Source organism: Anomalospiza imberbis, chromosome 6 (assembly GCF_031753505.1).
Source record: "Anomalospiza imberbis isolate Cuckoo-Finch-1a 21T00152 chromosome 6, ASM3175350v1, whole genome shotgun sequence".
Taxonomy (NCBI): Eukaryota; Metazoa; Chordata; class Aves; order Passeriformes; family Viduidae; genus Anomalospiza; species Anomalospiza imberbis.
Genome location: NC_089686.1, coordinates 40,626,993 through 40,698,020, shown reverse-complemented (window position 1 = coordinate 40,698,020; position 71,028 = coordinate 40,626,993). Strand labels below are relative to the sequence as shown.

Genomic DNA, 71,028 nt, shown 5'->3' with positions numbered 1-71,028 from the left:
TTTTTTTTGTTGTTTTTGTTTTTTTGGGGTTTTTTGTTCAGTGGTTTGTGTTTGTGTTTTGGTGGGTTTTTGGGGATTTTTTTTTTTTATTTGGTTGGGCTTTTTTTGAGGCTGGTGACAAGATCTGTTTAGCAAAAAGGACTGCAACTGCAAGTAATGGCACTTCTCCCTACAAGATGAACTGGTTTTAAGACTGTGGTCAAAGCTTGGCTTTCACCAGACTAGCCATCAGGGAATACACAACAGGCAGAAGGAAATAATCATGTAGTCCCAAAGGGTTTCTTAACACATGGAGGTTCAGACAAGGAGATCAGGTTTTGGGAATAATGACTGGGAGAATGCTGGCAGGGAAGGAGATGCCGACATCTGCACCATGTGGCTGACAGACCAGAGACAATTCAGGTCCAGCAAAGAGCAAAAGGCTTCCTATAAACATAAAATAAAATCTGTGAAAGCAAGGAAAGGATTCCACTCTCAGGCTCTCCGGGGATTTTTTCAAGAGAGCACTCAAGACCTTTCCAGATTTTGAGCTGTTCTTTGATATTTGACATAAAACTAAAGGCACCCAACTCTTTCAGAAAGCATTAGGAGAAGCAAAGACCTGACATCTATTGCCTGAATGCATCAGGACAGTGTTAACTGGGAAGTAACCTTGCACCTTCTAAGAGGGGGAAACCTTCCCTTAGAAGGTTCTTGTGACACTCTTGCGCTGTTGGACTTGACCTCATGAGAATATGTATGAGCAGCCTGCAGCTATTGAGGGGCCTTGGGCTGTCAGCAAGACTTGGAGAAAAAGGTTAGCTTGCTGAAGACTTAATTCTTCCTTTCTTCTTCAGGGAGAAGAAATCACCAAAGACAAAATGGATTCAAGACAGACAGGGGAGGCCTGCAGATTAGCAGCATCCCAGCAAACTGCTGAAGGGTTCTTGTTTCCGAATTCAGCCAGGAAAGTGGAGATTTTTTGTCACTTTAAAATGCCTCCTTTTCTGTGGGCTTCAGAAACGCTGGTCTATGAAGGGTGACGGATGGGTATCATATAGGACAAGAGGCTCAGCAGTAAAGGGGAATCCCAGAAGAACCTTGTGGCTTCAGTCACAATTTCCTCTTACACAGTTTGGCTCAATGCAAAGTCACAATCAGATAAAGGAGATGAGCAAGAGACAACAAATGAACAAGGTTTCCGGATAACAATTTACCCACCCTTAGGGACAGCTGTTAGTTAACACTAATTATAACCCCAGTGTTGCAATAAATACTGCAGCAGCTTTTTGCAGGAGGAACAGACTGCCTGCAGTAACTACAGGAGCCTTAACAGTGTCATCACAGAGCTGCAGTTACAGCTGAGCTGAAAGCTTGGGGCGTTTCTAACATTAAAAATGTAAAATTTTAATCTGAATTGTTGTTAGAATTGAAAATATTTATCTTTTTCTGGCTTATGTATATGTCATTGCCTTTCCTAATGGGAGCTGCAGTGAGAGTTCTCCATGTCCACACTCAGCTCTGCAGATGGGATAGCCCTCTACTCTGGGACAAGACTACAGATTCCATGATGCCCTTACAGCAAGCTTTGATGATGAGTAACGGAAAGCAATGACTCTAAAATGTGAAGAGTGACTTTTGATAGCTTACTAAAGTTCCTATTGCATTTTTTCTTTAGGAAAAATGCCTTATTTTTGGCTGAAACCACCAAACTTCATTTCTTCAGACATTTTACTTTCTAAAGAAAATTTGAAATTGTCCAGAAATTCACAGACAAGAATTTTAGAGAGAGCTAATATTTGTTAGAAAATAAATTAATATAAGGAAGAAAAAAATACAAACACAGAAGACTTTCTATCGGCGAGCAGAGATTTTCTGCACACACATACAAAAAAAACCCCTTTATAAAATATTTCCCAATTTGAGCAATGTTATATTTTGACAGTTATAATTATAATGGCCTGCAGCCTTTGACTTTTCCTTCATGGAGCCTTTGCTGCTAATGCAGAACTGATTTAGAGTCTGGGGTCCCTTACAGCAGCTGACTCTTATTAGATCTTGTTTCCGGCTATAGAGTGAGTCGTAAATGACCAGGTAGCCCAAGACAGGCAGGAGGAAGCCTCTCAGTGCACGACTAGAGCACGGGGAGGAATGGTAACTTGGGTCAGCTCAAAGGGGAACACGAACACAGGTACTGTCTTGGTTTTCCAAAGTCCATTGGATGCAGACGACTTGAGCTTTATAAGGCAGGTTTGATGGAAGTGGCTGGTATCCTGCCAACTTGAAGCCTTCTGAGATCAATTTGCTTCTTGATGCTGGATAAGGTCCCAGTTACAAGTCCTGCCTTGTGCCCTGTGTTGCTGGTGTAGGAACACGTGACAGTCACACCACACCTCCTGCAGTATTTGGTTTATCCATCCCTCCTCTGCTTTTGCTTTGGCAGCACCCTGCACCCCAACACACACGCACACTGTGAGCCCTCTTTGGGTAGCGTGGGAGCTCCTGTGCTGTTGCCATGCATCAGGCACAGGAAGAAAGATGAACTGAGCATGCATCGTAGGTTCCTGCCCTCTTTGCAAATGGTGTTTGACCTCAGCCTTTTGTGCTCAGGTCAAACACCTTTGTCCCTGACTGATGCTGGGAGCCTGGGAGCACTCTGGCCTCAGGGCCTCTCATGCCCATCCCTCTCAGAGAATCTGGCTGCTGACATTTCCTCACTGTGGCTCTGGAAAAGGAGGTTTCCATACCCTTTTGGGCTGAAGCATTTCAGACTTTAATGACTCAAGTCTGTGGAACAGAAGCAATAAAGATGTGGGAGAGAAGGAGGGGAAGCAAACTCTCTCTCAAAGGTACCAAAGTGTGTAACACCTCGTAAAGCAGTGGGAACTGGAGCTCAGAAAGTTATTGGAATCAAGACTTTCATCTCCTGTCAATAAAGCGTTATCAGCACCGAGCCCAATTTTCAGCTCTTAATTCCAGATGTGCACATTGGAACTTCATGCCTCTTCTCATGCTGAAACCTGCAGTTAAGTTCAGGCCTCAGGGCAGATGGAAGGTAAACTAGAAAACAGAAGAGCTCTTTCCACTTGTGTCCACATTCAGGAGTGTTAGGGTATGCCCAAGATTTCATCCCTACTTTTCTGGGTTCCAGTCAGGACAAAAGGCTGTGACCTTGTGATGTTCCCTTGATGAGAGAGAACTACATGGCTGAATTAATAGGAAAGGCCATGAGCTATAGCTTCTTTCAGGTCTAGAAAGAGAGAAGCCATCCAATTTCCTGGACAATCTGAAGCCTTTCACATGGAAAAATTATTTGAACAAAGGCACCTGGCTACGTCTTCTCTCCAGAGGGATCATAGTATGGACAGAATTGAAACCATACATTTATATAATATTTTGGTATAGTCCAGAAGAGGTGGAGACAACACCTCAAGTCTTTAGTGCCTTTTATTCATGCTTCCATTGCCTGCTGGTGGAAACACAGCCATGCCAGCTAGAAGCCTGTCCTGCTCTTCCCTTCCAAACTCATCCTGCAACTCAGTCCTGAGAAGTCAGATGTCACAAACCATAATGAGTGAGCTGGAAGTTTTATGCCAGAAGGCGGCAAATATTGTCACCATTGGACTACAGGTGAGGACCATGAGGAGGGGAGTAATCTGGTACTGTTCAACCGGGCTACAGGAGGTTATATCTAATCCCCACTGCCTCTGAGAGTAGAAATTTACTGACTATTTTTATTCACCAGTAGTTGACTATGTTGCTCCATGAGGGTTAGCTGAGATATGCTCCCACAGCAGCAAGAAGGACACCCCACCTGCTCATGCCCTTCCTTCCTTCAGAGAGAGGGTTTGAGAGATGTGCAACTCAGGTGGGAATCACACAATGGTTGAGTTCATTGACAATAACAAGAATATACCACCTGGATGTCTTCACTGTGCAAAACATGCCCATCATCTCTGCCTCAGGAGACCTCAGGGCTCATTTTGGCTATCTACTGATTGTGCTTTGAGATCTGTGTTTGAAGTCACAACAAAAGCAGACAAAATCTCAGTGGGTCAAGGATAAGAGTTGCACAAGGCACATTTGGTAGACACTTTACCTGGTAAGATAATTAAGTGTAGTGGCTTTTGGGGTAAATGAAAGAGTAGTGCTTTTTTTATTTTAGTCTCAATTATATATTTGCCAAGGAACCATCAGAGAACAGGCAGCTCCCTTCAGTGGCAGACAGCCACGTTTTTGGAATCAAGCATGCAGGGCGTTCAAGATATTCCTGAACAAAATCTATGGTAAATTCTCAGGGAATAGGGAATCCAGAAGAAAAAAAGGCAAAGGGAGAAAGGATAGAAAATGACAGAGAAATCCCCCTTGTGATTTTCAGTAAGTCTTCATGTTCAAAGTGAAAGCGATAGAAACACTAAACATTTTATAGTTCAGCTTCATTTGTTTAGGCTTCCCTACTGAGCATTAAATTTTATGGTACTTTAAAGAGTGCTTGATAGTTTTGTAAAGCCCTGCATTAAACACACACATACACACACATGTGCATGAGCACATGCAGCTTTAACAACCTCAGCATCCTGTAGTGGCCCAGTACATTCTAATTTTACACTGTGAACTTAATGCAAGGCATCAGAGAACACCTTGCTAGGAGAGAAGTGTTTGATGTTGGAAAGGAGAGAGGAGCAGAAGGAGAGAGCTTGGAAGGAGGCAAACAAGGGCCAATGGAGCCTGCTCCAGCCCTGCTCCCAGCAGTCTCATGAGAGCCTGTTCTGATCAGTGAAGTAGCCAGCCTTGTGTGTGTTATCCACAGGAGATTTGCCTTTCCCTGGGTTGTGATCACATGGATGTGCCTTGCAGCCAGTCCTCCCCATGCAAACTGATGTTTGTGTTAGCTTGCAGTGAGCAGAGTGGAAGCTGCAGTTGTGCAGCAAAGCATGAGGCACACAGGGAGCACCAGGTGGGGAGCATGCTCTGTTGACAGACTATCAGATGGATGAACATATTATCTGGACACCAGGGAGACTCCCAGGAGTTGGCCTAGCTTTCCCTGCACCCAGATGTATTTGGATTTATTGGAAGGAACTAGCACCCTTCAAAGGATTTCCTTTCATGTGCCTCACACCACACACCCTCCATACCTTCTGCCAAAGCTGTGATGGACTTCTCTTGTGATGAGACAGAGTAATGAGGGAGGTCTTAAGCAGGTCTGAGGCTCCGAAAACTTCAAGGATATGCTGAAGGCACTGAAGAACTGTGCTTCCTTGGAAATACCTAATCCCCCTCAGACGAGAAGCTCCAACCTGTGTGACCCCAGAGCCATGAATCACCCACGAAAAGCTCGACTCTCAGCATGCTTGATTGTCAGCTTAGCAGTGGAAAAAGGGATTTCTTTATGGTTTTCACTCAGGAACACTCTGTCTGCTTAGGACTTCAGAGGAAGACCATATATCAACAAATTTTTCTATCCTGACTTCTCTCCATGATACTCTGAGCTTCTGAGTGTGACAAGAAGGTAAATGTCAAGCTGTGGGTACAGATAATGCCATGTTGTCAATCATGGGGTGTTTCTTGAACTCCTCTAGTTCTCCCATCAACCTCTGACATATGGGAAGCTGTTGGTCCAAGAAAGCAGAGTTGTTTTTTTCACACTGTATCTACTGTTGTACATATTTCTAAGAAGAAAGAGAGCATGGAAATGTCTGCTGTGAGAACCAAATGTTTTTTCTGGCTCTAGTGGAAGGCTACAGCTTCCTTTGAGTTGCAGCTTAAGAAGTGGCACTTCACAAGATGTCATTCTGTGCCCCATGGTGGCTACACAGCAATTAATGAATTTGTGTAACATTGTATGTATATACAGCTGTGGTCTTCTGCCATGCTCAGCAACAGAGAAGAGCTGACAGCAGAGCCTTATGCACCTGCTGTACAAGACCATGGAGGGCTCTGGTCACCCAACTGGCCAGGTGCTGGCCTACCCTGAAGCCTGATACCTGGGAAGGAAGCATAGGTGTGGACAGCTGTAGCGGATATGCTGCAAACAGCAGTCCATGCGCTGCAATATGGACATCTTATGATGTAGCAAGAGGTGGGACAGGGGAGAACAGCACAGAAGTAAACTGGGAGCATGTTTTTCTTTCTTGTTTTACTTCCCAAATGATATAACCACTTCACTGAGGTCACAGGCTGCAGATCAATGCTCAGCTGCATTATTGCTTTTTGCTACTCCATTGCTACTCCATTCCTCAATGCCAAAATCTACCAACTAGCCTGGCCAAGCCAACCCAGGAGTCCAGGCTCTTTATCCCTCCTGTGTTTGACTCCTCCAAAGGGCAACCAGAGCATTTTAGTGCATTGTGCCCAGCCAAGACACCAGCTACTCTTCAAATCTGCCACCAGAAATTACTTGGATTTTTAACAAAACGGCCAACAGGACAGTGAATTCACAGAGGGTTTTCTTTCTCAAACACATCCTAAGGAGAAGAACCCAAACAGTCTGTGAAGGTCAGGTTCCCTGAAGGCTATGTGCTTTAAGCAAGGACAGTCAAGGGATTTGCAAGTAAATTTCCTTGGTTGTCCCGGCAACTTGGAAGCTAAAGCTGAAATTTAAATAGGAGAGAAGATGAGTTATATAGATTTAGAACATGCATGTTCTGTATTTTGTAAGCATTTGCTATATTTAGGGGAGATTTCCAATAGCCTAGTAAAAGTGCTTAATACCTAATTTCTAGTGACTCAATTATCTTTGATTTTAATTGTGTAGGTTAATCAACAACATGCCTGAATTGTCCATTAAAAGTTGTATTTTGAGCACCAAGAGAGAGAGATCTCATGCAGAGGGAGTCATGCTGTGGTGACCCAGTGTGGGAATGTGTCTTATCACTCTTTTCTCACGCAGTATGAGTTGGTCTGAATTGGCACTGGTGTGCTGGCTGGCTCCTAACTCTAAGGCAAAGCAGATTTTGAAACCAGGACCAAGTAAACTAAGATCAGGACCTGGGTTATGAGCAAGGAGAAATTAAGTCAGGCTAATTAGCCCTGGGATCTACCTCCAGTGTAAAACTGTCCCTACACACACAAAACAATTCAGCCTCACCAAGCAAGCAGCCTGAGCCCCATGTCCATGCCACAGCATGGGAAAGCACATATCCTGGCTCAGTCCTGGCTACCACAGCAAGCCTACAGCAAAAAGCATGGCTTTCAAGAATCCCATTTGGCTTCTCCCCTCCTGGACTTTATTGTCTTTGGGAACCCACCACAGGCCAGTACAAATTATGCAGATAAGGAAGCTTTTAAAAACATACTTCTAATTATTCAGGTGCCTAGTCAAGAGCCTCATACTTTTACTTGTGGTACAAATGACTTGTGTTTTTCTTGGGGCCCTCTCCTTTTCTTCTTCCTCTATTTTTATTTTTTAGTCTTTCTGTCTTTCCTGTGAAAGAGAACTGGGGGGGGCTGTTTAAGCATCATTAAAGCCAACTACTTCTCACAAAATATATGCTTGCAGAAATAACCCCATTGCACAGGGGACAAATAGATCCTGGTCTCAGAGCTGTCATCACAACCATATGCTTTGTACTGTGTCTCTGAATGGATTCGTCCCAAGGTGAATACGGTAATGCTTGAAAGTATTGCATTTGTTAAGCATTCTGTCAGGAGTGTAAATCAGAACAGGACAGCATCGTCTCTGCTGGACAGGCAGGATCCTAGCCGGCTCCTAGAGCCTCACGAATGGCAGTCGTGGGGACTGAACATCACACCACATCCCCTCCTTGCTGGTGAGGAGGAGCTCAGGCCCAGCTCATGGGAAGATGTTCCCAAACTAGTACTCACGAGCCCTGCCAGGGTCCTGAATCCAGACATACAAACAAAGATAAGGGCTGCCATCCTACTAGTGAGGACAGAAACAAAGCAAAACAAAGCAAAACAAAACAAAGGCCGTGGGATCACTAGCATAATGTGTTTTCTAGATAGGTTCCTCAAGGTCGGCTTGCATAAATTTAGTCATCCCTTGAAGGGCAGTATCTACTTCTTGTGAGCTTGTGCTTCTTTTGGGAACCATAGCAGCATGGGCACTCAAGTATTTCAAGTCTGGCAAAGCCAATCTGTGCCTAAACTTCACCACATCATTTCCAGCTCAGGATGTAGCTGCTGGGCATTACCAGAAAGAAGTAGCCACCAAATCTAGACTCTCCCCAAGTTTGGGAGTACTCAGATCCCTGCATTCACTTCAGTTTCCTCTCTGGCTTTGTCTGGGAATGTTTGTGCCAGCAACCTACAGAAGAAAATGAAGTCCATTGCACACAGATGCTTGGCCAGCTCTCAGTAATGAAACACGTCTTTATCGTCCACAATTTTTGATTTAAGAAAGGGGCAAAACTGCCCACAGTTTGCAGAGAAAATAAAATATATAAAAAAAGAAGCAAGCCTCAGTGCTTAGGTTGTGAAATGCAGCTTCCTCGGGACAATAAAGACGTGTTTCATTATGGAAAGTGGCCGACCATCTGTGTGTTTTTGCCTCGTATCCCTCAGATCTGGGAAGTAACAAGGGCAGTTTTGCACTCACTTCACTGACTGTAACTGTGCTGACGTGTCTGACTTTGCAAACATTGCCAGCATTTTCGGAGTGAAGACCACATGGCTCCTGCTCCTCTGGGCACGCTACTCCCGAGGGGCGCGGGGAGCCCTGCCGCTTCCCCTTCTGCAGGCAGAGACATTTGGCGTGTCATCTGTGTGCTATGAGTTGCCCTGAAGGACTCTTCCCTGTGTGACTGGCAGCCTCTGGCCTGGCTGAAATCATCTCAGAGAAGTAACACTCATTCAGTTTGCAGGGCAAGGCGTGACACCCTACCTTGGGACAAAGTGATGCTAGACAGACAGTGCTTTGCTGCTGAAATCCTGCTCTGCCTCAACGCATGCTGCTCCACTGTTTGCTCTGCTCAGACTGGTCTCAAGCAAGGGCTTGTTGGACAGATGCATGTGGAGCTGGATGCTTCCTGTCTGTACACAGTGTATGGCAATGGCAGTAAAGGTGCCTCTGTTGCCTCTCATCCCCTAGCACTGGCCAAAGCTGCCCAGTCATTGCCTGGCCCTTGCCTCACTTGCTGACACTTCCCCGCAAGGCTTCTGCTTGAAGTGAGACTTTCTAGGCTGTGGATGCTTCTGCCTGCTCCCCTGTGCTTGGCTGCTTTTGCTGTGGAATAGAGCAAAAGGCCTCCGACAAGGGAAAATATGCTACTGCCCTCTCAGAGGCTGCTTTTTCATATCAGCCACTGCACCTGACCTGTGGGGACTTGCTGGAAAAGAATCAGTGCCCTTACCATGATCTCCAGCCAGAGCCATGACTTTTTAGCCAGACAGAACTTGTGTGGTTGCAGCAATGGGCAGGGTGGTGATAAGAGGAGGCTGCTGTGGGAAGGCGTGGGAAGGCTGTTTCTTGTGTGAAGAGTGGGATGGAATGGAGGGTGAGATGTCCCAGGGCTGGCTCCATTTTGGGATCAGGTTATTCTTGACAGGTAAGGTTCCACCACTCATATCTCACCTGTTGAATGCCAAACCATCAGGCAGATCATTGGGTTTTACATTTTTAAACATATTATTTTATGTTTCTGGTTCACTGTGCAGTCTGTATGTCCATCTATCTCTGATGTTTCCTACATCTATCCAAGTGCCAAGGCTGCCACTTGTTAGGAAAAAACAGCTCCAGTTTCAGAAGAGACAGAACTCTGGGAAGAGTAACAATTTATACCTACCCAATATGATTGAAGATGTACCAAAATGTACTCATGCTGCTCCAAAAGCCATCAAAGACAGCATAATGACTCCAGCTGTGACCACCAGCCTTCAGATCAGGTCCTAAATGAAGCCATGTGAACCATATGTGGTCAGAAGAAACAGAGCTCTAAGTGCATAATGCAGCAAAGATATGACATTTTCCAAACAGCGGGAGAAGAGAAGAGAAGAGAAGAGAAGAGAAGAGAAGAGAAGAGAAGAGAAGAGAAGAGAAGAGAAGAGAAGAGAAGAGAAGAGAAGAGAAGAGAAGAGAAGAGAAGAGAAGAGAAGAGAAGAGAAGAGAAGAGAAGAGAAGAGAAGAGAAGAGAAGAGAAGAGAAGAGAAGAGAAGAGATGTTTCCTCTATGTCTGTTCTGAATGGCTCAAAAAGGGTCATACAGCACCAGGAGCCCTCATTTCTAACCATGATACAAGGAGCTGATATTGGTGTTTACATAGTCATTTTAGGGAAGAAAGAGAGTTTAATTTCAACAGCGCCTCACCTACAAGTATGCCTGGATATCATTATTAGCAGGTGCATGTAATCATAAAAACACCAATCAAATAATAGAAACATTAAGTTTCAGCTCAAGATCAAAAGATAGAACCAAAACTTCTACCTTGGCTCAGCCTGATGCATCAGCCACATGCCTCAATACCTATAGCTTCAAAATCACTTATTCCTCCAAGGCACATGTGTTCAGCTCTCTAGGAAAGCTAAGGAACTTCTTGTCCTGGCCCCCCACCTGCAAAATCAGTCAGCAGCAGCGTTCCTGAGAGCAATGCAATGAAACCAAGCTTAGGGAAATTTCTGGATGGTGAGGTCTTGTAAAGCAAGCCTTATACAAAACCCCAGGAGCAGCACAGCTCAGGTAACCAATACTGGTGAGCAGATGTCCAGCCGAGCCTGCAGAGTGCTTGTAATCCCCCTTTGGGGTTGGAGAGGTTGAGCAGGAGAGTCAGGGACAGACAGGTGACAAGGCAGCATTATTAAAAGTGGGAGAGATGATAGCATGACTGATAAAAAAATAAATGTCTTTCCAAGGCTGGGGTCACCTGCCCATCATTTAGATAATTCTAAAACTAGATTATATAAGGAGTTGAAGAAGACATGGCCTGGATCACTTCTTCATTGGGTTCCCAGAGGAAAGCTTGAGACAGGATTTAATAGCTTTTTTCCTCCAGTTCTAATTTCCATTAAGTGGAAGCCTTTTTTTTCTGCCAAAACCAGAACATAAGGTTTCTTTGAAATTCTTGGCTAAATGTTCCTCTCTTTGCACCAGGAGAAATACGGATTTAATTCCACAGCAATCACTGGATCACACCCAGGGCCTCGTGTTCAGGTCTGTCTCATGTCCCCGCCCTGTCCCCTGTTCCAGCCTTCACACAGACACTGCTCATGTCTGTCCAACGCACTGAGCAGCTGCCCTGTCACCTGGCAAAAGTTGGTCCCTGTCTCAATCAGGCTACAGTGTAATGCTTTATTCCTTCTAAACCAACTAGTTGCTGGACCACTAAAACTGGCATTTTAGAGTCACTAAATTGCAGCTGCTTGGCATAGTGCACCCAGACAAGCAAGAAAAAAAGCAAAGAGAGCAAGGGATTTGTGCACACAGTGTCCAGGTCAACAGTGGTTTATTAGGTCCCATTAACCATATGGTCACGATTATAATAAAAGGCTGAGTTATGGCCAGTGACATGTGCAAACCACTCCCCCCTCCTCAAAAGCCAATATATATATATGATGGGTGTAGATTCAATGTGAACACAGACCTATATCACAGGAGTTTTTTAACCCTTTCTGGTCCCTAGGGGAAAGGAAGAAAGACATGAACACAGCCAGGCTATATCTGATAACTCCAGGTCAGCAAAGCCTCTCAAAAATAGAAGCTTTCCAGTTACTGCTCTCCTTTCCTTCAAGGGTTTGCTGTAGCTTCTTGGGCTGGAAGGCCATTCTTATACAATCAGGCCCCAGAAATTAGGATACTCTTCCTTTTTGAGAGGGCCCAGCTCCTGCTCCGTCTCCATCTGCCTTGTGAAGAACCTGAGTGGTTCTTCTGATCTGTGTAACACTGAGCAGAATTTGCCCCTGCATATTCCTGAGCAGTTTTGTAATGGCATAGCTCTGGACTGAAACACCTGCAAGCTGGCCCTTGAAAGTGAGAAAATATTCTTGGTGCTGTGAAGACATGCCAGTTCTTTAGTACCACTCATGTAGAGTGCTCACAGTACTCCGCTGGCATTGGCACTCCACAATGATTGGACATGTGAGATGCAAAGGGTCTTCAACTCTTTCATGGGCCAAAGAGCCAAGGTAAAACCAGGCACTGGCTAACATAACTGATAACACTGGTGACAAGAGAAAGAAAATTCAGAGATCATGAGTTGGAAGAAGTAGGAAAAATTCAGAGTTAGTTTCCTGGCCAGGCCAGAGAAAGCAACAATGAAAAAGAATGTGTAATTTTAAAAATTACTTCCATTTTAATCATTACAGAAGTAATTAATCCCTGGAATGAAATTTAAATGTGTGACTTCTTGCTTAGGTGATGTGCCTTTGAAACAGAAAGACTGAACTGGATGCAAAGGGCAGTGGCTCCTCCTGGGCTGCCTCCTCCACTGCGCTACGTGGCAGCCAGCAGCAGGTCTGCGGCTCCATCTCCTGCAGCTGTGGGAGGCTGGGACAAGGCCCATTTGCCCTCAGCCTCCCACAGCTACAAGACAAGGGATACAGAGGCTTGGAGGCCCACACAGAGCCCATGGGCATCCCTCCAGCCACTGCTGCTTCCAAGCCCTCTGGAGAGGTGATGGTACCGGCAGCTCTGCCATGTTGAGTCTGACTCTTTGCCTCAAGGTCTCAGAGTCTGTGACATAGCTCCAATGAAATCCTCACTTTGTCCTGTGTTTCCAAGTGATTAATTTGCTGAAGGAGTTATCTTGTCTCAGTGCTCCCTCCTTAGCCTGCGTGTTAGCATCTTGTCCTCCTGTGTGAACACACAGCAGGTAGATCTCCAGCCCTTGTAAACAGGGACATGCCTGGTGACACTCCATCCTAGTTATGTCTTTTGACCATAAACAATGATATTATAAAAGATATTTCCATTACCTGGCTTTGGGGAGAATCCAAATCTAGCTCTTTACAGTTTGGATACATCATCACTAAGGCATGGAAGAACTCCTCTGCCTCTATGTCACTGTTACAGGGCTCATCTGAAAAGCAACAGAGTTTGTGCCCTGATCACAGCTTGAAGTGAGGCTGGGGGCAGAGAGCAGGCAGCAAGGCACAGAAGGTCATTGCAGGCATAGGAGCAGTGGCTGTGGTGACTGTTAAGGAGGACCTGGAATTTGGGAAATATTATAACTACATGCAGCAGTGGTCAACATGTGAAGCCCACTGGGGACAGGTCTGTTCTCTCCTCAAGCATCTAAGCAGTCTGCAAAGCAAACACTACAGCCAAACAATTCCCAAAGTGCCTCCATCATGCCTAAACCATGTACTTATCCATCCTCTCTCCCAACATGGCTGCATGTTCGGCCTCAGCCCAAAGTCACGCAAAACTCAGCTGTTAGCACTTATCTGAGCACCCCCTCCTGACACACAACCCACCCATCCCCTCCCTTCAGCAGCTTCCTAAATCTCTGTCCCGAGGAGTGATTTCCCTCAGGGACTTCAGTTCTTTTGGAGAAAAAGCCCCGGTCAGGAGCTCAGCTCACCTTTCCATCACTGGGAGCTGGAGAGTTTCAGATAGCAAATCCTAGGACATAAATAATAGTTTGGTTGAAACTTGGAAAGTGCCAGACGTGCAAAGAAATGACCTAAAAGGTAAAAGTCAAAGATAAATAAGAACAGTTCATGTAAACTGTGTGCTCATCTTAACAATAAACAGAGAGGCTGCTGCAGAGAAACTTGAAAGCACTCCACTCTGCAAAGATGAATGGTTTGCTGAGCCTGCTCTGGGTTCTGTTTGAGGGGCTTCAGCATGAATAATTGGGTGTGAGAAGCACTGGCTCACCAGGGCCGGAGCAGGCGAGCGCCAAGGAGGGGAGTGTAATGATCACTGGGGTTATTTATTGTTTCGTTTGCTCATTAGCTTGGCATCACCTAAAGTCTCCAGCCGCAGCACGTGACAGCTTTGAACTGGCGCCCCGGGTGTCGCGGACGCTGTGACATGCGGTTTGATGTGTGCCCCGCAGCTCCCGTAGGATTTCCGCTCTCCACTCTGCTCAGCCCAGCCATCCAGCTGGGGATAAATCACCCTTCCCTCCCCAGAACAGCTCAGGGCTTTATTGGTATTATCTATCATTGTATAGTCCTCCTCTGGACGTGTGCAACTTACTGTCTCTCAACAGTGAGGGCAGGATTTCAGAGCGCTGGGAGAGTTAAAACATGGGGAGCTAAAGCCTTGTGGGTTTCCCTAGGCTCACTATTCATCACAGGCAGCGTGTGGTACTGGAGACAGGCCTGGGATGTAGCACGGTTGGTTCTGGCTGAAGGCTCTTGCCTGCAGAGGGGCAAGCTCTGCAGAAAGCCCACTGACTCTGCACGGCTCCCCAGGAGCACGGCAGAGTCAGTTCTGCTCTCTGTGGCTCTTGGCTGGAGGCTGGCTGAACTTACACTCCCCTTGCCTCCTTGGCAAGGGCAAATCTTCCTTGCTGGCATTTAGCAGTGTTGGAGAAGATGCAACATTAAAAGACAAGCCCAAGGAGAAAAGAGGAACTTACAGAGAAACTGTCAGTCCAATACAGCTGCAGAAACACCAGCTGACTGCTTTTAAATATAACATATAACTGAGGCTTTGGTCCAACACGTTATGGACTTCAGCAGGCCATCTGCACAAATGGAGACTGCCAGTATCAACACCTTGTGCCATTAGCCACCTTCATGCCTTTTATTTGGCACCAATTTTTCCCTAACCTAAAGAAAACCTGTGTTATAAACAACAGACAGAGACCACAGGCTTCCTTAAGCCACCCTGATGTGACTTGTGATCATGACAAGGTGTCATGTGACTACCATGATAAAGTACAAGTTCAGTCAAACTACAATGGCAGGAGAATGCCAAGAAAACACCTCTGTGCCTTGAGCAAGGTGAATAAGACACCAAACTGCCAAATTGCAGTAGCATTTACACTGTCCTTGTTCCCTAGCAGATCTGAGATCCGGTCCACTTGGCTTTCCATCACTTTTTATTAAGAGGGTTTGACCATGTTCTGTTAGTGGCTTGCTAGACCCAATTGCTTAGGGTGAGCATTAGGAAAGTACTTATGATCAGAAATTGGCAAATCATCAAATGTGGGTAGGCAGATCCATTGCCCAACCTCATATAGCCTAGTGATGAATATCAATTAAGAAACTGAGAACTCAGTGGTAAAGGAAACATGGGAACTCCTCTCTTCCTCCTTTCAGAAAAGGCATCTAGTTAGCAAAAACTGATCTAAACAGCTAAATGCTTCAAGATGTAGCAAAAGTCATCAGGCTTTCAGTTCTGTGGGAAAACTCAGAAGTCCTCTGTCGAGAAATTTTTGTACTCAAACAAGGAAAACTGGAGACTACAGGCAAGAGCCTTTTAGAAGCTCCTAGTTGCTGGTAAAGAACTCAAGAGATCTAACTCAGAAAAACGGCAATAAGCACATGGCTTGGCCATAGGGGCAAACTCAAAGTCAGTAATATGTCCAGGGGGATGGATGTGAGAGGCATTAGAAGGCAAAAAAGGTGTTTTTGATGCTGTGGAGCCACTCACAAACAAAAAGTGGTTTTTCTGTGAGTTCCTACCCAGGAGACATCCCCCTAACTTCTCTGGAGACAGAACTACAATGCTCCCATGTGTTGTTCTGAGCATCCATCTTGGCACAACCATCCTGCAAATATCTCTATAGACTCACCAACAGTTTTCAGGCTTTAGATAATGCTGACAGCTCTTACCCTGATTTCTCCCTAACCCCCTTCCCACCTTCCCATTCCAGCTTGATGCAAGGCAAGCAGCAGATCTCCCTTTTCAGGGCTGTTTTCCCATTTTTTCCTGTGATGCTCTGTTCTGACATGTGCCCCACATATGGGCCAGTGTTTGGCCCCCTGGGGCTGCAGGCAGGAGGGCAGATGCATGGCATGGATGATACCCTTATTAACACACTTCCTCTCCACATTCTTGAACTGGATGTCTCTAAAATGCTTTGGATGACAGTCCCAGTTCTCTGCCACCCATCCTGCAACGGCCCAGAGGATTGCTAGGAAGGGCAAAGACAACAGGTTTTGCAACAGAGGCTCCATTCCCTCCTTTTCAGCTGTGAATGCACAGTGGCTCTGTCTGGCTTCTTCCACTGTCCTACCTGGAGCCATCCAGGTGAGTGTGGATGCAGTACCCAGGTAAGTGGACCCCAAAGAGGCCCTGGAAGGCTGCAGCAAAAGAGTGCTCCAGCTGAAAAGCCCAAGTGCACCTCTGTGTTGCTGGCTGACAGACATATTAAAGGCATCTATTTCAGCTCCTTGGAGCCAGATGCCTCCTCCTTCCTCTGCTGGGCAGAGAGCCGGCTCAGCATGGAGTTTTCTCTCCCATTTCCTAGGGATGTCAGTCAAAACCAGGCTCTTGGAAGTTCAAGCGTGGCCAAAAGGAAGCAGATTTCAAAACACCCCTCCCTCCATTCCCCCTTCCTAGGCCTTTTGTTTCCAGTTCCCCCTCCTCCCATCAAAGAAAGAAACAAGAAAAGATTCTGGAGTCACCAAGCCATGATCTATCATTCTTTCAGGGGAGTTTCTTCTAATATTAATCAACACAAGACTCTCTCCCCGCCTCCCCTGCCTCAAGGGAACAGTGGGCTTGGAAAGCTCAAGCGGGTTTCGAATGGATCTTGCGGCAAAATGCCTTAGTTCTCAGTTGGAGCGAGATGATGTCGGTGCAGTTGCCAGGCTTTCTGAAAGTCTTGGAAGATAAATGAGATTCACTGCCTATTGCCTAGTGCCATAAAGGAACAGGACACCCAGAAAGTCCTCTGGTTTTGGCAAATTAGGGCCAGAGTCCCTGCTTTGCTGTAATTGTCCCCAGCAAAGAAGGTAAGGCTCCAGCTGGGAGCTGATGACACCTTCTATATTTTGCTTTTCAACCCTAAACTGGATTGCAGATGCATAAAGATTATCCTACATATGTCAGCTGCTGACAGACCTCCAGGGGTGGCTTCAAAGTGACACAGAGTGAAAGTAAAATTTCTCAGGCCACTTTTTCCCCTTCAGGTCCATCCCCTTGGGTTCTCAGGGGGTTCCAGCAGATCAGCACAGGAGCAAGCTGTTTTCCTCCCTGTGCCCCGTGGTGACAGGTTTGCACTAGGACATGAGGCAAGTTTGGGCTGTTTGGAGGATGCAAAGGGACTGAAGAGATGCAGAGAAGTTGCCTTGTCTTGCAGTCTCTGGCCCAAGTACAGCACGAATGCCTCTGGTGTTAAGCTCTGCAGATGAGCCAAGGAATGTCCTCGGTGGCTGCCAAATGGGACACTCCTGTTTGTGCAGTTCAGGATGCTGGCTGACCTCCCCTCAGGCCAGGGCTTGGGCTAATAGATGGTAGGAGGCACACAAAGACCTTCCAGCTCATCCTTTCCTGGAGGTAAAGCAGGTGTCCAGTCAGTGTAAATTAAAACTATGACTCTGTCACTGCTGATCTGGCTGTTTTGCAGAACATCATTTGCAAAACTTTGCACCCAGGCTGTTGAAATAATATTGTCACTAGATTTACTCCAGTTCATTAAAACCACAGTGGTGGTTCTCTAATCTTTCATGAACCCTTGCCAGTTCTGCTGACTTAATGGATTTTGGCACAATCTCTGCCCTCACATCCCTTTGACTTTTTCTTTCTTTTGTTGTTTATTTAGTTTAAGCATTAAGGACCACTAAGCAACTGTGTTACTAGTCCTCCCGATCTCTAAAAACACAATAGGTGAGGATGAGGGAGACCAAAGGGAAATCTTCCAAAATCCTGCATGAGAACCTGGGTGTTGAAGCATAAGTGGACTGCACAACCCATGAAACATCTCCTGAGAGAGTCAAACCAAGTCATAGCAGAAGAATTTTCTGATGAAATAGTGTGACCTCCTGAATACATTGTTTAAGACAGCTAATTAATCTGACATACAAAGATGGTAACATGAACCTCCTCCACTACCAAAAGTAGGGACTGAGTCTAAACTTACAGAAATCTGATGACAGATAATCTGGTAACAATCCCTTCAGTATATGCTACCAGCAACAAAGGTGTCCTCTTTAGATCATGATCTCCAAAACACTCTAGCCACATTTTATTCACTTTTTATCTCAGTCTAAAGGGAGATGATTTCATACTCCCTGATTTCTGACTTTCATTTCCATAAAAAATACTTCATATTAGATTTTTTTCTAGCTATAATAATAATTGTACTGGAGTTTCAGAAATACTCTTTGATTTTATTTGTTTTATCATTTAATTTATTTGTATGTTCTTCTTGCTTCCACTATTTCATTGCACTTCACCATAAACACATGCTGGACACACACTTGGAAGTAGTGTAAAAAGGATAGCAAATATAATGTAGAAATGAAGGAAGACAAAATGGTATTTGGAAATTTGACTCATTTCCAAAACCAGAAGCAGTATTTTTCTGAAATAAAAACTTTTATAAACGTCTGAAATTGTCTTAAAATTCTGCTTCACTGAAAATTGTAAACATATTAGTTTTCATTTTTAGTTTAGACAGAAAGGAAACTCATCGGTGACGACATCTCCTGTACAAGCAGCATTTGGAGGCTGAAGCAGCCCTCAGTCTGTGTCTTTAAGAAGGAGGGATGACAAGGGGCTGGCGTGCAGTGGCTGTTAGCATTTCCAAGATGCTTTGTATTATGGCAGGGCTGAAGAGTTGACAGTCTCTTCTCAGTTCTGTGGTTAGCTGGCTACAGGCATAAAGTCATTACTTTATATTAATGTGAGATGTGAACATTGTTTTGCTGGTTGTAATTATTCTCCAAGTGGTACAACCTTAAAAATTACAGCTTTGGAGGATCTCCTCCTCTGTAGTTCTTCCTGGGAGTCGCTGCCTGGGTCGGTTCCCAATAATGAGATTTTCTAAGGAGGCTGGGAATGTATTGATTGATTTATTTGCTTTTGGATGCTAATTAACTTTGATGTTCGGCAGCCACACTCCTGGCTGCCATACTGTGTGGAGGGGAACAGCAGAGCTGGGCGTCTGTTTAGGAACAGGACCACTGTGGGTGTCAGATGGGAATAAGTGTCACTGGTTCGTGAAGCATTTACTTCCTGAGCCAGAAGCAGAAACTCTTTTGAAGGGCCTTTCTTTTCACAGGACTTGCAAAACAACAGGAGCAGGGGAGTCCCTGCACACCAGGCTTTTCTAGAATGGGCAAGACAGATGGAGATGCCCCAGTGTGAGACTGCCTTCCAGGGAACTGGGAGTGAGAACTGTCCACCCCCATCCAGGGAGCTATACCTTCTGGCAAAGGTTGTCCTGCAGCCACTAGAGCCTCTAACTTCCATCCTGACCAGAAGAAAAGCAAGGCAAAGACATCGGAAACAATTGCTTAAGCAGTGATGAAAGGGACCAGCCTCCCTTTATCTCCACAAAAGACACTGTGTCATCAGTCCTTGCACCATATTTCAGCACTATTCTCTCCACCGAGCCTGCCAGTGAGAGGCTGTGCAGCTGTTCAAGCAGATGTGGTGATGGGTTCAATGTTGTTGAGTCTAAGGTTTGGATGAAACCCAAGTGGCTTCTGCCGCACAGGCAAGAGGCATCAGCAGTGATGACCTCTGGTAACACTCTGCTCTCAACGGGGTCATAACCAGAGCCTTTCCCTCCATCATCATAGCCACTCAGTATGCATTGAAATGAGGTGCTGGAAAGCCAAGAAGCACATATGAGCCCTGCTAGGCTTTGGGATCATGTTGCTGTGGCACACTAATCCTCAGGCCAGCAGAGGGAATTTAGAAAGGAATATAGTTGGCTAATGCCACACACTGATGCTTCCTCCTCAGCCCAACACTGACAAACACACCAAAGGTGTCTGGCCTTCACCTGGAGTGCACAGTGTGCTTTGAAGTCTAAGCGAAACTGCAGTGTTCAAACTCTTTGCATGCTGGAAGTGCGAACACGTTTTTCCTCTTTACTGCTTCCCTCTACACTCTCTTCTAGTTTTGTCTTAGTGTGCATCAGGGCAAAGTGAAATGGGAGTGGAGATGCACTTATTTCTTCTGGTACTGCAAAAAGAGATGGCCTCTTTTACAGGGGAAACAACCCTGTGCTTACAGAATACCATTTTAAGAGCTGTAACTCTTAAATGTTTACATGATGCTGCATCTAATACAGCAACACATGTGATACCCACATTTTTGGTAGCAGCCTCCTCAGCTGTCATTTTGCCACACACATAAGTCAGCGAGACCTCCTGCATGTTGCTTTTGGAGCTCTGTCTTTGTGCCTCTCCTCTAACCAATTTATACCACACTCATAGTATTTAGCAGCTTGCCACCATGCCAGAGCCAAGCCATAAATCCCTTATGGGGAGTTGTGCTATAAATGTCCACTTGGACCTCTGCACTGCCAGGATGAATCAGGCTATCCCCTGGGGCCAGCAGGAAGTGTCCCCTTCCCTTCTCCTAGTCACACAGTCACCCTTAGGGTGGAAAGGGCCAGGTACCTACTGCTGCTGCTTAGGAAGGACCCAACCTGTCTGGAGCATGGTGCTGTTGTTCAACCACAGGATACTCCACGCTGCCCGTCCTTCCAGTTGTGTACAACTCTGGGCAGTGGCCCCAGTTACCAATAGTTGACATAAGGGTTTGAGATCTGGACACAGCTTGGTAGCTGCCTTTTTATATCATATTTTAAAAGCCAGCGTACAAATAATGCTACAGAAAAGGTGAGTGAGGAGAGCCCCGGTTAAACTGGACAATTCACTCTTGAGCAGGATGCAGAGAGCCTCACTGAACTTAGAGTGAGACAACTGAAACTCTGCTCTCTGGGGAGGGATCTAGCACAGATAGATGGCCCAACAGAGCAAAGTCAGTTTTCACATTGCAGCAAGAGGTGGCAAGATGAGAACAGGCAAGAAAAGCTGTGGCCACAACTGTTCTTGCTCATGACATGGAAGCAGCAGAGAACTGGTGCTGCTCATCAGCAGGGTGGGTGCAATTATCCCTCTAGAGAGCAGGCAAATAGTAAGGTGTAATCATTAGTTCACAGTAAACTGATCTCTGGTCTCCTGCTTCCTCTCTCTAATCCTGCCCTGATCCCTCATGATATTTCAGGTATCAAACTCCTGTGTAGCTGACATGATGTACACCAGAAATCCAGCCATGGGCCAACAGTCTGAGCTTAGGAACAGATCAGTGGGTGCTATGGGATCATTTGTTGAGCTCTCAGACAATGGAAGGACAGTTTTTTTCCCCCAAACCTTCTTACTGACTGCCAAATTTAATGAAGATACATATTGGAACAGTCAGCACTTTAGGTGGTGAGACCATCAGTTGTCTTCTGCAATGAAAAGGGCATTTTTTTCACCCCTCTAGTTACTGAAGCTTATTGAGGGAGACTGCAAGAGATTGATTACCCCAGCTGAAAACTCCGGGCCTGCTAAATCTTGTAGGGTGGCTAGCTGGGCAGCACTATTGCAACACGAAGATGACTCAGCCACATAGCATCTTTGTTGGCATCCCATTAACTGCTGTGGAGATGATTATTTCTTTATTGCTAAACCAAGTCTGTCAGTGGCTTGGGGCATTTCTATGAAAAATGTAACAGAAGAATAATAATTCAAAACATGTCGGACCAGAAAGCCATTGGTCATCATATCAGACTCCTTTTGCCTGAAAATCAACCAGTTCAGATGGTTCAGAGTGGGTGAACCAATGCCACAGATGCTCATGACTTCACCAAAGGCAGTGCACCCTTCCAGGAAAGCAGGATCCTCTTCTCACACAAGCTCCCTTACAAGTATAGAAACAGAGAAGAGCAGAGTAATTCAGAGTAGAAGCTACATCAGCAGAACTGACTCAGAAGCGAAATTTGCTTTTCAAAGTTTTCCAAAAGGCGTCAGCTGCTCCTGAGTGAAGTGATGCTAGCAGGCAGTGTCCAAGTTACTTTCCCACTGTGGGAACCAAACCCTTTTAAAACTGTTTTGACTGTAACCAAGGAATTAGAGAGATGGATGAAGCCAGCCGAAAGTGTGACAATCTCCTAAAGGCACACAGATGGTGAGCAGACACTGCAAACTGATTCACTTTGAACAATCACTTTCCTGAAGCACATTTTGGACAGTTTTCAACCTCTCTGAGGACCTGAGGAAACCCGTAATTTCTCCAAGGCAAAATGAGAGGCGGGAAGGGAGAAGGAAAAAAAGCACGTTTTTTCCTTGAAACTCACATTCACACATAGTTAGTTATTTATTTGCCCTTTGACATTGAGAGAAGCTCATCTCCAAGAATGATCACCCATGGCTTAGCCCAGATGGAGGTGGGCTACAAATTTCATTGTTAGTGCTAACCATGAAAAGATTTTCCCGTTTTACTAGAAACCACAATCTCCCAGTGTTCCCATACTGTTCAAATGATGTATAGCTTGGTAATTGTCCTGAAAGATAAGGGAAAGCCTCCTCTGTGGTTGCATTTGATATTGGCCTGATGTATGGGATTGCTCAGTGGAGGGTGTCTAGAGAGAGTGTGGAATATGCTTCTCTGCCTCTTCTTGCTGGGGAAACTCTGCTGGTGGCAAGCAGGATCCTGAGGGCTGAAAATTGCTTTCCCACATCTAACACCCCTTTCATAGCAGCCTTAGTCAGTTTTTGGCATGAAGACTAGAATTAAAGAGTTGTTTATAGCTGCTCCAGAGACTCCTCTGCAGTGCTACCACCCCTGTGGCACCCCTGCACCAGGGATTAAGTGGAGCTGCTGAGACAGCTCAAAAGTGTAGGAGTGAAACGGGGCATGGCAGGCAAAGTCCTGTAACTGGAAGAGGGCAAAATCTTCTGGAGAGGGAAACCTCGACCCACAGCAAGTGACAGAAGCCCCTTTTCTTGTGTCAGAAGAAGGGACAATGGACAAACCCCTGACTGACTATTAGAAACACTGGTTGCTGAAAATCCAGCTAACCAGATGAAACTTGATAAAGAAATCTTCCAGCTTGGTGCCATAGGGAAGGGATGGACCAGTCAAGATTTTCAGATAAAACTCTGTGAAGTCTATTTTTTCACTTTCCAGAGACAAACGGGGGATCCTGTTAATAGTTTGTGATAAGATTGTCCAAGCAGTCGGGACAAGCAGCCGCTAGATGGCATGTGCATGTCCATCCTCATCCAAACTCGGTATCTCACAGCTGTGAAAGTCCAGGATATCCTGCTCATCCCACACAAGCACAGCAAAAGGATGATATATTATCTCAGATCTGCTCTAAGAAAATACTGGCACAATTTGCAGTTACTTTGCATTGGGGATCTGCAATCTGATGAACATTCCTCTGTGATTTTAAAAGGATTTAAAAATAAGCTGCACACAGATTTTGCCAACTTGCTCTCACTGGTTTCAGTGAAGATGTACTAGGCCTGCAAAGAGCATTTATGTGCAAAACAGCTCATAAAAAGAAATATACAGTGCTTTGTTCTCCCACAGGAGGGCTAGTGAATTATTTGGATAGAACCCACATGAAGTAAGACATTATTGGTAGATACTATTTTCCAGATCCTCAGCTGCTGTTATGTGGTATACTTCCCTCATTTATACTAGCTGAGAGTCTAGTCTCTAGGTCTCCAGATCAGAATTAAGCAAGACACCAAGCAGTCTTCGGAGAAAGGAGCTTTTATTTGAGGGGACTGCCAAATACTTTAGATTTGGACAACTTTCTCTCAGAGATTTAATCTCAGAGGAACTGGCAGAACAGAAAAGGCCCAGAAACAGGAGTGAATCAAGCACATTAGCACATATATGCCATGAGCCACAGTGTTTTCCATGTAGCTGCAAATATCTGAAATCTTTAAAGCAGAAACTTCCAGTGTAGCTTTAGTCACTAAAAAACTGGCTTGCACTATATGTAAATTGAAAAGGAATCCAAACTTACAGGTTTCCCTTCTACGTAATTCTTATATACCATTAAAAAAAATTGGGTTCCAGTGCAGAAAGGCTTAAATCACCTCCCCTATCCCTGATTTTTTTCCACTACCATATGAAAAAAGTTTAGAAGCCTTGCCTTTTCTGTTTCTGCACAAGGGCAAAGAGTGTGCTCTTATTCAGTGTTATTTTGAAACCATCCCATTAAAAAATACTGTATGATTAATTCAGTGAAGTAACACTTTACATTTCTCTTGCATGCCTGTGAACTTCTCTAGCATTTATAAAAGGGTGAGTTAAACCAGCCCTAGCTCTCTGTAACAAAAAATTAGACCAAATTAAACAATGAATATATTTCTTTCTCAAAGACAAACAGTAACCAAAAATAAATATTTGAATTTCCTAAACACTTTTAAAACTGATGGGAAGCATGTAGCAAAGCTATACAGCTGGGAGGGGAGTCTCACATTTTGTGAGTTCTCTGTGTTGCTAATCACGGGGGAGTCGTGGTGCACCACTGAAACTCTGGGGTGCTTTATATGGTGCAAATAACAAATATTCGTCCCCAGGAGAGCACTACTGGAGATCCAGCCCCAGATTTGAGACTAAAGGGAGACACCAAGTGGAAGAAAAACTCATGACTAATTGCAAGATGCCAGCAGCCCTCAAGGATTTAATTCCTCTGTGTGGTTTGCTGCAGCTTTATGTGTCTAGGTAAGTGATGTAGGGATGCATTTGGGCACTTCACTGGCCATGTGGACATTGAAACATGCATCTGTGTGAGAAAAGAGACAGAGACAAAGGCTGAAAAGAGTCTTTCCAATGCATGATTTGAAATGGCTTAACATAGCAAGAAGGAACTTGGATGCCTTAATAAATGAAATTAAATGGAATTAAGTCTCTAAATACTTTTGTGGATCTGAGCTTATGTAAGGGGTATTAGTGTCATAGGATTGTTTGTTCCACTTGCCTTGCTCCTTCAGGTAAATTGTGCCAGTGCTGCACACAATTCCCTGGGAAAATACCCAGCCTGCCAGTACCAGCTCCCAAATGCTCTCATTTACTTCGGCAGACCTTGAACTGGGTTCTCCTTCCTCGGGTTTTCTGAGGTGCTTACATTAATTGGACTCAAAAGGATGCCTTTTCACCAGTCTCTGGAGTTGTGGGGTGTGGAAATAATACTGCCTAGGCAAGAGCATCATCTCTCCTGGCATACACCCCTCTCAGATCAATGGGGATCAGCAATGCTCATTCCTCTCAATCCAATGTAAAAGAAAGTTAAAAGAAATTTAAATATATGGATGAATTTTAAAAACATTTATTCAGTCTTCTATCAGATGAAGCTAGTCCAGGTCAACATGGGTGCCAGAAATGAATCATGTATGAGATCTGCCCAGACGTTCCCATGTTTTTCTAGAGCCAATTCTTTTCTTCATATTTTGAAAGACAAGGGCAGATTCATTCAACTCTGCATTCATGCTATGAACTTAGGAGGAAAGCAATCTTATCAGTACTCTGGCTCCTTCTTCCTACCATGCAGAAAAATGCATATACTTAGCCAGGCAGCCCAGCCTCACAAATACTGTTATGGAAAGATATTAAGCAAAACAGCTCAAATCTTGTGGGAGGGTACTAATCTCATAGTGCTTTGGCATTTTGTAACCTCACAGTGCAAACCTGCACATAAAATCCAGAATATCACTTCAGTCTGTAAATATTAGATGAAAAGAAGTTTATAGGTGAAACTTATTATGCTCCAGCAATCTGCTTTTAGAAACAAGATTGTACTTGGTTCCTGGAAGAGCAGTGGACATTCTTGTTGCTCTCTGAACAGGAGGTTGATATTCAAAATAACCCCAACAAGCAATGAAGCCCTGCACAGCTGCTTGCTCACTCCCCACCAACAGGATCGGGAGGACAACTGGAAAGGTAAAAGCTGGAAAACTCAGGGATTTAGATAAAGACAGTTTAATTAAAAAAAAAAAAGAAAAAAGAAAATAAAAAGAAAGAAAGCCAGGCAACACAAAGAGATCAAAACAAGGAATTAATTAAGTTCTTCCCATAGGCAGGCAGGTGTTCAGCTACCTCCAGGAGAACAGGGCCTCGTCACATGAAAGGGTTACTTGGGAAGACAAATGCCATCACTCTAAATGTCCCCTCCTCTTCTTTTCCCCCTACAGTTTATATACTGAGCATGATGCCATATGGTCTGGAATATCCCTCTGGTCACTTGGGGTCACCTGTCCTGGCTGTGTCTCCTCCCAACCTCCCATGCACCCCCAGCTTCCTCACCATGGCAGCATGGAAAGCAGAAAAGGTCTTGGCTCTGTGTGAGCTCTGCTCAGCAATAACAAAAACATCTCTGTGTTATCCACCCTGTGCTCAGCACAAATCCAAAACACAGCCCTGTACCAGTCACTGTGAAGGAAATTAACACTATCCAAGCCAAAATCAGCATGCCTGCAAAAGACACAAATAAACCACCTTGTATGTCCAAGGAAAGAGAGCACACCTGAGAAAGTGGGATACTGGTGTGTAAGAGGAAGGAAAAATTTTTGGTGTCTACTATAGAAGCCTCAGGAATACAGTCAAGTTCTTCAGATGTTCATCCATATCTACAGGTGTTTAAAAGGACTGAGCCTGAATGCTACCTCTTTGAAATGAAAATCTGGTTGCCAAAGATGACTGCAAAAGGCATGAGGAGGATTGTAAAATTGGCTTAAGTCCTAGATTCACCTAGTTTCCCAAAGCCTCACTTTGTGGATATTGTTAACCTAGGCATGCCCATGAGCTCAGCAAAACTAGCAAGAGATCCTTGGTGAGTGGGATGCATTTCTGAAACCCTTCTGGTCATTTTCTGTCTTATCTGCCTCAAATGAGCAAGCCTGTGGCAACAGTCATGGACTCTTTTCAATCCAGAGACATCTGGACCTTTTGAGATTTGTTTCTATGAGGATATTTTTTAAAGGGAAAAAATTATGGAAAGCACAGGATGGTAAATCTTGATGATTTGTTCCAGCAAATTTCCCATCTCAGGGGTTAGATAGTTATCCAGCATGTATGGAGACACATGCTTCCACACTTGCTACTGCTTAACAGATCACAAAAACGTAGAGTTCAATAGCCCCAAATCTAGTGCCTAGGAAGACACATCCCTGTGTGTTGGATTTTCCAGCACTTACTGAGGGGGATCAACATTTTCTCGCTAAATACCAACTTTGGGAGTGCAGTCACCTCTCTAATCGTCAGCTGTGAGGGACCCATACCAGGATCCAAAATAACCCAACTATGGACAAATCTGCTTCCTAGTTATACGGTGCCTCTGGCACAACAGTTTACTTTTTAGCTTCTCCAAGTCCAACTTCTGGAAAACTTCAATTGCCTGCATTTCTCATGTCAGCCAGGGGAGGGCAACTTGTCATCAGGAAAATAAGTTCAGTTTACTAAAGCCGCCGTGCACTTCGAAGACCTAAACCACAGAATATTAAAAATATTTTAGTTCTGAAAACATACCTTTCAATAAACATGTCTTTCTCTAATATAAATTAAAATAATCCCCTCCTGCGCCACAAGCTTCAGCAACCACTGCAATGTTATGGCTGTTCACTCTAGCCATTATTCTTTCTATATAATTTATCTGATACTAAATCACAGCTTGGGGCAAATAAAAGAGGATTCCACTTACAGTGCCATGAACACACTTCAAATTAGACTTGAAAAAATCCTTAATTTTAGATTGTGCTTTGCATTCTTTCTGTTTTATACTGTGCTATCAAACAGACACTAATCATTAACTCTACATCGTTTGGTCATTTTGTTTTTAACTTGGAGTTTAAACAGAAACACATTCCCCCCTACTCCTCAACAATTCTTTGCTCTATTTTTGAAGTCTCTTCTCCTTGTCAAAGCAACTTTGAAAGAACTTTTTTAAGTTAGGCAATTTGTACTGATAATTACAATCCTTGTCACTGTATCACCTAGACCACTCAATGTTTTGGCCCTATCAGCAAAGAAATCCTTCCTCTCGTAGAGTCACAGTAATGTGAGGCCAATTCAAAGACTTTTAAAGGGAAATAGATATGCAAACACTAGAAATCCACGTGTCTTCCTGTTTCTCTGGTCTCCCTAATGCCAAAGACTAATTTCCTCCTTCTGGTGCATACTGTACAGGACAGCAATCTGTGCCAGCTGCAACTCAAACCCTTTATTCTCATAGATCCTCTGAGACTAAAGAAAAGAAGTTTGGTCCCTTCCACTCTGCACCCTGCAGCCAAACAACCCTGAGACCTCTTATCCCATCTTCAGGGGGATATGAAGAACTGCCTATACATAAAATAGTGGAAAGTTTCTTGCTTGCATCCAGCTGTTCCAGGATGGCCCCTACCCAGCCAGACATGGGTTTACTAACAGAGAATGAGGGGGCTGTAGCTCCCTCCATCATTAGCAGCCACCCAAAATTAGCAGCAACCCATGCCATATTTGTGTTTTACATTACAAAGCAGTGGGGACTGTGCAGTTTCTCACAACCCTGGGCAAGGCTGCAAGCAGCCATAAAAGCACAGCCAGCCAGCTCTGTGCAGAGCATTAGTATTCCCCTGTGCCTGAGGAAACAGACCGTGTGTACAAATGAATCAGAACCTGTATGAAGCTGCATCCCAGGGACTTGGACTCCTGTGTAGACTTCCCTTGTTTACCCGCAGAATAGGCCATGACTTGATTTGGTACAGAGGTTAATTCCTCCTAAAAAGAAAGTATTCATTTGACAGGGAATGGTTGTTGTGTTTGAAATTAAGATGGCCCAAGGCAAAAACAGATTGCTTGGCTCAGTGACCCATTGGTTGGTCTTTGGCTGCCTTTGAAATGGTATTCAGTTTTCGGCCTTACATGCCACATAATGGTGGGTTTCTCCAGCCTGGGTGTTTTCTTACAAGCACTTTTGTCTAATCACTAGCTGAGAATCCAGCTTGATGTGTACATTGTAAAAGATGCTGTTTATACTTGGGCTTTTAGTCTGCCATCTGTGCACAGCTTAGCTACATCTCAGTAGATCTGTTTCTCCTCTGCTGCCAAGTCCCTGTTGCAAGCCTTCTCAAGAGCATGATTCACGTCAGACTTTCTAATAAAATTCAGGCACTTTGGAAGCTCTTTTTTAAAACCTATTCCCTTCTCTCAGCAAATGCAGTGGTATAGACTTAATGCTTTTTCTGGACTCACTGGTTCATATCCGAGTGGCACTCGAGCATAACCAGTTATGCATGCAGTCACTGATGCATATGTACTCCCACAATGCCCTTGCTAACATGGATCAGGTTCTCAAAGCCTCTGACACAAATGAATTCAGGCACAGAGCTGCTGGCACTATCCATTTGCACTGCACCTTGTAATCACTTTTTATTTAAAACCCATTTTCATTAAGAAACAGCCTTTGCACTAATCCTCAGGGGAAATATTTTGAGCCCAGGCTTCCTTCCTCAAAGTAGGACAATTTTTGTAAGAATCAGAAACAAGCTACATGCTCAGTACCTGTAGGCTTGGATAATCTGTTAGCACAGAATGAGTAAGACTAAATATAAGAACAGGCAGATGCTATTTCACCTGCCCCACCAACCCTTGTGTCTTTATAGGTAAGCATTGTGCCTTACAGAGTACAGGCATAAGCCCAAGTAGATGTTTGAATTAAAGACAAAGACTATTACAGAGAGAGAAGAGGTAAAGAAAAAGTACTCAATGTTTTGCTTGAGACTAGAAGTATTTTTAATGAAGGTTAATTCTACTTGAAAAGAGATGCTAGAGTGCTGCTGATTTCCAGAAAGACACAATCCCCAAGACTGGTTGTAAATGAGTTTTCAGATATTGCCCCAAATAATTTTCAAGCACAATTTCTCCTTGTCTTAGACACTAATAACCAGCCTTACAATTTTTTTTGTATGAGGAAGGAGTCTGAGCAAAATTCACTTGCAGGCCATGGATAGCCTGGTATTGCTGTGAGCAGCTGCAGAAATCGTGGTGTGAGACCACACCCAAAAAAACCCCTTTGCAGAGCGAGTCATTTCACTTCCACCTTAATGTCCCTCTTCTGCCTCAGCACCTGCATTTCTATCCCCTCTCCCCAGCCAAGCCCTCATGCCAGCTGACGAGCCTGCAGCTACCTGCTGGTGGCACGGAGGAGGATGTGGAGGCCAGGGTACTGCACACAATGTGCGTGGTACTCAGCAAGTGACACCTGCTCTCCAGGTGCAGCCTCCTCCCATGGCCCCTCCTGCCTCACGCTATCCATGCGTGAAGGAAGACTTCTTATGTGGCCTGGCTTTGCCCATTACATGGCCACATGCTTATCCTGACCGAAAATATGTCCACAGGATAAAATACAGGCTAGTGGGAAGGCTGCGGAGTGCCACTGCTGAAAAGGGGAAGAAGGATGTATTTAATCCTGGTTACCAGAGGAAATGATTGGGAGCTGCAGGGAAAGGTTTGGACTGGATGGGGCTCTAAATGCCAGAATGAATGTCAAGTAAATGCAATGAATAAAGCACAGCCCAAAAAAGAACCGGTTAAATTTTTTTTCTTTGAAGCCTGGAGGCATGGTAAGGAGTCAGCCTTCAGACACAGAGAGATGACGAAGAGGCATCTTGCTAGGAGAGAGTGAGGTGGCCATTGTACACCTGTCTCAGTACAAAAGCCAAACTGGTTTTGCTGCCTCCAGGAGTGAGGACTAAGACCTTGAGCTGCATGAGTTGGCTGGTCCTTCTCCTGTTAGCACAGCAGAATACCTGAAAGTGAAGAATGTTGCTCTTCAGAAGGATGAGGGACCTCCTGATCTTCCTTCATTTTAGGATTGACTTGATGGGTTTGGTTTCAGCGTGTCTAAAATGAGGATTTACAGGTTGCTGTTAGACTGCCTTATCACTTTTATTTTTATTTGTGTTCTGCCAGTAGAGAAGAGGCAGGATCTCATTGGGCTAATTATGCCACGTGCCAAGAACAAAGAGCTGGTAGTTTGAGCTTGCTGCCTGTTGCGCAGAGCAGATACACTACACAAAACAGAGAAGCCCATGGAAACAACGCAGTGGCACTGGTCAGCAGAGCAAACAGCAGCCACAGCATGCGAACACCTCACCATCTTCACAGTGCTGGAGGCACTGGGGCAAACAAGAGCTTAACGTGGGGTTTGTAGGGGAAACAATGTGCAGCCCGGGTGATGTTTACAGGATTCACTGGGGCAGCGAAATGGCTCACTGGAAAAATCTTTCGGTGGGTCATCAGGCTTGTTTTCACTGGGCAGGGAGCCACAGCGTGCGTCTCGCAGCACCAGATAAACTGCGAGTGGCCTTAAAGGGGTTTAAGGGGCGTTTGTGTGTGCGCGCTTGTTGCACCTACTTGACGGGCCAGACAGAGGGCTCGCGGGAGGAGACGGGCTCACGGCGAGTGCGGCGAGCAGGGCAAAGGGCCGCAGCGCACTGCCTGGCCACCTGCCCGAGCGGCGCGGGCTGATCTGGGCTCAGGTGCAGAGGAGGAGGCAGCGGCCGACGCCTCACAGGTGGGCAGTGGAAAACTCGAGACTCGGTGTGAGGAGCGAGCAGCACGGGCTCGGAGCGGGCAGTGCGGGCGCTGCGCTGAGCCCCGGGCGGCGCAGGAGCCCGCGGCCGCGGGCACGGTAGGGCCCGGGCGAGGCGCCCGCTCTGCGCAGCGCCCGGCGAGGCCGGGCAGAGCCCGCCCTGGGGCCGGCTCAGCGCAGCCGCCGGCTCCGCCCCGGGGGCCACATCGGCGGAGGGGGGAGCGCTCCGCCGAGCTTAGCCGTGCCCAGCGCGCCGAGCGGAGCAGGTAGGCGAGCTGCGGCCGCCCGCCCAGAGGGGCCGGGGAGCGGGGCGGCACGGGCGGGGGCGGCGCGGGCCGGGACTCCCTCCACCGCGCCCGGACACCCCGCTCCCCTCGATCCGGGGGTCTCGGCGTGGCGGGACGGGGGCCGTGCCCGGCGGGGACTTCCCGGGGGTTTTCTGCGGGGCTTTCTGGTGGCCGGGGCGGGAGCCCGCACTGCGGGTCGGCAGCCCCGGCGGGGGCCCCGCGCCCCTCCCGGCGGGGCTGCGTGCGGGGCCGGGGGAGCCGCTCGGGGCGCCAGGCCCCGCTGCTGGGCGCTCCCAGGCGCGCCCCTCCACGCTCGAGTGGAGCTGAGCCGTGATCCCCTGGCGAAGCTGGTGTGCCACCCGAGACCGCGGCCAGGTGCAGCGGGCGCGGTGCCCGCAGGAGCGGGTCCTGCTGGCCCGGCGGGTTGCTGCTGTGCGGGGATACCGGCCGAGTGCCTCTGCTGATGAGACTGGGCATACAGCTGGCTTCAGTCGGCTCTGTCTTGATTGATTTCCAAGGTGTGGATTAGATGCTTCCGTAGCGATCTTACCCTGTTACGACTACAGAAATCTAGTGCTGGCCCAGCCTGCTGTGTCCCTTTTCTTTCCCTTCCTTTTTAAGATCCCTGGGAGCAGTTCAGAGTGGGGCTTGCAGTTCAACAGCTATCCAGATGTTGTAAATGCCAGTTGCATTTGCAATGTGACTGGTAACAAATCTGTTGATAAGGGGATAGCGGCTCGTTGCGCTCCAGGCATGCTGATTCTGCCCCAGAGCATTAAAGCTCTGCTGTGTATGCTTTCATGTAAAATAGGGTGTTTGGCACAGAAAAAAAAAAAAAAAGAAACCTAAAACCCAACCATCCTGGGATCTAAATGTTGGATTCAGTAAACTGTAAAGCTAGTTTAGGATAAAGTGTTCCTATATCTTGGACAAGCTCTGGCATATTGTATATAAGAGCTTGAAACTTACTAGCTGTGCAAGGGGGGGACAGTGTCCTGTTGCAGTGCTCCCAGAGGTAGTGGCTGGGGAGAAGAGCTGCTCTTGGAGGTGTTTGAGCTGCTTTTGAGGGTAGAGGTTCACAGGGATGTAACAGAGATCCCACCACTTGTGAGGCCTCTGGGTTGTTACCTTCTGACAACACCCATGTGCTTCTGTACAAGCAAGGGTGAACAGCTGGAGAGTGCTGTCTTGAAATCTGCCATCAGTGGTACTTCCTCTCCTTTTTTTTTTTTTTTTTTTTTTTTTTTTTTTTTTTTTTTTTTTTTCTTTCTCAGACATCTTGGGCTTAAGAAAAATCCCCTTCAAAGCCTAAGATGTGAGCCTGCTGCTGTGAAGCTTGCTCACTGCATGAGAGCCGTCAAGCAGAAGCCTGTGGTTAGAATAATTTTGGTGGACCACAAGGTCAAAGTGTAAAAACACTGATGTGAAAATGTAGATGGAGGTATCTTGTGAGAGTAGCAGTCTCAGTAGTGTGCTGCTGTATGCTGATGCCAAGCATATGCCAAACTGTAAAAATGACAAATTACTCAGCTCTTACTAAGAACTTCATGAGCACTAAGTGGGAAGAAAATGTTAATGAGGCAGAAGGGCACTGGGTGGTACAGTCAGTGACCTGTTCTGCAGTGTCTCTGCAAGGGCTTTGGAAGACTTGACAGGGTTCCATAGCAAAACTTCTTGCAACAATGAGGTGGATTTTAACAACCTTTTAAGAACCTTTGTCAAGTGCTCTGCAAGCCTTTGTGTGGATTTGGAGTGGCTCAGAGAAGTGAGTAGCCTCTCCTCACTCCTAACATTGTGTCATTTAGCACCCCTTTCAGAGAAGGACCTTGCTGCCAAAATATCTGGACTTGGTATATCCTCTTTGGACCTAAACCCCTCTTTGGCTGGATTTCTCCATCCTTGTCAAGGGCTCTGGGGACCACTGAGATGCAATTCTCATCCCTGTGCTACAGGGCTGGGTGAGTGTTTGTTCAGTGTTTGCAGTGTTTGTTCAGCTTCCTACCTGCATGTGACAGAAATAGAGCAAGATGCAAGCTGAGTGCCTGGAGAAAGCCCTCCCTGTGGGCAATCTCTGTCCTGCTGCATGGAAGCTCCTCCCTTAAGAGGATTTAGCAGCTTTAATGATGTGGCTCATCTGGACTCTCTTCATTGCTGTTGTTGTCTCTATTTTAGTTCTTGGGTGACAGGCAGGTGTAGTGTGACCTACAACTGTAAGCTGCTGCAGGAAATGCTCTAACGAGGCCTTCCCACAGCTCCATGGAGGTTTTCTTGTCCCTGCTACTCAAACCACTCTGCTTCAAGCTCTTTGAAGTGCAAGGCAGGGTTTCACATGAAATTTCTCATCTGACTGTAACCAAGGAAAGTTTTACCACTCTTCTGTTACTCTGTGTCCTGGTCTCACAGCTGTAAGGCAGGAAGGGTCTATTCAGGATTGCAGGTGTTCATCCAGTATATGTTTAAGTCAGAGGGATGCAGGTGGGAGTTTTGAGACCCCTGGTAACCACAGGCCCCAGGGCACTTTTCAGACCGTGGCTGTGGGTCTTGGTGCCTGCTGGCATTGCTACAGCAGGAAGCACACAGCCCAGGCAAAGGGCAATGCCACAAAGACCTTTGGGCACTGATGGGATAGGGTCTGTTATGGGAATGCCAGGGGGATGCTGGGACTTGGATCATGCCCCATGCTATCTGAAGCAGTAATTACTGCTCCACTTTAATGGTGCCTGTGGCATGGCAGCAACCTTTTCCTGGTTTGGTTTCTCTTGGCCGGTGAGTGGGAGGTGCTAGAGGGGGTGGGTTCTGTTGGGGTTCAGGCTCTGTTTGAGTAGCTTGGAAGGCTGGAGGAGGTAGCAGTTATTTCCAGTGGGTCTGTGTAACAAGGGGTGGTTGGAGCCACAGCTTTCTTGCACTTACTCCTCAGTTTCCATTGTGGAAAAACTTATGTGCCCCAAAACTAACTTGTTACTGCCAAGAATTATGGCATTCACCCTAGAGCGCCTTAACTTCACTTCTCTAAAACAAGAGCATGACATCTGTATCCCCTTCTTCTCCTTCCCTGCCTTCATTTGTCTCTGCACAGAGATCGTGCCGTCCAGAGTCCTTTTGTGCAGCAGAGGGGTAGCTGGGCCCAGTAGCCTGCCCACCACCATGTGCCTGTAAGCTTTAATAGGCAAAGAAATAAACTGTCTCCTTGCACTAATGCATCTGTTGGAGGAGTGTGGGATTGGAGCTTTCTACAGGCTACTGATTAATGACATAGATGTGAAGGGATGGCTGAGCGAGCCACCTTTTCTTTAGCAACTGTGTAATGAGATGCAATCATTACCTAACCACCTCTGTGTCTATTTGGCTCTTCTGTATTCTTAGAGGGAATGAAATGGAGGAAAGGCTAAAAATTACAGGCTGTCTTGGCATGGTAAAAGGAATAATAGAGGAGGCACAGTCAGCAGTTCCTTGACGGCTGGTTGGCTGTGGCACAGCCTGTTTGCTGAAAGCTCTCTGGGCTATTAGGGCCTGGAAACACTGAGGCAGTTAATGGCTGACTTCAGTCTAGATGGGGTGATAAGTGAAGCAGAGGAACTGTGTAGTGGAGATTGCTTAAATCACTTCTTGTGTGCACTGTCAGATTCAGAGCTCGCTAATTTTCTGGAAGAAAGATGAGGCGTTACTGTGAGCAGCTCTGCGGAAGGGACTGTCTGGCTGATCAGAGAAGAAAAAGGGAATAAAACAGTAGCCTGTGGGGATGGGAACAGGGATTGGAGACTGCCTACTCTGAAACCAAGCATGTGTCTTTTTGAACACCACAGAGCCGGGGAAGCTGGTGGTTTGTGGCTCATCCAAAGTAAATACAGGGGAGAAAGGGAAGGAGACTAAGCTGGGGACAGGCTTTGTCCTGTGGGAAGAGGTTGCTTGCGCAGGCTGTCTGGCTGACTGCTCTAGTTCTTTGTCTCCTTGATGGAGCTTCAGAACTGGGACACCACCTACTGGGACACCACCATTTAAAAGCAAGTCAAACCAAAGTCCAGTGCACGCACTTAATTTCTGAAAGTTGCTGGTGTGGTAAGTGCCCTGACTGTCTTAAGGAGCTCAGGAGCTGAGAAGGACCAGAGGAAGACCCTCGCACATAAGCAAAGTACTGGTGGAATTTGTTCAAGATGCTGCTGGGCTGCTGATTTTAGTTGCTTTGCAGCACAGCCTTGAGGCAGGTGCATCATGAAAGTGCTTTACCCTTTACTACAAAATTGTTACTGAGCTGTAAGCAGATTGCTGATCTCTTCCAGTATGATGATAATCCCATGGCCATGTGTACTGGAGAAATGCTGATCTGGGACGAGCTGTATACATTAGGATATCCAGCAGCCTGAAGATTTGAAGTTATATAATGGAGAGTTCCCTTTGTAGGCAAAACAAATCTGCTTCAGTCTCTCATATGCAAGCAAAAGAACAGATGAGCTGTCAGAGCTGCAGCCGTGCACCTTAGGCTGACCTGATCTTCCCACAGCTGGAGTTGGGAACTGCCCTTGATCCCTCCTGTTCCCATTGCCAATGAGGTAGTTTGGGAAAGGAGAAGAATTATCTTAGAGGAGTTTGCACAGCAGGGACTGAACCTACTGTAAAGTAGCTATACCTGTTGGTATAAGGAGGCTGTTTCCCAGAGTTGTTCTGAAAAAGGGGTTACAGTCACTGGATCTAACCATATTCTTCTCCAGCACCTTGCTTTGGTCACTGCCTCTGTGATCCATGAGGTTTCTGTGCCCTTGCCAGGATGGGTTCAAGGGACTACACAGGAATGTGATGCCCTCATCTCCTGCCTCTACAGGAGAGATTGCATGCAGCATCTTGTCTGTCTAGTTTTAAAATGAGCTGCTCCAGGATGCTGGTTTTGCTTGGGCTGGTGCACCAGACTGGCACAGGTTCAAGTGAGCTGCCTCTGGGATTTTGTGCATCAGGTTGCTGTGGGGCCACGACCTGAGCTGTATTGGTGCAGGGTTTCTTGAACAGCATGCAGGGCAGATGTGAAAAGGGCATCTTGGGCATTTGACTAGGATTTCAAGGGCTGCTACTATCACCCCATAATATAAAAATATGCAAATCCTAAACACCCGGTATGTCTCCTGTGATAGATGGTTAGCAGTTTTGTTGGGAATCAATTGCAAAGTCTAAATTAAATAGATTGTGTGTACTAACATAGTCTAGTTAGATCTTTCCAGGGAAGTTTCTATACCTTTTGTGGCATTTCAGTTTCTAAGTGTTCTAGTAATAGAGGAAAAAATATTTGTGTTAGGAGTGTCTTATTCCCTTCCTATATGATTTTTTTCTGATTTCTGTTTGGTCATGCAAATGGCTTACTTAACATTACTTGGAATGTGTGTGGAAAGAAATTGAAAAGAAATTCTGTACTGAGTGGTGACAGTGTCAAAGGGTTTTTTGGACTTTGGTCCTCAGAGCTATGGCTGCTTTCAAAAGTCACTATGAAAACTGCTCTGCTCCTCTCCTCTCTGCTTGCAAGCAATTAATTTGTAGAGTACTCTTTGCATAAAAGGGTGCTTTTCTGGCTGTTGTGGTAACAGGACACTGTCTCTAGGGCTGCACTCGTTCTGGGACTTCTTTCATGTAGTACTGTGGCACAAAGTGTGCTCTTGCCTGCTGTGGAATTGGTCATGTGTCTGTCGTGGATTGAAGTCGCTGGTGATGAGTCAGTCTTGAGTGGCTTTGTTGGAATCTCCTCAACTTCCCAGTGTGCTCCCTCAACTTCCCAGTGTGCTTCCTGGGCCTCTTGGTCCCCTCATTCCCTTTATTGTGTCATGGAGCTAGGCTCCCTGTAAAACAGAGAAGCAGAGCAGGACTCAGATTAAGGAGACAGACTGCTGACCTGCAGGTTAGCAAGGCTGTTTGCCCTTGCTGCTGCCTTGTGTTTTGCACTGACAAAACAGATACGCGAACTATTCTGCAGCATCTATGCTGCATGGTTGAAGAAACTGGGGCTTAAAAGGCAGGCAGAAAATCTAATTATGCTCATCTCTGAAGTCTTTCAGGGGAGGGAGGACCAGATAAAATTGTGGCTGCCTAAATGTACTTTCCCAACAGTCTAAGAAGCTGCTGGACTCTTCTTTGCATTCAGGTCCCTTTCTAATGCCGGCTTGCAGCTATGTACATGGAATAGCTGAAGACCGCTCTGAGTTGTGCAGTAAATCTGCCTATTCCCGAAGGAGGATCTTTTAATTAGAGGGGACTTCTGCTCGGCAGCTGCTGGTAGAACAGTGCTAGACCACAGCTGTATGGAGAAGTCCTGGTGAGCTGTGTGAAACAAGGTAAAGGAACCCTTCCCTGGTTCTCGAGGGGTCTGCTGCACTTCTCTGAGGAGACTGCACAGGAGCGGGAGGAGAGGCTTCAGGTACAAGAGAAGTTCCTGCAGGCTGGTGGTGTGGGGGAGTGGAGCCCTGTGTTAGATCAGCCTTGCAAGTGAGCCCCAACCCCTCCCTCCAAGTGGGTCTTGCTGCAGGGGTGGCTGCTCCCTGTGCACGGAGCTCAGCAGCTCCTTGCACTAGATCCTCCAAGGGTGAGAACACCTTGTGCAAGTGCAGCTATAACTGGGGTGGTCCTGGCTGCTTCTGAGGGGTTGGTGATGCCCACAGCTGCTGGTGCTTCTCCTGCCTGATGTGAGAGGACCTGAAATGTCAGAGTTTCCTCTTGCCCTTTCTCACTGGGGGAGGTGTTCTGACTCAGGGCTTCCTGGAATGAAACTGAGGTGACAAAAAGGCAGTTGCCAAAATTTCTTGGGAATTTTTTAATGTCAGAAATTGCATCAAACTGTCTGCTGCCTTGGCAGAGGAGACTGTTTCAAGGAAGGGCTATTTTGAGGAATGGCAAGCTACTTTAATTCCCAAGTCCAAGACCTCAAAGGCTTCTTTGATTTGGTGCTGCAGTCCTGCTGGTGGCCTCAGAGCCTGAGTGTTTCTGCATTCATTACCAGTCCATCATGTTGCAGCTTTGAAGGCTGTTGTGGCAGCGATTTAGACTTGATCCTGTAGTAAAACACTAGGTTCCTTCTTTGTGTAGCTTCAGGCAGATAGGAAACCTCTTCCTATCCCAGCTATCAGCCACTGGCAAGACCCACTGCTGTGTCTACAACTAGGTGGCCGTGCACCCGGTGCTGCCCCATGGGAACCTAAACAGTTGCTCCTTGTTTGCCCAGAAGAGAGACAGCCTTTGCCTTTTGCTGTCAAGAAGAACAGCCTGTGCAGCCATGTGTGAGCTGAGGCTGGTCAGCAGCTGTGTTGCTGTGGTGCTGTCTGATGGTTATTCCTGTGCCCAGGATCTCAGCCCTGGTGCCCTGTGATGAGTGGGAGGAGGAGCAGGCAATGGGCCTTTGCTGGGCTGGGTTTCGAGCTGCTGCACTAGCAGTGGGTGGATGTGTGTGCTGGGGGCAGAGGGAGCCATGTATGACAACCATAACCTGCCCAGGTAGCATGCATGAGACCCTTTGCTGTAGTTCTAGGTGATTGGTGAATTTGCCTTGATTAAAAATTGTGGAGCTGATGTGAAGTAAAACCAGGTGGGTTGTGGGGGGAGAAACAGCAATGTGGTGGGACAGAGGCAAGCAAGAAAAAATTGTGTCTGCAATCCTATTATAAAGTAGTCTTAGCCTCAGTCATGATTTACTGATTAAAGATGGAACAGCCTGCATTTTTCCCCCCTGAAATGGGGGAGCATTTATGTCTGCACTGAGGCTCAACAGATTATTTGTAAATTAGTTATTCTGGGTTCTTTCTTATTTTAAAGTAAATACCCCATCACTGTTTTTTCCATCTTATTCTTCTAGCATTCCTCCATCAAATAGTCTTCTGAAATATTGGTGCTCTAAATATAGAAAAGGAGACCTTTTCAGGAAAGAAAAGGCCACCCAGCCTCTCTTGATTCAGGTTCAGCTGAACCCGTTTTCCAGACTATTGTGCATAGGTCTGCAGACTCCAAAGAGGCCCTTCTTTTTCCCAAAACCGACCCAGCTTTTCAAAGTCTTGCTGTCTTTTTTAACTGCCAAATTCCTAGGGAACCTATCCCATATGTGTCTGTTCTTCTTGGCTTGAAACAGTTCCGTCCAGAACCTACACATGTATTGCTTAGAAGGATTGATTATTTTCTTATTTGGGATCGTGTTGGAGGAGTGATCTTAACTGCAGGTGGCAGGTCTGTCACTAATCAGTGCTTTTGTATTGCTCCAATTAACTCTGCTGGGATTACCTGCATGATAATGTAGCAATCATCAGGGTAGCAAAACACCTCTGTGTATTGCAGCCTGCCTTGGAGTTCAGGACCATCTTCATAGAAGGGCAACCAAAAGATTTTGCGTATCTCTTCCAGCTGGCTAAGTGTTTTCTAGAGGACCCCTTTGTTTTCCAGCCTTGTCTTGCTGAGATTTCTTATTGTGGCATTTCACTTCCTAAAATGCTTAGACTGAGAGCAAAGCAACTTTGCTGCAGCTTCTGTAACAGCTCACGCTGTGTTATTCTTGCTCCTCACAACGTTGCTTTTTATGCTGTACAGTGTTGCTTTCTTTTCCATTTTCTGTCTCCTGTCAGAAGAGCTTGGCATGAGGAGACTGTTCTCTAAAGGTGAAAGGAAAAAGTGTTAGACAATGTTGCTGTACATCTGAGAGACTGTACAGCAGCCCCTGTTGGGACTGACTGTTCCAGAGCAAAGTTTGAAATAGCTTCTGCGTTGTATCCTCAGAGTGATCAAGGCAGCAAGGGGTTTGGCTGTTGTGGCCAGGTGCTGCCAGTTACAAATGAAACTATTTGTATTATTTACCATGATGTTGGAGAGGGAAAATGTGGTTGTGGTTAATGTTTTTGAGTAGCCGGAAGTGACTCAAAAGATCTGTGATTTAAAGTCCTGCACTTTAGGGCTTTTCTTGCCCTTCTACCCTCTGTATGTCATCATTTGGGGAACAGGGGCTGCTTGAGACAGAATCCCTTCCTCAGGAGCTTTTTATATTTCCAGCTTTCTCTTTTCATTTGTACCCTTTGGTGGTGTCAGGTGGCATCTGTGGCATGAAACTCAGGATGTTGTGAAATGTTTATCTTCAGACTGTCTGTGACAATGCTCCCCGCGTCAGCAGGGCTGAACACGCTCCAGCAGGGCACAAGGTCTCCTGTGACCCTGGGATGGTCTGGTGGAAGTACAGCTTCTTCTGGGGCAGAGGCTGGATCTGGGAGTAACCTTCTGTGGCTGTGTCACTGCTGCCACACACAGTGGCAGCACACAGTGTGTGTGATCCTGTACCGCTGAGGTTGGAGGCCCCAGGCTCAGCTGGCCCTGCCTGCTTGTAACAAATGGTTTGGCTGAGTTACCTCCCTTGTCTTCCCTGGTATGCAAATCTGGGAGAGATCACAAGGTATTTTGTGTGAGAATCTAGCAGGAATCCTGTACTTCTGATTCCTGTACTGTCAGCCTGCAGTGGGGGCTTTCAGATTGGATGCCCATGGTGATGGTCGGGCAGACCTTGCTGAAGAGGAGCAATTGTTACAGCTGCTGATCTGTGCTCTTCTGCTCTGGAATCCCATGTAGCAGTGCCAATGTACTAGCAGGGGCACAGGAGTGGTTCAGGTAGCTACATGTTAGCAAAAGGTATATTTGGCAAAACCAAAATTGCCTAAAATTAGAAATAGTGAAAGGACTGTTTCCAGTAACAAGTCAAAAGATGTAGCCACTTGTGTCCTGAGGCACTTCCCTGGGCCAGTAGGACTTCTTTTCACTTTCCATTAATGATGGGTTTGCAGTACTCTTCCAGGTCTACTTAATCTGTGGACTAAAGGGTTAAAGCCTCAGCTTCTTTAGATCGGTACCTTGCTATCAGCAAAGAGTCTGATACAAAGCCTGTGATATGATTAAAGTAGACTATTAGCCTGTCTCTTCTGTTGTTCAAGGAAGATTACTTAATTCCAAAGCTTCACAGTCATTTGGAATAACAAGCGACCTCTTCTGTTTATTTTGTGGTGGGTATTGGGTTTGTTTTTGTTTTGTTTTGTTGTTTTTTTTTTGTTTTTTTTTTTTTTTTTTTTTTTTTTTTTTTTTGCTTTCTGCCACTTGAGAGCATGTGGATGTACTCTAGGGGGAGAGGTCTTGGGGAGAATCCTGGTGGCAGAGGACACTTCCATTCTCCAGTGGGCTGTCAGCTGCAAGGGACTTCATTGCTCTGGTGAGTCAGATAGTTTGGCAGGGTGTCTGAGCTCCTCCAGAGGTTTGATCTGAGAAGGACAAGGGAGTGCTCATTGCCCTATGCCCTTCTGAATAGGCAATCTCTAGTACTTTAACTTCTAGAAGTGTCTGGATTCAGCTATGAAATGAACTCCAGGAGAGCCTGCAATTACTGGCAGCGGTGCTGGATAAGCTCAGCTTCCTTCCTATGCCGGGTGCTGGTGCCCAGGCTGTGCTGAGCCCCATCCACCTGTCTGTGGAGGTCTGAAGACTCAATAAGCAGAGGGGAGGTGGAGAGAGAAGTTGTTTGTTTAAGTGTTGTGCAAGTTGCTAAACTGTGGAAAATTTCCTGCCCTTGAAGTAAAACTACTTTCTCTGCTAATTTCTGAAAAGAACCAAGAGAATAGGAAACCTCATTTCCCAGGTCAAGCAGATGCTGCAGTGTTGCATCCTGGGTTTGGGTTCAAATTATGGGTTTTTTCTTTCTTCTCAGAAACATGTTTGTCATGGGTGTGCTGAATCTAATCACCCACTAGTTATTTGCCCTAGCATCTGAAAAAATGGAAGTAACTGAAAACCAGTTTGTTTGGAAAGGGAACTTTACAGTAAAAAGTCCTCGACCTTGACCTCTTGCATTTTATGGGAGGAGGAGGCAGGAAAGATAAAAATCAGTTATATTACCTGGCTCCTGCCTAAGTCTTACAGTCTCTGTTGCTTTTTCATAAAATAGAAAAAAAGGCTTTCTTCCTGCCTGGACTGTGGTAGCTTTTGTGAGCTCTGGCAGGGGGAAAAAGCTGCTGAATCTGAGGGAGGTGTCTCCAAGCCAATTGGCATTGAGAGAGATATTGTGCGACTCCTTGGAGGAGATTTGTTGACCTCCAAGGCATTGCTTGCATGAGAAGGGAGGTAGGGTAGCCTGTCCTGTGCATGTAATTGCACCTGGGATTTCCATGCTGATGACTGGCACAGGGAAACACTTTGAAGCATCCTCTGTGCTGCAGAACTGTGCTGGGGAGAGGCTTACCTGAGCACAAGCAGAATACTCCTTTTCTGTGCTGGTCTCCCTGCTGCAGTTTGGAGTGCAGGTCCTGCTCACAGCTTTGGCTCCTCTGTGGGGAGGCGTGGGGCAGGCCAGAGCAGGGGGACTGTTTTTGACACACTGGTGCCACTGACAGATGGCAGTGGGAGCTGGTGGGACATCCATTTCAGAGGTTAGGTTTGCAGCCTGGCAGCTCCAAGTGCAGAAAACAAAGCTGAGCTGGTCTCGTTGTTGAAGCGAATAAAGAGCCAATGTAGTCAAGTGACAGAGTTGCCCAACCAGTTTTGTGAAAACTCTGCATTTTTACTGCATTGTGTGCTGGCTTTAGTCAGTGTGGAGACCTCTTTCTGGACCTGACCTGCAGAGCTTGTTGCACAACTAACATTCTAATACGTACTAATTAAAAAGAGAAAGTCCACTAAACTGTACTTTTTCTGTGGCTATTTCTTCTGTCTTCTACTTTTGGTAAGTTGATTAATTTCTTCTACTTTTTTTTTTGTTTTGTTTTTTTGAGTTTTTTTTTGTAGGGGGAGAGGAGACTCAAATGACTTCTGGGACAGTTTGTTGGGTTTGGGATTGGTTTTTTCCTCCCTTTTTTTGGCAGAGTTCTATCTCTGGTCTTGATGTATGGAAAGTTTTGCTTAAATCAGAGACATCCTGCAAATACTGTTATGCTGTGCAAGCATGAGTGTGTAGACTGAAAATAGCAAAGAACTTTCTCAATTTGCCAGTTGTAGGGACTGAAGACCTTCTTAAATGTTGGCTTTCAAACTGAAGTGTGAAGGCCAGATGTTCTCAAAACGTGTTACACTGCTTGTGAACATAGAGATAAAAACAGTCGCTTCTAAAACCTTTGCTGCTCTTTGATACTGAACTGTGGGCTTGGTTTCTTTTTAACGATATGATAGTGGTTTATAAATATCTGATCACTTCCCGTGGAGCATCAGAGGTACATTTCTATAATACGCATTTCCTTTTTACAAAATACACAACACGTTCTTGCTGTGATAAAATACAGTGAAAAATCTGTGCCATTATAGGAAATGCTACAGGTGCTTTCTAACCCAGGGTCTTGCTGGGGAATGTAGTTGCTAGTCAGATAATTCACACAACAGTATATGAACTATACAAGTCAGACAGAAAAGCTGCATGTCTTACCAGGTGTTCCAGGAGCAAGTCTACCTTTGCACTGTGAGCTGATAAGTTCCCTCAGAAGCTATTCCTGAGAAATCTGTTCTTTCCAGTGGTATTTCTGCAGGACTTGCAGCCAGCTGTTGCCTTGCTCTAGTCTGCTCCCTTTGCCCCAGAAGTAGCAAATGCGGAGGGACTGCATGCACGCTTGAGTCTCTGTCCTGCAGATGCTGTTAGGGTCTCACTGTACATGTCTGTGCTGGTAGTTCAAAGTTTGCAGATGATTAAGTGTGATGCTGCAGTTTGCAGGCTGATGTAGCTGTGCTGGCCCCTCTGTGCTTAGCCCTCAGACCATCTCCTCTACCATTGAAGACTTCTACTTAAGAAGAAACTCTCTAGTAGTAGATGGAATAATAGAGGGTCTGGTTTGTTCTGTTTCCAAAATTTGTAATATGCAGAAATACTTTTCTACCTTGTACTGACACTTTCCTTCAAAAAGAACCTGTATCTGCATCACTGAGATACACACATATAAATATATATCTAAAATATGTAATATATGTGCCTTAATTTTTAAGATCCAGCTTCTCCCTCAATCCTTCCATTATAACTTGTGAAGAGATGCTATTTGGAAAATCTCCATGACACCCATAATCTTGTTTATGTTTTCAAGGTCATTACACAGCTGGTATTATCTCAGTGAAGCTTAAAGGAAAGTTCAGTGAATTCAGACTTGGGTCATTCATCAGCTCTGTGGTTATTTGCTTGCCAGAGACAAGATGTACCTCCCAGGTGTACTGAAAGTCCAAGGCCTTTGTATACTAACGTCAACAAGATGAACTCCTTAGGATGTTCTTTGTATGTTAATGGGGCTGTAACTTACAGTCCCTGCCCTGAGGGCAGTGATGTACCTGGTTAACAGGAGAATTAGTAACTCTGTCATTGTTCATTAACTGGTACTGTTGTGTGAAGCTGTCCTGTCTCATCAGTCATGATCAGGAAACTTTCTGATTGCCAAATGTCTGTTCTGCATGTGCATGGGTAGAGAACCAGCTGGGCTTTGGGGTGCAAGGATTCAGAATCCTGCAAAGAATAACCTGTTGCCTCCTCAGCCCCAGGGCTTTGTGAGCTGCCCCTTCCCCAGTCTCTTCTGCATGGGGATGTTTGCTTTGGAGCTGGGAAGTGGCCATTTAGTGAGCAACTCTAGTGTGCTGGCTTCTGTGGGTTTCGATCCATATACACGTCTAATCTTCTTCTGGATTGGGATAATACTATAAAGAGTAACTGCACTGGCCTTCAAAATGGCCTCAGCCTCAAGCAAATTACTGTGCAGATAAACATCTTTATGGGACCAGCAGCATGCATGATCCCTTACTAGGGACACCTGCTAGTTGCTTTGGGCAGAGGGAGCCAGTTGTGCAACCTGAGTACAGCAGTGGGAGTTCCATCTCCAGGATTTCTTGGTCAATCTGTCTGCAAATGAATCCAGCTAACTTTGGCCAGTGTTGTGGTGTGAAAAAGAAAAGACAAGGAGATGAGACTGGATCAGGGACAGCTTTAGGTGTTTTAAGAGTCCAGCCTTGTAATATCTTGAGGGTAATGACCTGTTGCAATGTGTAAGACTTAACGTAGGTGAGGAAGGTGGTGCTTGCTTGTTGTGTCAAGAAGCACCTGCAATGCTTGAGATCAGCTGAGGCTGCTTTGGAGGTTGCTGTAGTGGATCAGCTGGACTTTCACCCAAAGATCCCCCCCCTTCCACATCACATGCAAGATGTGAAGGAGGATCAGGAGCTTTAGGGTATGTTGCAGAACTTTAGTTCATAGTGCTGGCTGCTGCATCTCTGCATCTGTCAAACTGGAAGTTTCTCCTTGAGCAGGCGGGGGGAATAGCAGATCTGAGCCATCATGCCAGCCTTAAAGGGCATTTGAGGTGTTTGTGGGGGCAATGGAAATAGCAACTTGTCAAAGCCAAATCTGGTGCTGGTTTGACCTCATCCTAGCCTGGTAGAAGTTGGTAGTAGCGTGTCCTGTAGGGTCTACCTTTGTTTTAAGTCCCCTGGCGTTAGAGCCTGAGGGGTGCTGGTGGGGAGCGACTGGTCAGAGTACAGAGAAACAACCTGCAGCTTCTTTGTAGCCAGTCATTTCCTGTCCTTGAGCAATAGGATGTGGAGAAGAGGGGACAGCATTCTCAGGCTATCTAGGTACAGTAAAATGTGAACACTCTTTACCTGAGCTGGAGTATTGGGACTGACTGTCAGAGCTCATGTATGCTGACCTTAAGGGTTTTCATGATCTTTCCACTTTTTGTAAATCTACTGAGACAGTGGTTTCCACAGCTGTTCTGCTCTGGTTTGTTTTGTGGTTCTTTTCTTTCATTGCACTCATAAATGAGCCCCTTATTTGTGCTGTACAGTAACTTGGCAGCTGAGGTGTTTCAGCTGCCAGAGCTCATCAGGGAGAAACCTGCAGAGTGAGCGTGAGGGTGGTGCTGCCGAGGAGGGCTGAGCCTCTTCCCAGCAGAGCTGCGTGGCCCAGGCATGTACAGAACTAGCCTGGGCCAAACATCATAAACTTCACTGAGCACCAAGCGTGCAGTGCTTGCTGGGTGAGGCAGTACAGGATCTAATTGGATAGAGCAGAATTGCGATTAAAAATTAACTTAGCCTCTCTGCCCCTTGACTGATGTGGTTATAATGTCTGTACATGAATTTTCCCCTTCCTGCCTCTGTGGCCAATGGTGGAATCAGGAGGCAGAGGTACTCAATTCTCCCTATATCACCTGTCCTTCTCGGGGGTCACCTTTTACAGGAGGGGGACGGGGAGTTTCACAGGCTCCTGTGACAAAACTAAGTTAATCTCTATGCTGTGATGGGACTTCTCTGCAGTTGCTAACAAAGCAGGCCTCTATCTGCATCTCATCAGGCACACATGTCCTGGATTTTATGTTCCTGCTCCACATACAGGTCTTGCTGTCATTGCTGTTGCTGGGAGAATGATGGGCCTGAGACCTGGAGGTCATGGAGGGGACAGGAAATCATCCCCTGATGCCAGTCTAGCCTGTGAAGACTTGTTCCATTCCTTCCTGGTAGGAAACCCCTGAGTTCTGGATCAATTGATGCCTTCCTGGTATTAGTTCTCCCTTCAGGTCCTTGGTCTGAACCTTGGGCTAAGAAACACCCTGGATCAACTTCACAGCAGCTGACCAGGCTGTGTTGGAAACCAAGTTGTTATGGCAGTAGTACCTCAAAGCAACACACTGCATAAATAATCCTGCATATCTTTACAAGATGGAGAATGAGAGGCTGGAAGAAATGCCATTCTGTAAGCTGATGGTGTCTTGTGAAATCCTCTATAGAGCTGGCATCAATCTGAAGAATGACAGAGAAAACCTGGATGTATACGAGATTGTTGAAAAGAGTGGGTGTTGCTTCTTGGGGATGAAAATTCGAATGGTCAAAGCAGTAGGAGTGGAGAGGGACAGGAAAAAACAAATAATGGTGGACAGTCAGTATAATTTGAAAGTTGCAGACTTCATGTATTTAACCTTGCATGCATTGCTGCAAGACATTAAGGCTCAAAATTTGACCAACTTCAGAAGGCAAACTTCAGCTTTTTACTGCAGCACTAGCTATGGTACTTAAGTTTTCTTTTTGCTACTGAGTGGCATTTGGATATGCCTAGTTGTGCTAACTCCAAGCTCATCTGCTTCCAAACCTGACCTATCTGAAATTTTCTTGAGCTTCTGCTTCTACTGTGTGATAGTGTTGCTGGTCTTATGACTCTGCAATTTCAGAAGATTGAGTTTTGAGGACTTTCACTGATGTAGTGGACAAAAGTAAGTTAATTTGCAAAGATTGGAAAACTGAAAAATCTGTAATATTTCAGTGGAGCTCTATAGTATCTTAAAAGCTCAAAGCAAAACCTTAAGACCCTTTTTCTCTGACATGAAAACTGTACTTTGAATTACTTTATGGTTAGGAGCTATGAAAGAGATACATTGCCCTGTGGCAAGAAGAGAATGGTGCATAATACTGTAATGCACATTTGGGGTTTGATGTTTGTTTTCGGGTTGTATTTGGAATAAACATTAAAGATGGTATGCCTTTAACAAATAGTTAGGAGTAGAAGAGCCCTGAAAGCAGTATTTTACTCTTGTTACCTCAGGCATATCTTTTTCCCCAGTAAACTTGCTTTGCTGCTTAATTAGCTGAAATAACTTTTATAAAGATCTTAACAGCTTTGCAAATCTGTTTTCCTGACAAATCAAAACAATGTGGGCAGAGTTTAGATAGGCAGCATGTGGCTTTTAGTGCTAGGAAGCAAGTCAGTGAGTACTGAAACTTGCCCTTCCCATTTGAAATTTTGGGGGATTGCACCTGGGATCAGATGTCTTAAGGTAAGAAGTCCAGTGCATTGTGCAGGAAGTTGTTACCTTAGTTTAGTTCTTGGCTAGGTTACAGGAGAGAAAAACATTTGTAACTCCCACAAGAGAAAGTCATCATCACCTAGGGATCTGGCTGCCTTTGAGTTCTGGTTAGACTGCCAGGCTCCAATTTGTGATCCTATTAAGAAGAGATATGTTCATGGTGAAGCCAGCAAGGAAGCCAGCTGGATGGGAAAATTCACATCTTAGATATCCTCTCCAAGTGCAGCCTTAGGTGCTGGTACTTTCCAGGACTAGTGGTCTGAGAGAACATTTCTCCTGCAGAGGAAAGGAGGAATTCTGCTAACAGAGAGCCTTCATTCACTTTTCGTAGGTTGGAAGTGTTGCAGCTGTTGTATAGTGCATCTGTGCTGGAACAGAACCAACTCATGGTGATGACTGCACTGAGCAGCCTTGAAAATGGGAATACTGTGTGTTTGATATTTGGTGTACATATGGACCAGAAACTATTACAGGACTTTTCCATGGCTTGTTTGAAGGACCTACTTTTGAGTGCAGCTGTCTTTATGGCCTTTGACCTGAGGAGTTAACTGAAGAAAAACTGAATGAGATGTTGCTAACCTGGCTGTGCAGTAAGAGCTCCTTAGGTGCAATGACTGCTATACAGATGAGATTTGAGACCAGCCTGTAGCACAGCTGGCTGACATTTCATATCTCTGCTGCTTCTCATCTCAATAACATCTTGCTAGGTGCTGTGCAGTGATGAACAGTCTCTAGCCATGGCATTCCTTGAAGTTAGAGCAGCAGCTTGAGCCTCAGAGTTCAGTCCTGTGGTCTCTCCTGGTAGTTTGAGGGTGACCATTGCTTGTTGGGAAGGCTAGGCAGTTATAACAAGGCCCACACACCAGTTTAGCTCCAGAGTTAACCTAAATATTTAATAGGATTAAGCAAAAGCCTTTGATTGAAACAAAAGAACGGACTGGGCTCTGGTGATCCTTGGTACAGCGAGGCTCACAGCAGAGAGCCTTGCTGACCTTGCTCTCTCTTAGGGCTGTTTCTTCCCAGGCCAGGCTGGTGACCTCAGCCTATTATTGCTCTTCCTCTGGCTGGTGATTCTTAAAGTGGCATGCTATGTTTGGAGCAAGGAGCTTGATAGAGCAAATTTTAAGGAACTTAAAAGTTCTCTGTTGTTTATGTAGGAAGCAACTGAATCTGGGCTGGGAAGGAGAAGCAGACAGAACCACAGCATGGTTGGAAGGGACCACCGTGGTCATCTGGTCCAACCTCCCTGTTCAAGCAGGGTCGTCCAAGAGCATATGACACAGGATTGCGTCCAGATGGTTCTTGAATATCTCCAGTGATGGAGACTCCATACCCTCTCTGGACAATCTGTTCTGGTGTGTGGTCACATGCATGGCAAAATTGTTCTTCATCATGTTCAGGTGGAACTTCCTGTGCATCAGTTTCTGCCTGTTGCCTCTTGTCCTGCTGCTTGGCACCACCGAGCAGAGCCTGGTTCATCCTCTAACATCCTCTCTTCAGATGCTGACAGACATTGATGAGGTCCCCTCTCAGTCATCTCTTCTCTAGGCTGAACGGATTTTACTCTCACGGCCTGTCCTTATAAGAGAGGTGCTCCATCCCCTTAATAATCTCTGTTGCCTTTAATAATCTGTTTTGCTTCAGAAGCTACATGCTTTTTCTGCTACATTCTTTTACTGCTGTCAGGGACTTGAAGTCGCTTGCATCACTTTTCACCACCAGGAGTAGTAGCTAGGGTTGGTGTTTTGATTGATGCTACTATTGCAAAGTCCATATAAATAGCAATGGAATTAGCAGTGTATTTGTGTCGGAACCCAGAATGTGCCTCGGATGCTCTTGGATGCTCCGGGACCAGGTCAAAAGCATTTGAGACCCTGGAATGCAGCCGGAAACCCCTTTGGCTTTGAACCTGATCCATGGAACAATTTACCAACCTTGCAGGAAGAACAAGGAAACACAAAAGTTTAGATATTATAGTAGAAGTAGTCACAAAGTGAAAGGAAGAATCTTTGAGTGCTGTACAGGGGGGATTTAGGCCTTGTACCGAGGGGTCTGGGTTTTGTACATGGGGATCAGATGTTCTAAGATGGAGGGACTTGGGCGTGCCCTGTCCTCCTTCGTTCTCCTTCCTAACCTCCATGTTCACGGTGATGTTGGCACTCACAGATTGGTTTAGAGTAGAAAGTCACTATTCAATATAGGTAATAGGTATTGGGGAAAAACCATAAACATTTAACACGTAATGTATGATATAAAAGAAGGCACCAGTCCCCTGGGAGGTCAGTGTGTGCCTTGTCTGACCTGCTGAACGGACCGCAGCAGCTCAGGAAGAAAATCTTTTAGATAACATACAATAAACTACCTTGAGACTGGACGACTGAAGACTACTGAGTCTTTGAAGGCACGAGTTGGAGGAGACACTTTTCCATCTTTCGGGGGTCACCCCAATCTGGGGGTGAGCCCTGTCATACTTGTGATTAAATTTCTTCTGTAACTGCTGATAGCTCTGTGTCACTCTCCAGAAGATCTTGGCAGCAGTGACTGTAGTGTGGTGCTGGTGTCCTGTTTTACTGTCCTGAAAAAGCAACTCTGGTATTCTGTGCTGTCTGTGCATGTGCTCTGAGGTCCACCAGATGAGCCAGAGCTCTGCACAGGGTAAGGGTGTTGCTCTGAAGCTGCCCAGAGGACCTGTGTGTAACATAACTCTTGTCTCTCTGCTTTCCCCTTAGGTCCCGTAAGTGAAAGAAGATGGGGTCTGGCTGCCTAAAAGTCACCAAGTACTTCCTCTTCCTTTTCAATCTCCTGTTCCTTGTAAGTATTTTGAGCATCTGTGGAGTAAGAAGGAAGGTCTGGACCAAAGTTAGCTAGAAGATTTTTTGTTTTCTGGATGTTGGCCTAATATGTTCATTAAATAAAATAGGCACAGTTTTGGAAGGAAGGAGGGGACCCATGAATTTGGGGGATGTCAGAGCTGCTGTGTTTGTCTCAGGTATGCCAAGCAGCTCCACTCCCAGTAGCCACCTGCTGCCTCCAGTGCACACAGCTCCATTCCTGCATTGGGAAGGGAAAGCAGGAGTTATGGGTTCTTTCTGGAAGGAGAGCAGTTGTAACTACTTTCTCTGACACATCTGGAGCAGCAGCTGAACTGTCCCTGAGCAGCAGAGCTACAAAACCTGCCAAGTAATGGCAGTGCCCTCCTAAATAGGCCAGCCAGGCTTCAAAGAGCAACTCTAATTTTGTTTGAGTCCCAACGGCTGGTTTTGATTTGTGACAAGATGAATTAGTCCAAGTCTCCTGTTTGAAATGGAGTTGGGGAGGTGGGGGAGACTGGGACAGGCTTGTCTGGGGAAATAAAACAGCCCACTGGGTGCAGTTATTTTCAAGTGTGAGGCTTAGCAAAAACTAACTCCTTTTGGAACAGATTGGGTCTGGGAGGGCCACACACATTCTTGCATGCATCTTTCTGATGCCTAGATGTTGTGTGTCCTGTGGACAGTGATGGTACTGCTGGTGATGTCTTCTTGCAGTGGAATGGTGTGGTGGGGAAGTGCAAGGTTTCAGCTTTGCACATATCAGCAAGAAAATAGCCTGTCTCATATCAGTATCCTTTGTGCAGTGTATAAGGAAAAGGAGGGGTCAGGCTGGGAAAGAAGGGAGGGAAGTGAATCATGATAAGGAGAGCACTGCTTTCTGGTCTCTGTCCCTGCACACAGCTTCACTCCTGCTTCCTGCATGGCTGCACTGAGCTGGTAGCACACAGGATGAACTTGAGGCACATCTAGGTCTGTTTTCCCTTGGCTTACTGTGCTCACTTTTTGCTCTCTGTGTTTCCTTCCATCCTAAGAGTAGGTAACTGCAGTCTAATGGTCTGAAGTCAGGGGTGCTCAGAGCATCCATGGGGAAGGTTCTTGGGAGGGAGAGGAGAGGTATTTCAAGTGCCACTAGGTCTTTCTGAGTCTGATTTAGTTCACTTTAAAGATAGGAAAAGTCATCTGGGTCCAGGCCTGTCCTCCTACTAGTGCAGGACTCCTCTGCAGATACCAGCATCCAGTGTCTCTCCTCTCTTGAAGAAGTGCTAAATTTTAAGTGGCATATAACAACCAGACTACTCTGGGAAGCTGACCTGTATTTGTTAAGACAGTGTTTGAGTCTTGCTGAAGTCCAGTATCTGGCCACTGTCTTGTTTTCCTTAATGCTCAAACCTCGGTCTGCGTTCATTAGCTAATCTTTGTGTAGAGAAAGTTCTCTTCAAGAAAGCCAGTCTAGCATATAGGAAAGGAGGAAGATTACTGCTGTACATTATAACACTGTCACTGTTTTTGCTGTATGCTGTCTATGGTCATTGTGGCATCTTTATTCCATGTTGCCTTTCTCTCCCTGCTCTGCTGAGCCAGGCATGGTTGCAGGCAGCCTGTGGGGAGAGATATGCTCTCGGGAGGCAGAGTTGAGCTGCTTTGTTGGGCTGACCCACATCCACGCTGCACTTTCCTATATTTTGCAAGATTGTGAGGATGGCAGGCGCTGAATCCCTCTCTGGGTCCTGGAGAACTCCAGTTTGAGTACTCCTGTCTGGGTGGCAAGTGATTGGAAGTAGCTGTTCTTTGTCTTGTGCACATCCTGCTCCGAGTCAGGTCCTCTGGTGTAGCATCCAGCCCCCTCCCTCTTGTGGAAAGCTTGTCTGATTCACTGAGCTGGACTTGGAGAGTAAGAACTTTAGGGCAGGATGTATTGTGAGAAGGTCTGTGCTGACTAAAGGAGAAGCTGCTTTAAATGAGCTCTTTAACCCTGCTGTGCAGCACAGGCATTGTCTTCCCCTTGGACTGCTCTGTCAAAGTGAGGTATCCAAAGCCACTGTGTTCTGGCTGAGCTTGATACTCCTCTGGAGTGAAGATTTTGAGTGTGCTTCTGTCTTGACTTTTTGCACGTGCCAGATGTTGAGGAAGGTGGTATACATTACTCTCTCCATCTCATAGGAAGTACGTGACCAGAGATGTTTTTCCATTATTGTTGTTCAAGGTCTGAACTGGGGAGAGTGAGTTGTTGTTCAAGGTCTGAATTGGTGATTCTTGAGCTTACACAGTGTGGTAGAGCTATATTAACCTAGCAGAGAAATTGCTTGTATTGAGTTGCTGTGAGCTGTCAGCACAGACAGGTTTTGAATGCCTTGTGCTGGTTTCCTGAAGCTGCTGTGAGGAGAGTGCTTGAGCAATGGTGAGCACCAATGCTGCTGACAGAGCCCTATGTCTGCTCTGGGCCTTGGGCTGAGCCTATGTGATTGCACCCCGTGCAGGCCAACCCTTGCTGGCTAAAGTGTGTTCTTCAGCCTTGCTGATGGCTGAAGCCTATAGAGGCATGCTGGTGACTCTTTTTAGAAGTTAGTCATTGAAATAGCATTTCTCTACAGCTCGAGATCTGTGAGAAGATTGCTTGCTACAGCTGAAGTAGTTCAGGGACTTAGTGGTATTTTGCAGTCTTGGAGCTTTACTTCAGGGAGGGGTTTGACCTGCTTTGGTTGAAGGGAAGAAGGTTACTTGGACTGCTTGCTAGAAAAGATACCAGATAAGCTTGGAGTATAATCTTAGTTTCCTAATCAGAATTTAACACGTCTACCTTCCTGGCTAGCAGGCACGTGCTGCAGCACATGCTTCTCCTTAAAGGGAAGACAGCTCTGCAAGACAAGTTTAACAGTCTCTGGAAACTATTTGTTTGGAATATATGACTGTCTGTCCTATTTCTAATCCTTCAGTAAATGCAGCAGAAGGCTGCTACCTAAAGCAAAGCCTGGAGTTTTAGAGCCTTTCTGTTGACCCCTCTGCCAGGTTCAGTGTTATATCACACAATCTGAGCATGAAGGAAAGCAGTGCTGGGGAAAGAACGCTGGGAACCCCCAGCTGCTCTTTCCAGCAAGATGAGTCAGCTTCATCACATCTTAGTTTTTCCAAACCCCTCTTGACTACCTCTCTGTGGGAAACTGCTGTCCCTGTAATGAGAGATCTGCATTCTTCTTGCTTGGGTGTAGAAGGACATTTTGCTGAAACTGGGGGTGAAAGCTCCACCCCCCAGGGAGGAGGGGAGACATCTGTTCCCCACTTCAGGAGTTTACAGCAGTGGAACAGAGGAATTAAACTCCATGGAAAGCAGATGTGATTTCTTCTGTGGAGGGTCTGAAGCCAAGCCAGTGGCAGAAGCAGCCTTGCTATGCAATGCAAACTCCTGAAGATGCTAAGCAGAGATATTATCCTGCTAGAAAGTAAATATACTCTTGTTAATGGGACAGTGTTTTCTCCCTGCCTGTAGTTACTGTCTCCCTGCCTTCCCCTTGTAGTGTTTTCCATAGCAGCTCCTGGCAAATGCACAAGTTGTGGATTGGAGCAAAGATCAGAGTGAAAACAGGCCTTGGATAGTCTGAGCACCTCATAACAAATTACTTCCCAGGAACTCTGCTCAGCAGCCCTTCTGTATTTTGTCAGCAACAGCAGAACTTAGGTGACATATCAGGGTCAGTGAACCAAAAGGGATGTCATGTACAGCCCGGTTAGCAACTTTGTTAAAACAAATGTTTATTAAAACTATAGTTGAAATGTGAGACTGCCTTAAACTGTCAGTTCAACAGTTCTTGATACTACCAAGTTTGAGAGGAATTTTTTAGGTCTCCCAGCTGTTGCATGTTAAAGGGACCTTTCTAGCTTGATCGGCAGACTGAGCATTGTGGGCAGCATGTTAGGACATAAGGCAAAGGGGAATTCTTTTTTTCTGGGATACAGCAGCTACATGCTTTCTGTAGCTGAGTCAGTATGCTTCATAGGTGGGAAATTGCTTGATGACTTTCTAATGCTGTACCTGGAGCTAACTACATGATGCACCTTCTGCCAAGACAGGAAAGCTTGCAAGCAGCTTATTTCAGACTGTAGCTTTATCTTTGTTCAGAAAAGCTTCTTTTGCATGAGTAGCTGAAGCCTAGTGTAAACTTTCAAAGTGTGGAGCCAATGCCTGTCCATACAACCCTCTCTGCCAGCTTGCTTTGGGTGGTGGTTTGGCATTTTCCATGTCTCCCAAGTATTAAAACATTATGTAATGAAGCACAGAATTGCAATCTCTCTTTAGCCCTGTTAGTTTATTTCACTTCATCCTATCTTGAAATCCTGCTGATGTGAGAACAGCTACTTGCAGTTCACTTATAATTCTTGTCCACTCCTTATTTCTTCAAAGCCTGTTTTGGACCTTTGCACAAGTGTTTTCCAGTCCTAGTTGGCTGAACAGCACATGTTTCATCTTCTTTTCAAACCTGAAGACTTGCTGATACATGAAGGCTAAAACAGACCATGCTTCCCCCCACCTTTCAAAGTAAGATGGGAAAATGTATGCATTTCTTGGCTACTGAATTCAGTGTCTGGATTCAGCTGAGCCCTCACAGGGACATATTGCTCTACTAATCCTTGCCCTACATAAATGTGTGGTGAGCAAGGCAGAGGCCATGGCTAATGTTACATAATTCTTGACTCTGCTGAGGCTCAGGTATTCTGCCAGAAAGTAGGGGCCAAGCCTCTTGGGTTTCTCTATTTAAAAAAATATTTGAAATCATGTGTTTGTCTTTCCTTGGTTCTTCACAGAAGCAATGCACTTACCTTTCTCTTCTGACAACAATGTTCTAGCAGCAGGGTGTCTCTTCCTCAGACTGTTTTGAATGGTCCTCCTATACAATGTTATGTACTATTAAAATACTGTGTGAAAAACTGCCAAGCAGATCTTGGGGCTCCTGTGCAGTTGGCTGAGGCATTCTTCCTGGAGTTGTGCTAATCCTGTTTACCCTGGGAGGAGTACCATAGAGGAGATGTGTGGGAACAGCAAAGGGATGATTGTTTTTAAACTGGAAGTATGGATAATAGTGACTGCCTCTTCTTATTTATCTAAGCTTGTAACTTGCACAAAACCGTGTGTTTTGTTCTTGCTCTTTCAGATTTTGGGTGCTGTGATCCTGGGATTTGGAATATGGATTCTGGCCGACAAAACGAGTTTCATTGCAGTTCTACGTAAGACTGTGTTTCATCCTCTTTTTCTAAATTGGCTCTGTTCTGGGGCTGTTTTTGACTATGGTGCTGTCTAGGAATAGCAATACTTTTGTGCACGGTCTGTAGCCTGAGCAGTTGCATGGTGTTTAGCAAGATGGGATTGTTATCAGGGACACAGTGAAAAGAAGCAGCCCTGGAGACGTAGCATTCCTTAGTCTTGTTGATTGAAACACCAGGGTCAGACTGAGTGAGACTACTGCCTCTTCAACCAACAATCCAAATATTTCGTCTTAAACACAGGGGCTAGTATTTCATCCTGTTTTCACTGCATGCTCTGTTTTTTCACAATTATTTCCTTATTACCATAATGTGCAAAGGCCCCCAATGCCTTAATTCAATTTTGCTGTGTGAGTCCTTCACTGCTTTCTTTCTGTAATGATCTATTTCAATTTAAATGTTTTAAATGCTAAAGAAAGTAAGTACCTGGTTTTATTGATGATTCATGTACATTGAATGGAGATGGTATGTTTGTTGCTAAGCAGTAGAGGATGCAGATTTGGGGGGTTGGAGGGGGGAGGGTGTGTGAAGTGCTTTGACTACTAAAACATCCTCTTGATTACGCTTGATGAGACTTACCCTGGGCATCCGAAGTGTTCTGTTTTGTGCAAGGGGCTTAGCTTTCTTTCCATAAAGTCAGCCACAAACTTTGACTTGAGTTTTAACAGAGGGTCTGCTTTCTGAAAAAACCAAAACTGAGCTGGCTTAGCAGTCTGGGCTTCAGAGGACTGTAAGTGGACTTTCAGCAAATGAGTATCTCAGCTCTATCTTTCACAGTCTCTACGTCCTTTGAGCTCTTTCCTAGAAACACTTCAAACTTTTCTGCTTGGTGACTCTGGTTACTTGTTTTCACTACCTTCAGAACTGCTGAGTTGGGCACCAGCCTCAGACAGTGCAGGAGGGCTGCCTGCATGTGGGGAATGAACATTAATGGCATTCATAAGCCCTGTTCCCAGCTATACTGATTCTGCAAAGGGCTTTATCTCCCAAGTCCTGCTGAGCACTCTGACCTGGTTTGAAAAGTGCTAGATGGAGAAGACACCCCTGCTGATACCACACATGCAGATGCTGCTCCTTACTCTGCTTTTGTGCTGTGGCATCTGGTTTGCTACTGCAGTACTAGAAGGTCAAGAAGCACAGCAAGGGGTGTTGGTTAATAAAGTGGGGGTGTGAGCAGAAGCAATACATGCAGCCTAAACTGAGCCTATCATGGCCTGGCTGTTTGCAGTACCCCTCAGAGTCTGAGATGTGCTTAGTACCAGTGGGTCAGCAGCTGATTCCCTCAGGTTGGTGGGTGTTACAGCCACTTGTGGAGGGAGAAGTCCCTGAACTTGGCTCTGTTTCTTCCCATGTACTTGGAATCTCTGCTAACAGAGCATTTAAGAATTTAGTTTCCTTCCTGGAGATTTCCAGTATCAGCTCTCTCCCTGCCCCCTCACTTCCTTTCCCATGCCTTGCCCCTCTTTCCCTCTGCTTTAGTAACCTAGGCATCAGGGAGGGCACCCAGCTGCTGCCAAAGGAGCCTGTTGTACTTGGCTTGGCTGCCTGCCCAGTGCAGGGAAAAACACGGAGTGACGGCAAACAAGCTGCAGTTGAATGCCCTCAGAGCCTTCTCGTGCAAGACAAGACTATTGCAGATGAGAACTGCAAGTGTGGCTCTTGTCCCCTGACACTATCAGTTCTCCTAGGGGCTTTCGAGTTGGAAGTACCTTTTTCTTCTTCTAATGGGAACTTGACGAAGCAACTGCTTTCTAGCACTGTGGAGGTGCTGCAACCTGGGCACTTGAACACTGTCTTGCATGATAGCAGAGCTGATTTTGAGGGAGGGAATAAGGTAGATTTGTGAAGGCCACTCCTGTAAGGATACTGCCTCAGTAAATGCTTTGCAGTATCAACACATAACCTGCAGAGCAAGAGTCATGGGACTGGTGAGGAAGCAGGATCCTGGGGTTTGTGGCATATGTCCAGCCAGGGAGAGCTGGCTGAAGTGACCTGTGTGGCATGTGGATCTGCTTCACTTCTTGATTACTGAACTTTCTTCTGTTCAACATGTTTTAGGGAAAGAGGTTTGGAATGGTGACTTGTGCCAGGTATCAGAAGCAGGGGGAAGTATATACTAGGGAGGAGGGTATCAGTCTGGGCTTGATTATTCTCCTTTAATATATTTCAGGAGGAGCTCAGAGAAAGTTTGCCTCCTGAGTCTTCCTTAGTTCAGGAAACTAAATGCTTAGCTCTAAAAATGGTATTTTCATTAATCACTGGACATCCAGAATTCCCCTACACTCTGTAGCTTGCAGATATAGAAATGTCTCTTAGTGATAAATGAGGTTTCTAGTTATTGTTTCTAGACAGAGTATCTCTTCAACTTTTGTGCTGTAATGCAAGAAATAGCTGACCAATTCAAATGTAAGAGTTTTTCTTCTGTTGCTTGCAGTACTAAATACTGAGGGGAGAGGGCTGACATCACCAGCGTGTCTGAAATAATCTGACCTAAACTTGGTTGAAAAACCGTTGAGCATTCAAAAGCACAGACATTAGAAACAATAGCAGGGGATATCTAGGAGGATTTGTAAACGTAGCTAATTTGAGTGTTATATCTGTTTTGATCCTGGAATAGCATCTGTTTGCAGGGTGTCATGGCCAGGTGCTGCAACAGCCTGTGGTAAGAGCCTGGCCACAAGCCATTCAGCCCAGATTTGCTAAGTAACCTGTCACATCATCTGTGCTCAGCACTAGCTGTAGCTTGTTGCATGTTTCACTCCACAGAGTTAGTTTGTCCCAGTGTTGACTGCAAGTGGTTAAGTGAAAACAGAATGGCTACAACAAGAAATAGTGCTTCAAAGTGAAAAGGCTACCCAAAAAGGGGGTTTGGGACTTGGAAGAAAGTTTCCCTGAAGATAGCAAAGGGAATTGAAGCAAATAGACAGTAGTTATAGAGTAGATCATCTTTTATATTACTGTTACTTGAAGTGCATTCATGAGGGAGTAAAATTCCAGTAAGGAGATAACTTTCTACAAACAAAATTCATTTGTTTTGAGTGACCTTGAGTCTTCCAGGCTCTGGAGACCTGCAGGATGGCTTTTAAGTTTACTTTCATCAAAAAACAACCAGAAGCATCTATCTCTCACCGTGTTAGGCACACATCTGTGCAGTCCATTTGGATCAAAGACAATTATCAGTAGATATGGAGACAGTTCTATAAATGGTGATGGCAGACATTTTTCTGTCAGTAGCTAATGTTGTTCCCTCTCCTGGCTCCTACAGAGATGTCATCTCCCTCCCTGAAGACTGGTGCATACATCCTCATTGGTGTTGGGGCACTTACCATGCTGATGGGGTTCCTGGGCTGTCTTGGAGCCGTCAATGAAATCCGATGTCTCTTGGGTCTGGTGAGAGTATTCATGCCTGTTTTAGAGCCAACCTTTAATACATCTCCTGCAAAATATCTGTTGGATTGTAGATGGGGCTTCAGTCTCCTGGGGATGTTAATTCTGCTAGGTCAACTTAGATCTAGTTCTTCATTTGCACACATTAAATTCTCCAGCAGTCAGCAGACTGCAGCAGAGCTCCTCAGACATTACTGACAATGAGCTCAGAACTGTGAATGAGAGAGGATATCACTGACACTTTCTGCACAGAGTGGGTTGAGAACTACCAGTTGAGAAGTGTACCCTGTCCCCCTCACCCTCACTTCTCAGTTGGTACTGTGCTCTCAGTGGTGGAAGAGCAAGTTCCAAAGTGCAGTGAAAGAAAAGAGGAAGAATAACAGTCTCCTGTTATGTCACATCTATGGAAAGTGCAAGAGTTGAGAGAGACCCAACTAGGAATGTCCTGTATGTCAGGACCTCTCTTCAAGCAGTTCATCTGTAGGAAGCTTCCTATCCATGATAGATGAGAGGATAACAGCTTCATACACCTCAGCCTGCTACATGACTCTATCTTATTCAGAGCACATATGTATTGGAAACAAAGTATGGCACACACTCTATGTCCTGGTATTAGCAGCATCTCCTTGTCTAGCAATAGTAGCTGCCACCATTTAAAGGTAACCTCAGCAGTTTGCTGAATCTTAAATTTAGGTCCTCAAACAAATTAAATAACAGGTTTTAAAAGGGATTACCCTTTAAAATTTTTTTTAAAAACACATTAAAAATTAGATTTGTAAAATTGACTCTTGCTTTTCTGTTGAGGCTTGAGGTAGGCAGAGTCCAGCTGATTGATTGAGGCCAGAATGGTCTGTGAATGGAGTTGGATGTGGGAGAGAGAGTCCCAGTTGAGTTGACACAAGCAGGGAGTGTGTGTAAACCCTTTCCTTCCTGAAGGCTTTCTGTTGGCCTAATGGGAGAAGTGTTGAAGTGCACTGGTCTGACATTGGTCCCAGCCTTTTCCTGGGAAAGCATTGTTGTTAGCAGAGTTTGTCTGTGGATCAAAAGTTGTTAGCTTGTGTTGTGATTTCTCTTGTATATGAAATTTTATTAACTTTTATATACAGACCTTTCTAAAGACTGACAGTGATCACCTATTGTTTTTTGTTTCCAGTACTTCACCTGCCTGATGATAATCCTCTTAGCTCAGATTGCTGCTGCACTGGTCATCTACTTCCAGAAAGAAAAGGTAAGTCTTTGTTACTGTGTGTCTTTTCTTTGGTCTTGGCTTGGGAGAAGGGTGATACTTAGAAATTCTTTCTTCCAAACTGGGCTATCCTGTTAGCAGGCATAACAGGATTCTCCTTTCCTCTACCCAGCTCAATAGCTTTGCTGTTTTATTTTTCTATATCTGCCTCAATAGTGCTGCTTTCTCAAGCATTATGAAGCTTTATTTGGTATGCAGGCTTTATTTTTGGGTAGTGGGAACAGTGAAAAAAAAAGTCCTAAAATGCTTTAGACCACACCTTCTCTTGATCCTGCTGTAGACAGCTATTTGGGCATGTAGTAGCAGTGGTTACTACCGTGTTGCTGTCCCTGGTGCCTTGAGGAGTTACCAACCTGAGCACTTTTTTGACTGGTCTTCCTCCTTGTGCCATCTTGTTCTCTCCTTTCAGTCTTTCTGCATCTGTGGGTAGAACTCTTCTTGGAAGAGCTGTCCTCTTTCTCCAGGAGCAAACCCAAATATCTAATGAGTCCTGTTCTACAGCTGGAGTTTAAAGCCAAGTGGTTTAATGTTTTGAAGAGGATCCCTTTGTCAGGAAGGCAGTTTCACAGTGTGTGTTCTAGAGCTCCAATATGCTTCCTAGTGTAAAAGGGAGCTGCCTGTTTTTGAGCTGCCTAAGTGCATTGCAACAGTCCATCATGGGTATAGGTTCCCTGGTCAAGGCAGTGCCTGATCAGGCCTTCAGCTACTTGAGAGCTAAAATGGGAGCCACATTTATGCAGTGGAAACAAGTTAGAGCTGTGGGGTCACTATTGGCTTCTGGTACAAGTTGTGGGTAACTTGTATGGCTGTGCTTGCCTCTCCTAAGCCAACTCTTTAGCTAGATGGTTACAGAAAGCAGAGCAGTTGAGGAAGTTATGGATGGGGCCTGGTGGAGAAGTTTGGGGCAGGGGGAAGGTGCCTGCCACTAGCATAACTGATGTAAGCTTTATACTGTGGTGACTGAGCAGCTGTTGTCTGGGGTCCTTGCCAAATGTGGTGTGACTGTAGCTTGCTCTCTGGGCTGGCAGAAGCTGAAGGAGAAACTAAAACAGTGACTAAAACTGGTGTGTAAAGATAATTCTCAACAAACAGCTCTGACTAATGCAGATATGGAGGTGTGGGGATGGGCATTCCCCTGCAATGGGGAAATGTGACTTTAAACCAGGAAATTCTGTACCTCTGTTAGCATTTCTTCTCCAGCTGCCAATCTGTTCTAGAAAACTCCGGCCTTCAAGCTGTAGCTCTTTATCCAAACCTCATCAGACCAGGGAGAGTTTAAAAGTGCTGGGGGTTGTTTTGCACAGCTGTTGGAGCTGACATGACTGAGATCATCACTTCTAGAGATCTGGGAGAATGGTCAGGGAAGCTGGGCTTTGAGCACATGCTCCTGTTCAGTCCCTAATGAACAAAATTAATGGAAAAGCTCTTCTAGAGCCATTCTCTTTTCAGGGATCCTCCAAAGTACCTGCCTAGAGCTCTAAGAAAAACTGTTTGAGGAAAGTCTTGGCTGAAACCTCCAGCACAGTGGTTTGGGGCTGCGCTTCAGTGCTGCTGTGCAAGTCGCTCTGCTTCGCTGGCTGTACGTCATCCCAGGACAGCTTGGAGCACAGTGAGGCACATTGAAACTGCTCAACAGCCAGTCCCTAGATATCTATTGTGTTCTTGGTGTTTATTTCTTTCTGACTTCAGGAACTTGGTTAGATATAAAACAAGGAACAACGTGAGAGAAGGAAAAGGTTTTGGATCCAGAATGTAGCAAGGTGATACTCATTCCTTCAGTTGTAACGGAAGTATTTATTTCTGTGGATTCCCTTGAAGTTATTGTTGGCATATCTGTTCCTTTTTGGTGTCAAAATCCTCCCCCACACTGACAAATGAAAGTATACTGAAATAGAGTTAGTGTAACTGTAAAAGGCTGAGCCTCTGACAGGAAGGCTGCTGCTTTGCCTTTCCCATGGGCATTGTTAGAGGAATGCCCCTTCAGACTGGAATTGCCTAGTACTTCTGGGAGGATGTTGATGCAAGATACATTTCCCTACATTTGTTGGTGACTGAAACCGTGGGGTGGGGTTTTTTATGGACAACACATAGTAACATCACAAATGCTGCAAATTTTGTTCTGCTTTGTGAACTGAATGTTGCTACTTACCTACATCTAGTGGATCACAAGCCCCTAAATGTGTGAGAGCCTGGGCAAGTTCTCTCTTGGCCTAGTTCACACAGTTCTGTGCAGCTTGGCTCTAAGTGCCTTGAGTAAAGGAGAATGGTGGTGTTTTGGGAAGAGCCCTACTTGCTAGCTATTGTTTGCAGCAAACAGACCTGTGTGATTGCATGCAGCAACTTGTCTGGGGCTATGGACTATGCATGAGTTTCAGAATCTGAAGTGACAAAGCAGAGGAGAGCTCCCTTCTGTTTTTTGAGCCTGCTTTTGTGTGCAGGCTAGGTGCTAATAAGTGCTGAGGGAAGGATCTAGCTTGCATTTGACAGGGACAGGATAGGTGACTGACGGTGTCTGATAGGGGAAGAAGCCTGCACAATCCATTGTGTGATCTAAGACCTGGCCTTGCCTCTGGCAGTCAGCTTTCCCCATCTTCCACTTCAGTAGCCCATGTGGTGGGAGACTGACAGCCTTGCTGCTTTCTGGCAGTGAGCTGTGGCTTTGGTGCCTAGGATCTAGGTGCCCCTGCTTTTGAGGTGGTGGGATTGTGCCTTCTGACACTGAGCTTGCTAGAGCTGGGAAGGGGCAAGAAGCCCTGAAAGCAAGGGTAGCCATTTCCTGAAGCATTCATGTCTCACACAGTGCAAAGTCCTGATAACTTTAAAGGGGTGGAGATGGTTAGGATGTTGAAAGCCTGCATGTTCCATGTGCCTTTCTAGCTTGTTGCTCTTTTGGTTTTCCTCTGCCAGGTGCTTAAGGGCGAACAGCTGCAGATGCCTGTGTTTTCCCTTTGGCCTTCTCTATGGGTTAAACTCACAAGCAAGCTGCCTGTGTGGCTCCAGAACTGTGCCATTGTCTGCATAATATTCCCCCTCTCTCAGATTGCTTGCTAAAACACCTAGAAATGCCTGATTTCCTTTTTTTATTTAATTTGAAATGCCTCACTTTTTGAAACAAGAGCTGTTTGCAGGACTTCTTGCCTATTCTTTTGTAAGAGTAAAAGCAGACATACAGCTTCCTTATGTAGCTGTGGTTGGGGACATCAAGTCCTGTCTGCTTGTTGTGGCGTCCTGGGATTCTTGCAGAAGTGGCACTAGGCTCCATCTGACCCAATAGCTAAGGGGCTAGATGGCCCAGGGTAGGAAAACAAACCCAGCTCTCCTTGCCTCCCTCTGCATGTGGAGCAGCAGTGTGCAGGAGGGGTCAGGGTGGGAACTCGGAGGTTCAGTAACTGATAAGGCTTATGGCAGCAGCCAAGGCCAATCTCATTAGTGAGAACCAGGTCAGGTTGCCTTGATTTGAAGGGAAGGAAAAGGGGAAGTGAAGTAATTAAAAGAGGAAGAGAGAGACATCATGAGAAGAAAGCTCATGCAGCTCCCATCCATCTGGCCTGACATAGCCCAGTGAACTGAGCTGCAGTTTTCCTAGGAAGAAGAGTTGCTGATGTAGAGAAGCTTCTCTCAACAGTAGGCAGTGCTTCCTCTTGCTGAGTGTCCTGGTATTTACCATGGTCACTGAAAATGCTTGATAGTAGAAGAAAAGAGAAAACCAATTTCCACTGTTTTGAAATATGCTGTAGCACCACAGTCAAAAACATAATATGTGGGATGGGAACAACCTGGTGCTTAGGCTGATGTAACTCTATCCTATCCCTCAGGCAGTCTAATGGCACTTTTCTCCAACCTCTTGTGCATCTGGGTCTCTCCTTAGCAGTCCTCATGTACAGGCTGGTTAAGAAGAGCTTTGGAAGGAGGTGGGAGGAAGAAAGTGAAGGAGTCTTCCAGGTGGTAGCTTGCCCCGTCATCAAACTGAAGGGTGTTGTAAATATCTCTGGAAAAAGAATGGTGATGACGGGATGATATGATACACCTGAACTTTGTGATAAGACTGTTAATGAGCAGTTTAGGTAGTTGTAATACTTCCTGTCTTAATATAGAGACAACACTTGTGGGAGTTTGGGGAGAAGTAGATCAACACCTTGTGAAAAAGGCAAATTTCTATCAGCTGTGTATCAGAAAACCCATCTGCATTCATGAGCAGAGTGGCTTACACCTTCCCTGAGCAGTGGAGATGGACCGCAGCGATAGAGATCCTGGACCAGGGTCTCACCTGCAGTATGAAGTTAGAAACACAACCTGTGAGTCCTTCAGACAGTGTTGTCCTTCAGCTTGCACTTAGCTTGCACATCTGTCTTGTCTGGGGCAGGCAGTTAGTTGTTCAGCCTGTGTCTTAGCAGGATAACCATACCTGATCTGTTTCCTTACTACTCATCTGGTTTGTAGGCTTTCCCCTACAAACTAGGGCAAGGACTTGCTGGTGCTTTGGCTGTTGCAGCAGAAACAGCCTTATCTGTACTTGTTAACTATTTGCAGTCAGCTTTTATGAGTGACTGTAACTTTATATATGTATCTGAATCACCAAAGAAAAGGCTACAAGAATTGATAATCTAACTCTCCTGCCTCTATTTTTCTCACCAGTTGAAAGTTGAGCTGTCTGACATAGTTGTAGATCTGATTGAGAATTACGATCCTTCGGATGAAGATAAGAGGAACTTGCAAGATGCGTGGGACTATGTGCAGACACAGGTGAGTCCTGGGGGACAACAAGGGGTAGATGATGATGATGCTATTTGTCAGTGCAGGCTGACCTTTAAAGCTAGACTGAGGACAGAGAAACAACTATTGCACATTGATCTGACTGATCTACAAACCTCAAAGTGGCCTGTGAGGTTTGGTGCCTGCAGACTAGAAAATGGTCTTGCTTGCTGCTTCTGTGTCAGATGCTGAACCATTCCTGCATGCTGGGTGTTAGAACTAGCTAGTGTTGGCTGTGTGGCCTAACGTATCCAGCCTATCAAATGGCACTCCAACACTGCTTTGTTTGGCCTCCTGAATACTAACATGTGTAAAAAACATTTTGCACATGATTTTTGTAGCAAGAAATCCCTAGTTTATTGCCAGGCAAGTCAGCAGTACCACCTACCTTACTACTTGGTACATGTTCCTTGCTTATTGTGATGGTTCTTCTGCAAGTATCAGCATTCTTGGGAGCCATCCAATTGCCCATGGTTTCTGTTTTAGCATCAGGGTCAGCACTTGAGCAGATAGAGGGTATTCAAGCACACTGGAGTCCTGGCAGCTGTTTACTGCCAAACCACAAGCTTGAGAGCTGGCTGGCTGTTGTAGTTAAATACACGCCCAGCATGGGACTGATGTGTAGTAAGTACAAGTAACAGCATTTGTCTTCTATCTGTTCTTTGGTCTGCAAAACACTGACCTGCAGTATTTTTCCTCCTTGGAGAATGATTTATATATATTTTTTCACTGTAGTTGCAACTCCTTGTTAGTGAACTCAAGAGAAGCTTGATTCTACTGCAGAGAGAGGCTACTGCTTGAAGCCCTTCTTTAATGTAGAAGCAGAAGAAAAAGGTTTTGCAGAGATGGAGAAGTCGAGTGTTAAGGGTCTACTTTGTCTCACACACTGGAGTTAGCATTTGAAAGAGGGTGGGGTTCTGTAAATGAGTCTGGAGTTAAAGTCCAAACCTCTTGTGAGGGAGGTGTAGTTCCTTCTGGAGGCTGTCTCTTCGCAGCACTCTTTTGGAAAGCAAATGCTTGTCTTGATGTGGCTGTTCAGCTGTTTGTATCTTATGTTTATTACAGCAGAAACATTACGTTTCCTTTCTGAGCAGAGAAGGATTTTCCCTAGACTTCTACCTTGACATAGACAGCCTTTCTGCTCTGTACAACTGAGCAAGCACTGGGGATCCATGCTTAGGATCTTACTCCTTGCTAGACTTCCCGATGTGCTTTTCCCTTCAGCAAATACGGTTTTATCACGTGGCTCTATAGGAATGTAAATGTTTGTTTGGATGGAAAATTTTCCCTATCCCATGTTCCAGCTGGTCCGTACTGCAGCCAGGTGGGCACTGGTGTGCAGTGATGTGCTGGGGCTTGGCGGCATGGAGACGCCACCGTGTGGTGGCTGCTGCTGCCCTGGGGCCACAGCTGACACCCGGGGCCCTTGAACTCTTGTTCTGCTAGCAGAGTGGCTCTTTAGTAGGAAATAATGTCCCTGTGTTCTGGACAGTTCTGTACATAAGTAACCAGGGTGGTGTTTAGTGCACCTAATCCATGCAAACTCTGTGGCCTGACTATTGTTGCGCAGAGAGCTCCTGAGTACTTCTACCTGCTTATATCCATGTGCAGTTATCTTGCCATTGCAAAGTGTAAGACTGTAATCATCTCTTTCCCATTATTAATTAGATTGCCTGCTGTGGCTGGACTGGAGCAAAGGAATGGGAAAATAATGAGATTCTTAGAAACAAAAGCAATACTGAGTATCCATGCTCCTGCTCCAATAGATCTAAGGACTTAGTGGAAGGAAGAGGTTTCTGTAATCTGGAAGACCCTCTTAATGGCACTGCAACATCTGCTGACTGGCCTGTTCATGAGCAGGTGAGTGGGTGTGTCTGGGCCCTGTGAAGCTTCCACTGAGGCTGCCTTGTTTTTGTTCCCCTGAAAATTTAGAACACTTCTTTCACATCCTTCTTGCTTGAAGTACCTGTGGAATGTGGGGCAAGGGGGGGACAGGGTGATAGGGATCCTGCCCTTTTCTGCAAAAGCTTCCATAAAACTTGGTATAGCATGTAACTGGGATGATTCCTACATGCAAAAATATGTTATGGATTTTCAGTTTTGAGATATTTGGATCCATGCTTCTTCTCTTTGTGGCTGTGTTTTCTCTGTAGGGATGCATGGATGGTGTAGAGGAGTGGCTGAAGGACAACCTTGGTATCATTCTTGGGGTTTGCGCTGGTGTTGCTGTTATAGAGGTAAGTCATTTCCTGACATGAACCTATTATGTCTCATCATGGAGACTTTTTAAAAGGCAAAGCTGTTTTCTCAAGTAATAGACACCTGGTTTACTGGCAGTGCAGTTCTAACTTTGGTTTGTGTCTGCCTGAACTGTGGCTGTTGTTGATTGGATTAAAAATCAAACAAAGCCTTGTCTACTTGTGGTTCTGCCTGCTGTATCTGACTTCTGGCAATTCTATAACCGGAATACTGAGGCTAGTGAAATCCCATTTGTTGCTTTAAAAAGCCCATAACATAGCTTCCAGATGAAGTCACATCTTTATGAAGCCCAGTTTTTTGTCACTTCAGTTATTGCATTTGCTTTGCATTGCAAACTAAGTCTTTTCACCTGTATGGTGTCATTGAAAGATGTTCACTGTATTCTGCTCCCCTGTATCACCCATTCTTCCCACCTTATCTGTCTGGTTGCTGATTTTGTTCCCATTCTTCATACTTATTCCAGCTGCTGGGGATGATACTGTCCATTTCGCTTTGCAAGAACATACACAGTGAAGACTACACCAAAGTGCCCAAGTCTTGAGTGGCTGACTCCAGAGCTACGGCACCACAGAGAAAGGAGTAAACAGAACATTCCTGCCTCATACCCAGACTGTCCAACCATTGACCATTATTCCTGTGACATCCCATTTCTGATACCACTCTGCTAAGAACTGTTAGAGCTGCAACACAGCCTGATCTTCTGGCAATAGGGCCCTTGGGCCACCTGCATCCTGCCTCTGGATTATTTCTACTTCAAGAAGCAGAATTTAAACTGTCTCATGCCACATGAGACACTGATTAACCTGAGGGGACAATGCTTTTGCTGCCTGCTCCATGTTAAACAATACTATTTGTATTTTCATTCTACAACCCACTGGAACTAACGTACAATAACTTTTCTCTCCCTTGCTCTTCTGCACATCTTTTCACCTCTCTTCTGAAGTCCCATGAGCCAGGAATTCTTTTGAGATTCCAGTGCTTTGGTAGCTTCACTTGCTTCACTGACTTGTGGTGGTAACTAGTCATGCTTTATAGGCCTTCTCATCCCTTGCAGTTAACCTGCAAGGGATGAGAATTCAGCTCCTGCTATACATCTTCCAGCCTAGGTTCTCATCTGCAACACAGAGTGCTGCTGTCACACCTGCTTCTCCTGTTTCTGGAGTCAGCTATGCTTTGCCTTCAGTGGAGCTCTTCCCTTTGAGCGTGATGAGAAGCCACCGTGAGGGAGCCAAGCCTACCTATTTATTCCTAGTGTGACCTGGCAGATTGTGGTGGTGCTCAGCTACTTCTGGAATGTATCCCTTGGGTTTTGGATTTGACATTTACAAGTTTCTCCCATTTGCCTCTTTATCTTTTCCTCTCCCTCTAACTCTGCTTTGCTGGCTTCTGTCAGCTTGGAGGTTACTTCAGAGACTGCTGCATACTGTGGACTCAGCCCCAGGCTGGCTCTGCTGTTTGCATTCTTGGGTTGCCAACTTTACAGAGATTACAATTAATTTGTTTCTTCCCCTGCTCCTTTATGAACATAAAATTTGTTACCTGTGGATTTAGATAATGATATGGAGGGATCTGACTGGATTGCTGATGCTGTATATGGGGAATATCACTGGTATCAGTCCCCAGTATAGATTCTGTAGCTGGGATGCAAAGATAAGTTGCTTTTATTTCAGTTGTCCATTCTTCTGACTCCACTGTGGTCTGGAGCCATGGCTGCATTCTGCGTTCTGCCTCAAGTGCCAGCACTGAAGCAGATAAGTAGCAGGTTCTGCAGTTGTGCAGGCTGCAGGTTTCTGTGCTAATGGCTGGGCTGTTTGTTCTATTGAGCCAGTGGTCAGCAGCAAGGAGTGGTGTAGACCAGATGAAGGTAGGAAATGCACAAGAAGCACAGCCCCAACAGCTTACATAAGAAAGCTGGGTACAAATCCTCACTTTTAGAGGTGTCTTGGGCACAGACACTGTTTCCTGCTGTTACACATGGCACAATGACCATGACATCAGGAAGCTGGATGGAAGATAAGTGGATGGTTCTTGCCAGGGACCTTGTTACAAGGTACTTGGTGAGTGAGCCTTTGCCTTACAGAGGTGCTTCCAGGACCATCTCCTGTCAGGGGTGGGGCAGGTAGTAATAACCCTACTTGGTAAAACCTACTTGGCATTCCTTCTGGGAAGAAAAGCTGGTGCAGGGGATCAGGGCCCCAGCAATGGGTCCCTGCTCTGTCCTCATCTTTGGACAGAGCAATGACTGAGGAGAATGACTGGCAACTGGTTTTTATGGAGGTCTGATAAGGCTTTGCAATTTTGAGGCATCTGCCCCTTCCTGCACAGATCCTTTAAGCTGATCTTTTCTATAGCAGAAGGCACTCTTAGCAGGAAAGCTTGCTAGCTTTTGTAACACAAAGTCTATTCTCTAATGTGTTCTTATTTGTAAGATTCTTGTTCAGTTACAGATGCCAATGCTGAGCAGCAAGTAAAAAGGAGCCCATTCTGGATTTCCTTTTTTGTTTTTGTCTGTTTTTAGCAACATCTTCCTACTGGAAGAAATGCATGTACAGATATAAAAGTCTAGAGGGTGAATATTTCTGTAATAAAGACTTTGCTAAAAAATACGTATCTCTGCCTATGACTTGTGTATTGAAGTGTTTTCCCCTTGCTTCCTCTCCACCCCTTTCTGCTTTACGTACATATCACTGACCTCTTGCTTGTTCAAAGTATCAAAAGGTCTGATGCACATTTGTGAGATCAGTGTGGACTCTAAAGATCCTGCCCAGCAGGGGGAGGTGACAATTTTCCTGGGCTGTATTCTAAAGTAAACTTTGTCTTGTTTTATGAAGTATGTTTGTCTTAGGATGAGCTGACTGAGTGATAGTTCCTTGAATT

At 45.6% G+C, this 71,028-nt stretch overlaps 1 protein-coding gene across 2 annotated transcripts; it reads left to right on the top strand.

The window, feature by feature from the left end:
• Nucleotides 1-31,502: 31,502 nt before the first annotated feature.
• On the top strand, nt 31,503-70,757 carry CD82 (CD82 molecule). Of its 2 annotated transcripts, none has more exons than XM_068193710.1 (9): nt 31,503-31,630; nt 51,171-51,252; nt 56,399-56,471; nt 59,773-59,897; nt 61,048-61,122; nt 65,776-65,883; nt 67,561-67,752; nt 68,046-68,129; nt 68,615-70,757. In XM_068193710.1, the coding sequence occupies exons 2-9, from the start codon at nt 51,190-51,192 to the stop codon at nt 68,690-68,692; spliced, it is 798 nt and encodes a 265-aa protein (XP_068049811.1). In that variant the 5' UTR covers nt 31,503-31,630; nt 51,171-51,189; the 3' UTR covers nt 68,693-70,757. The 2 variants fall into 2 exon arrangements, with proteins under 2 accessions (XP_068049811.1, XP_068049812.1); XM_068193711.1 differs by lacking the exon at nt 31,503-31,630 and adding an exon at nt 43,325-43,349.
• Nucleotides 70,758-71,028: the final 271 nt, after the last annotated feature.

Coding starts and splice junctions, on each gene's coding strand:
- CD82 (XM_068193710.1), top strand. CDS start 51,190: ATGGGGTCTGGCTGCCTAAAAGTCACCAAGTACTTCCTCTTCCTTTTC. Junction 61,123..65,775: donor TCTACTTCCAGAAAGAAAAG/GTAAGTCTTTGT, acceptor TTTTCTCACCAG/TTGAAAGTTGAGCTGTCTGA. Junction 65,884..67,560: donor GGGACTATGTGCAGACACAG/GTGAGTCCTGGG, acceptor ATTATTAATTAG/ATTGCCTGCTGTGGCTGGAC.